At 33.1% G+C, this 71,570-nt stretch overlaps 6 protein-coding genes across 10 annotated transcripts; 3 read left to right on the forward strand and 3 right to left on the reverse strand.

Annotated features, from left to right (window-relative positions):
- Positions 1-19,252: 19,252 nt before the first annotated feature.
- Positions 19,253-28,637, forward strand: LOC120268910 (probable anion transporter 6, chloroplastic). Its single transcript, XM_039276170.1, has 15 exons — positions 19,253-19,636; positions 20,571-20,716; positions 21,011-21,110; positions 22,017-22,069; positions 23,610-23,684; positions 24,735-24,815; positions 25,020-25,081; positions 25,567-25,661; positions 26,485-26,600; positions 27,192-27,228; positions 27,551-27,646; positions 27,738-27,879; positions 27,968-28,020; positions 28,114-28,200; positions 28,286-28,637. Exons 1-15 carry the CDS (start codon positions 19,490-19,492, stop codon positions 28,385-28,387), a joined length of 1,392 nt encoding a protein of 463 aa, XP_039132104.1. The 5' UTR covers positions 19,253-19,489; the 3' UTR covers positions 28,388-28,637.
- On the reverse strand, positions 28,631-33,883 carry LOC120268911 (cell division cycle 20.2, cofactor of APC complex-like). Its single transcript, XM_039276171.1, has 7 exons — positions 33,663-33,883; positions 32,371-32,601; positions 32,006-32,266; positions 31,318-31,884; positions 30,282-31,205; positions 29,606-29,703; positions 28,631-28,801 (listed from the first exon to the last, which is right to left on the reverse strand). The coding sequence occupies exons 1-5, from the start codon at positions 33,714-33,716 to the stop codon at positions 31,080-31,082; spliced, it is 1,239 nt and encodes a 412-aa protein (XP_039132105.1). The 5' UTR covers positions 33,717-33,883; the 3' UTR covers positions 28,631-28,801; positions 29,606-29,703; positions 30,282-31,079.
- Positions 33,884-35,758: 1,875 nt separating this feature from the next.
- LOC120269371 (triphosphate tunnel metalloenzyme 3) lies at positions 35,759-38,626 on the forward strand. Of its 2 annotated transcripts, none has more exons than XM_039276711.1 (2): positions 35,759-36,532; positions 38,306-38,626. In XM_039276711.1, exon 1 carries the CDS (start codon positions 35,903-35,905, stop codon positions 36,530-36,532), a length of 630 nt encoding a protein of 209 aa, XP_039132645.1. In that variant the 5' UTR covers positions 35,759-35,902; the 3' UTR covers positions 38,306-38,626. The 2 variants fall into 2 exon arrangements, with proteins under 2 accessions (XP_039132645.1, XP_039132646.1); XM_039276712.1 differs by having other exon boundaries at positions 38,312-38,626.
- A 2,927-nt stretch (positions 38,627-41,553) lies between these two features.
- Positions 41,554-50,653, forward strand: LOC120269033 (protein S-acyltransferase 24). The gene is made up of 13 exons (XM_039276325.1): positions 41,554-41,864; positions 42,511-42,651; positions 43,965-44,077; positions 44,315-44,394; positions 44,493-44,656; positions 45,461-45,599; positions 45,707-45,806; positions 47,237-47,294; positions 48,597-48,674; positions 48,798-48,896; positions 48,993-49,071; positions 49,162-49,310; positions 50,025-50,653. The coding sequence occupies exons 1-13, from the start codon at positions 41,634-41,636 to the stop codon at positions 50,445-50,447; spliced, it is 1,854 nt and encodes a 617-aa protein (XP_039132259.1). The 5' UTR covers positions 41,554-41,633; the 3' UTR covers positions 50,448-50,653.
- Positions 50,654-51,506: 853 nt separating this feature from the next.
- On the reverse strand, positions 51,507-59,216 carry LOC120268818 (protein TPR3-like). Its single transcript, XM_039276082.1, has 26 exons — positions 59,080-59,216; positions 58,732-58,840; positions 58,444-58,623; positions 58,216-58,329; positions 57,966-58,124; positions 57,018-57,195; positions 56,804-56,927; positions 56,578-56,681; positions 56,283-56,445; positions 56,035-56,144; positions 55,859-55,928; positions 55,694-55,767; positions 55,517-55,612; positions 55,350-55,445; positions 55,095-55,222; positions 54,759-54,993; positions 54,511-54,675; positions 54,337-54,426; positions 54,063-54,209; positions 53,233-53,343; positions 52,970-53,149; positions 52,742-52,870; positions 52,568-52,663; positions 52,249-52,437; positions 52,000-52,166; positions 51,507-51,850 (listed from the first exon to the last, which is right to left on the reverse strand). Exons 2-26 carry the CDS (start codon positions 58,809-58,811, stop codon positions 51,640-51,642), a joined length of 3,396 nt encoding a protein of 1,131 aa, XP_039132016.1. The 5' UTR covers positions 58,812-58,840; positions 59,080-59,216; the 3' UTR covers positions 51,507-51,639.
- Positions 59,217-65,300: 6,084 nt separating this feature from the next.
- On the reverse strand, positions 65,301-70,094 carry LOC120268848 (protein PHOX1). Of its 4 annotated transcripts, none has more exons than XR_005539056.1 (5): positions 69,991-70,093; positions 69,744-69,847; positions 67,603-69,567; positions 67,261-67,522; positions 65,301-65,571 (listed from the first exon to the last, which is right to left on the reverse strand). XR_005539056.1 is itself a non-coding variant. In XM_039276107.1 (4 exons), the coding sequence occupies exons 2-3, from the start codon at positions 69,482-69,484 to the stop codon at positions 67,374-67,376; spliced, it is 2,031 nt and encodes a 676-aa protein (XP_039132041.1). In that variant the 5' UTR covers positions 69,485-69,567; positions 69,744-70,094; the 3' UTR covers positions 65,301-65,571; positions 67,364-67,373. The 4 variants fall into 4 exon arrangements, 1 of the variants encoding a protein (XP_039132041.1); XR_005539055.1 differs by having other exon boundaries at positions 69,969-70,093; XR_005539054.1 differs by having other exon boundaries at positions 69,744-70,093.
- Between the last annotated feature and the right edge of the window lie 1,476 nt (positions 70,095-71,570).

Raw genomic sequence — 71,570 nt, forward strand, 5'->3', positions numbered from 1 at the left:
GTGATACATCTCCCCTCTATATGGTGTAATAAGCCCACTCCTTGACATAAACCCAGCATCAACAAGGTAATATTTTCATGTTGAATAAAATAAACTTCACTATTATATTTTGTGTATATATGTTTATGAAATATTATATAGTATTACAATGTATCAACAATTACCTTCCGGGATTTTAAGAGGAGCGGCCCTAGTTAATGCATTTTTCATAATTTTTAAATCAGACGTTGTGCCTTCCCACCCAGGTAACACATAAGTGAATTTCAAATCAAATGTGCATGCTGCCAATACATTTTGTGTTGGATATTCTTTTCTTCCATGATACATGGGGGCGTCGATACTAGAAACTTTTACACGAATATGTGTTTCATCCCATTGTCATATGTATCCAAGCCATCCCATTGAACAAAAACTTAAGTGATTCTCTAACCACGCTGGAGAATATTACAAACTTGAAGAATAAATGCTAGTTGAATAAAAGAGCCATACTCAGCAGTAAGTAATGGTAGAGGAATAGAAGAGCTTGCAGGATCTCCATGGCAATGTTTCAATAAAGATACATGAAAAATTGGATGCACTCTTTTGCCTATGACGGTAAAAAGAGTTTGTAAGTAACTATGCCAATTCTCTAGATCACCAGGAAAAGCTAGAATATTTCATTCCAAGCTTCTAATTCCTGCGTAATGCAATGGAGTGTTGTTTATTGGGTTAAAGTTGACAAACACCTAGTCTCCAACATTAAAGGAAATTTTAGTCATTTTTCATCAACATGTTCTTCATTCTAGCTTGTGCTTTGAGTAAATTTTGTTCTAATTGGATCAATACCTTGTTCCGTTGATGAAGCAAAGAAACCACTGTTGGCAAGTCATTATTAATTATTTGAATATTAAGTGAGTAATGAGGGTGGTTCCAAGCCATAGGGGCTTCAAATTGTGTCATCTTAATATTGGTATTGTAAGTTGTAGTATACAATTGAAAATTATCTTTCATTAGCAATTTAGTCAATGGGGGTGCCAATGAAGCATAGTTCTTAATAAACATTATGTAATAACTACTTAGTCCCAGAAATCTCCATAATTATTTCAAAGCAGAAGGAATAGACCACTGAAGAATGACTTCAGTTGTAGTTTCATTTATCTCGGCACCCCTGTGTTGAAACTATGTGTCCTATATAATCGACATGAACTAGACCAAGCTGCATTTAATATACTTAGCATATAGTTGATGACTTCTGAGAGTGGAAAGCATTGTCTCAAAATGTTGCATGTGTGTGTCCCAACTTGTACTGTAAATTAATATATCATCAAAGAATACCAACATGAATTTTTCAAGGCAAATTGGGAAACATGGTTCATTAGGGTCTGACAAGTTGATGGAGCATTATAGAGCCTGAGTGGCACAACCAGTCATTAATAATATCCATGATGAGTTTGAAATGCTATTTTCTACTTATCCTCTAGAGTCTAGATGCAATAATATTTGATGATAATAGGACCACAAATCTAGTTTAGAAAAATACGTGGCTCCAAACAATTCATCAAGAAGTTCATCAACAGTTGATATAGGGAAAACATCTTTGATTGTAATAGCATTCAATGCTCTATAGTTTGTACAAAAACACCATGATCCATCCTTTTTATTGATCAATATAACTAGAGAAGAAAAGGGACTTGTGCTCGGTTCAATAAGCTTTTTTTGCAACATTTAAGAAACTATACTTTCAATATCAGCCTTTTGGCTGTGTGGTTATAGCTTTAATTTTACTGATGTTGCATCAGGTAACAAAGGAATTTTGTGGTTACATGGCCTTGATGGAGGTAAAGCCAATAGGAATAGAGAACACCTCTTGCTACTTTAGCCATAAGTCTTTCAATGAACTAGGCATATCAGGTAGACATTGTAGAGATTGTTTAAAAACTTTTTGAGTGGGAAGATTGTATGGTAGTCTTAGAATTCATGTTTGTTGGCCCTTGCATGGTAAATGTAAAACATTTGTTTATAGCTTTAGTTGAACACAGATGGTGTAATTGATGGATTGTAGCAAACTAAGGGATGGAGTTTCTCTCTCCACAAAAGGTGATAAATTGATTATCATGATAGCATCGAAGAAAAAGAAGAGTGCTATAATCCACTAGATGAGGGCCCATGGTGGCTAACCAACCTACCCCTCAAATGACCTCAACACCAGTAATTGGTAACAAATAAGCATGAAACTTTAATATATTACCTTGTACTTTTACTAGTACTTGTTCAATGAGACCATCCGCCCACTACAAGAAAGTTACAATTTAAAAACATAATATTAAAAACGGAATTTATTCTGTTTGCATTTGCAACCGATTAGCAACGGAATAACAATCGTTTTAAATATCATTTTTAATAACAACGGCTTACAAACGGGCATTTAAAAATATGACTTATTAAAATTTTAAAAACTATCCGTTTCTAATCCGTTTTTAATAGTAAGGGACTAGAAACGGATTTAAAAATTAATATATTATTTCAATATCATTAAATATTAAAACATATCCGTTTCTAATCCGTTGCGATTAGAAAGGGACTAGAAACGGATTTAAAAAAATAATATATTATTTAAATATCATTAAATATAAAAAATATCCGTTTCTAATCTGTTTCTATTAGAAAGAGACTAGAAACGGATTTAAAAATTAATATATTATTTAAATATTATTAAATATTAAAAAAATATCTGTTTCAAAGCCGTTTCTAATAAAAAGGGATTAGAAACGGATTTAAAAATTAATATATTATTTAAATATCATTAAATATTAAAAATATCCGTTTCTAATCCGTTTCTGTTCGAAAGGGACTAGAAACGGATTTAAAAATTAATATATTATTTAAATATTATTAAATATTAAAAAATATCCGTTTCAAAGCCGTTTCTAATAAAAAGGGACTAGAAACGGATTTAAAAATTAATATATTATTTAAATATCATTAAATATTAAAAATATCCGTTTCGAATCCGTTTCTATTAGAAAGGGACTAGAAACGGATTTAAAAATTAATATATTATTTAAATATTATTATATATTAAAAAAAGATCCGTTTCTAATCTGTTTCTATTAGAAAAGGACTAGAAATGGATTTAAAAATTAATATATTATTGCTTGCTATTAATGTCATGTTATCATCTCAAATAATTAATACTTATTCCATGAGAAATTATTTATATCAAAGTATTGAAATATTTGAAATGATTATAATTAGTTTAGGCTAAAATTTATCATATTTGGTAAACTTTAGTTTTTTCTTTCATAGAATCTTATAAAATTATATATAAATAAATAAATTTAAAAAATTGGTTAATAAGCTAATCTTATGTCTGCTTGATAAGCTTGCTTCTCTTCTTCATTTGCCTCTCTTCAATCAATCCCTCGAAGTACCCCCGCCGCCGTGCCGCCGCCGCCGCCGCGCATCTCCCTCTCCTTGCTTATCTCCGGCGTGTTCTTCTTTGCTTAAATGGCATTTTTGCTCCCAACCTAATTAGATCCAGAGGTTTGCCTTTCTATAAACCCTAGGCTTGAATCCCTTTAATCTTTTGAAAAATCTTTGAAGTAATGCGAAGAGATGGGAATTCATTTGGGTTGCGTTGTTTCAGGTGTGGTTGGTGGAGGATTTGGACTGATTTAAATGCCATTTAAATCTTAAATGGCATTTGGGCGCATGCTGCATCTTTAGCTGCCAATTTGGCAATTGTTGCTGGTTGCTATTGCGGTAAAATTTAGCTTGAAGTTTATGGTTTTTGATGTTATGCAGCTCATAGTTGAACTCCCTCAACAATGTTTTGAATGGTTTATTATGTGTTTATGCGCTGGGTGTTTTTTATAGTGGGTTAAGCTCATCCATGATTTGTTGACCTAGCCTGACAAAACGGATTAGTTCATTTATGGTATTGATATTGGTTTTCAGTTTGAGATTGGGATTTGAAATTCTTTCTTTGCTTTGTGTTTTCACTCTGGAATTTAATTGGATTTAACACTGAGAAACTTTTGAGAAGCCTGCTTCTCTACGTCTTCTTTCATGTCTGATTTCACTGGTCTTGTGCTTTAATAATGTTCTTCCAGAATATAACCTGCAGGGATTTGTTTGACTTGATAGTATGGATGCCTGCTTCTCTGCGTGTTCTTTCATGTCAGCATTAATGTGTGAAATGAATACCAAGAATAAGGTCTTTCATCTACATAAATATATAGCTTAAAGAGAACAAAGGACACTGAAATAGCTACCATTTCTGGTAATCTTCCTGGTAGAGAATCTTAAATCTTCTGACAAACAATACTACCAAGTTTTACATTTAGAACATGTCAATCTTTACAAAGACAATCATGTGCACAAGCTTGAATGAGTGAGGAATGAGTAAGGGAAAAAAATTTAATGGATGTGCGTAGACATCCATTAAATCATTGGAATTAAATTTTCTGATAGGTAATTTCTGCACACTCTTATCTTGATGCAGCAATAATATTCTTCTTACAAGCAACATACAAAAAAGTTGCATTTGGTTTTCAATATTCTGCACTCAATGTACTTTGATTGTAGAACATGCTCAGGAATAAGAACCCTCTGCCACAAGAATCCTCATATTGTGGAAGTGCTCAAGCTTGGTAATCTGAGACCACATTCTTATTCTCTTTGCTGCCTTTCATATGATTTAAGCATGTGCTAATGGATTTGTTTTGTTGTTCATCATTATAAGCATTTCCTAAACCTCCATTTGTTGAGATTTGCACAATTAACTGATGGACATGGAGGATGCACATTTACTCTCTTAGTTTGTAAATATGTGTATTATGTTCTTTGAAACGTGTCTATCTTTGAGCTCTTTTATGGAAACTTGTTACATTTCCGGTATGCTCAAGTGTCAACATTAGAGCCATATATGCACCTCTCAATATTTGATCGAAACCTCAAGTTATTCTCTTTATTTATAAATCTCGTCTCATTTGGATGTCCACATTTTCGCAATGAATTATTTCTCTTAAATCTTATTCTTGATTTTGGGATAATGTTTTTCTTTTCTGCGTGACTGTTTCCTTGGATCCATCCATATAATTCTAAGATAATCCTAAATTAAAAGTTTCTCAGTGTTAGGAGACTATTGTGATTGATTAAAGGTTCAGACTTTGACTAGTAACCGAGATTGGGATTTGAAAACCTTTGAGAAGCCTTCATTTATGCAGCTTCTGCCGTGTGTTGAATAACACCTTCACTTTTGATGAATCCATTCATGTTTAATATGTTTGGGACCAGGAAGGAGTCTATGATCAGAAACGATCCTTGTAACTTATTTCAATGTATGTTTTAGTTTCGGCCAAGTACTAATTATTTACACTCAATGGAGGTGGGTGAATGCTAGGGCTGGCGTTGCTTTATCATTGCATAGACTGACTGCGGAGGTAATGCTCATATAGGACATTTTGAATTTCTCTATTTCTGCATAGTTTTGGGCTTGCTTTTGCATGGAATAGTTGTCTATTGACAAATTGATTTATTTGACTGCTATATATGACTTCTCATATATACTCTGCTAAATTATGTGACACTTCGTGTTGCTCCTGAAATGTATGTAACTCGTGGGAATCATGTATTTAACTGATGTGTTTGTGTTATCCTCTCAGCAATTTTTGGGACATGGTGTGTGATATAACTGCCAGGTTGCTATTTTTATTGTTCGGTGCTGCATTGGTGTGAATTGGCTGTGTTATCCTCTGAAGCATTTTGATGTAGCATTTTCTTTCTTTACATCCTTGTGTTTGGCATGATCCATTTAAATCTTATTGGTTTGCTTCCTGACATAGTGATAGCAAAACCTTTGGCTTTGGTTCATACCTTGCCTTTTAAGCACTTGCATTTTGGTGTAGAAGGTATTGGCCTATCACATTTGGAGCATTTCTTTTGTTCCAATATTTCAGTGACTTTGCTATACAGTCTTTTATCCTTTGTGGAATCTTTCTTTGCTAAAAGAAAAAGTGTTGAAACTGCACCTTGTCCCATGCTTTCCAAGACATTACTTAGTCATTCAATTTCCATTTGCATCTAATGATTTAATTCAGCACATAAATTTACAATCTTTGATACTTAGATTGAGGTTTTTACTTGATGAACTTCAGTAATATTGTTGTTTAACATATTTGTTCTTAAGAAAATGATTGACACTCTGATGGTTTTTTTTGTTTTTGTTTTTGTCTTTTATTTATTTATTTTTTTTGCCATCAATTAGTTGGTCCTTTAAATTTATTTTATAGAGATATGTATACAGATAATAATAATTTTAAAAATTAAATATTGAATAATGAGCTGCAGTTCCAAGTTTTTTGTTTTTTGTTTTTTTAAGAGGATTTTTTATTGTAAATGGACTGATTTTTCCAATTTTAATTTAGTTTTCCAACAGTTTGGATGAATATTTCATGTTCATTCTGAATTTGATGCTTTGTATATAGAGCCATTGGTAATTCAGGAGCAGGAACCTAACTGCATTGTGTGCGTAACATATACTTTCAATTAATGATGCCATTTTTGAAGTATTTATTGCTTGATCAGGTGTCAATGTAGTATTTATTGAATTTGTAAATCCTTAACATGTTGGTAAAAATAAATAATTGATGTTGTTTGTGAGGATAAATAAATTGTAACGTTAATTTATCCTCACAAACCTAGAGATTATTTGTGCATAAGTATTATGTCATCTACATCATTCAAATATTATTCCTTAGTTAGTACTTAAATTGGTAATTGTTAGTGAATTTGAAAATCATTATCATGATTGTTTGGATGTTGGCAAAGCACGTAATTGATGTTGATTGTGGAAGTAAATTTTATTGAATTATTAATTATATAGTGTCGTTCTCCATAATTAAGATTTTATTGTTAGTATTTTACTATAATTATAATTATCAAAACATTAGTAGTTTAATATAAAACATTGGTTAGTATTTTTAAATCGATAATTATATATAATATGTATGTTTGTTTATGTTAAACTGCAGAAATTCTTTGTGTGGGATGAATCAATGTTATCTGCTATTAAGATGGCATGGCAACGTAGAGCTGCGGAACGGTATAGAGCATTGATGTGTAGTTTGAGAAAGGGGAAAGAAAAATCAATGCATGTGTCTGACTCTGCATGGAAGACATGGACCGAGGCATGGAATTCCCCGGAATTTAAAACTCGGTGTGAGAAAGCTACCGCAAACCGACTCACGGAGATTGCAGGACCTGGATCTGGTATATCCCGACACACAGGAGGTTCCATTTCTCATGCTTCCCATGCGGATAGATTGGTAATTTGTTTAATATTTATATTTGCTTGGTTTAAGAATAATATTTAATGAGTTGAGTTAATTGATGTAGGATCGCTATCTGGAGCTTGTGGAGCAAGCATCTCAAACGCAAGAAGGGCTTGACGAGCTTCCTATTGTGGATGAAACAGCTTTGTACTATAAGGCTGTTGGGGGAGGAAAGAAAAGTCTGGTTTATGGAATAGGGTCCCAGGCGTGTATCTTTTATCCACATTCATCTTCGAGTTTATCCACAGGTTCATCATCTGAGGCACTACATGCTGAGGTTAGAGATTTGCGTCAAACTCTTAGTCAAGTCCAAGATCGTGATGAGAGGCTTCAACAGACGCTTGGCCAAGTACAAGATAATAACAAGGAGCTTCAACAAAGTTTGCTTGAAATGAAAGAGGAGAGGGACCAATATCGTGCGGAGATGATGCGTCAAATGAAGGACATGATGATGAGTTTTGAGAGGAGGATTCTTCAGCAGTCGCAGTTTACCACACAGGACTCACAACCAATTACTGACGATCATGATGTTGGCTTATAGTTGTATTTGTCGTAGACTTGTTATTTTGTGTTGAACATATATACTTAAATATTTCTTTTTGTATGAATTGATGATTTTATCTTATTTGTTGGTGTTCTAGGTTAAAAATTTATGTAACAGGTTTTTAAAAAAAATTAGGGATATAATTTTTATTTTATTTTATTGACTTAAATGTTAGAAACAGATTAGAAACGGATTTATTTGTTTGAATATTGTTTTTTAATTTTTAAAAAACTTTAGGAACGGATTAGGAACAAAAAAGGTATTGTTTCTAATAGGGGAACAAAAATAAAATATAAAATATTCCGTTTGGAATCCGTTTCTATTTTTGTAACTTAGAACGGATTAGCAACACATCTTATTCCGTTTTAATTTTTCAAAAATTAGAAATATAATGCTTTCCGTTTCCAATCCGTTTCCAAATTTAGAAACGGAATATTTTTCCGTTTCTATTCAAATTAGAAATAAGGGTATTCAAAACAGATAAATTCCGTTTATGATCTGTTGCTAATTCACTTTAGGAACGGATTAGAAACGGAAATTACTGTTTCTAAACAGTAATTTTCTTGTAGTGGCCTATAAGGAATTCTCATTTCCCACCAATATTTTGAAAGTATGAGTAGGAATAATATCAAGTGGAAGAAATTTAACTAGTCTTGGCTAGATGAAACCCATCTAATAAAATATGAACACAATGTCCATTGATTGTGCTGGTAAAACGCATGGTCCTAGAAATTGGTTTTGTTATAACCAATTTTACTGTTAATTTAACTAGCCCATTGCTGTAGATTTTCCACCCCAACACTGTAGTAGCCTGGTCATTGTAGCGGAGCGGGCACTGTAGCATCATGTTACTGTAGCATCATGTATTTCTCCTTAAAACCCTTCTTCCTTTATTCTTCTTCTTTCCTTGTTTTTGGTCGTACCTTGCATTTTCTCTTGGGTTATTCCGGCGAGCTTTTCTAGCAAACCAAAGTCTTCATTCTCCTTCTCACATCCTCTTGAGTACGGTAAGGCTTCGATCCAAGCTTTTTATCCTGTATATTCCTCATATTTCCTTGTTTTTAGAAATTTTTAAAAACTTAGATTTTTTTCATGGATTTGGTTGTTTATAGGCTCAAATTGAAGCCAATGACTTGTTATTCATGTATGAGAATATTTGTGAAGAAATTTCTTATTTAGATAGGGAGAAAATCCTTACATAAGGGCCGGTTTTACTGTAGCAATCCCGAGATTACTGTAGCACCAACAATATTTAGTTGTTTCTTTGATTTCCTTTGGACTAGAGTGAAGCTAAAACCCCTAGGAATTCATTGGTAACCTTTATACCTAGCTTTGGGCCAACCCTATGATCCATTTAGGGTTGTTTGTTAGAAAAACTTAGGGTTTTCTTGCTTGATTTAATCTTGCTAATTATTTTTCTGCTTTATTGTGCTTTGGTAAGGAGAAGAAGTCTTGGCTTGAGGCAAAGATTTAGCCGAGGAGTAGCTTGCGAGGAAGACAAATCACGAATTCTATGAGTGGAATTATTGAGCATAACTTTATTAGAAGAATGCCGATAGCTAGATATATATATATATATATATATATCACAAATCAACGATAACAAATAAAATACCAAACGAGACATCCAAGATCTTTCTCAATAATAACTATCATTCACCAAAATGCCAAACAAGTATAAATCAATAAGACTTATTTATACCTTCAAATAAGTATTGTCAACTATTGCCGGATTGAATCTCTCTACAAAGGCACCAAATTATGTAATAATCTCAATTGATTATATTGATTTTTTAAAATGAAAATCTATGAGTTCAATTCATAGAGCATTCAACATTTGAATGGTAAATGAGAGCAGTAATTTTTCCAGCTCAAATCATTAAGGATTATCAATGAAATATATCATAAACTAAAAATGAATCAATGAAAGTGAAATAAGATGGTTTTAGACATATATACTTCATCTTAATTCTATCCCCAAAAATCATTGTTTTTCAAGAGTTTTCCTTTGTGTGACATTTGGCCTATTATAATTGGTAGATCTAGATCTAAATAATTGTTGCCCTTCGCTAATCTCACCGCTCACCGCCAAGCCACCCGCGAGGTCGAGATCCTCCGCAGCGCCATTGACCATCCCTCCATCATCCGCTGCCATGGCGTCATCTCGTTCGCATCTGGAGACATCGCGGTTATCCTTGACCTCATGGACGCCGGATCCCTTGAATCCCTACTTCGTCGTCTCGGTGGCGCCCTCTTCCTGAGCCAGCGCTCGTCGAGATCGCTCGCCAAGCCCTCCACCCTCCGGCTAGGGAAATCTCACTGTCATCCCTCTCCACCTCGCCACCAACTTCTTCTCTACCTTCTTCTCCCTCCGTGACCCTTTCTCCCATCTTCTCTCCTCTAAACCCTAACCCTAGCTCTTAATGTAGATGATGGTAGTCAAGTTTGTTCATGTATGTCAACAAAGATGGTCAGATTGATCATGAGCATGGTGTGGTCCAAACTCATCAGAAATCCAAACGCATATGCCAGCCTTTTTGGTCTCATATAGGCCTTGGTTTCCTCCAAGTATTTCACCCTCTCTCTCTCTCTCTCTCTCTCTCTATATATATATATATATATATATCATTTTTTTTAATTGAAACCATGTTTCATTCTTTAATCTTTTTTTTTTCATATATTTTAAATGATTGATATAGTTACCATTGCACATACAATCTAAAACATAGTTATTATTTTATTTACGTTTCTAATAGATGATAAAGTAATTTTTTTTGGTCTGAAACTAATTATTATTATGTTTATGTAGATGGAGCATCAAGAAGCCAGCGATGATGAAAAATTCAGTGACAATCTTATCAAATGCTAGTCTTGGAATGGCTATGTTTAGTCTGGGTACTAATGAAAACAATAGATCACCAACTATTTATATATAAATATATTTACTGACAGATAAAAATATATATACATATATATGTCTGCAGGATTTTTCATGGCCTTGTAACTAAGAATTATAGCGTGTGGCAGCAAATTAGCAGCACATGGAATGCTAATGAGATTTATTGCTAGACCTGCTTTTATGGCAATTGCATCTATTGTAGTTGGCGTCAGAGGAAAAACACTCAAAGTCTCAATAGTTCAAGTGAGTTAAATCATGGTCAATTAATTAACAAAATTTTATTCTCCATGATTTCAAACAAAAATGAATTACCAGTAATCTTTATCGATCACAGGCTGCATTGCCGTAAGGAATAGTCCTTTTTGTTTTCGCCAGAGAGTATAATTTGCACAGTGAGGTGCTAAGCACAGGGTATATATATATATGCCACTCAGTTATCAAATCAAGAGTTTCATAGATTGCCATATGGGTTGTTCCTAGGACCGAAGGTTGGGTAACTTTGCATCTCTGCCTTTCATTTCTGCTTTACAGAAAACAAACAAGTTGGTATATGGGATAAAAGTGGGTTTGTTTGTGTGATTTTGCAGGAGCTGGAGGAGGTGGGTGGTATGGAGGAGCTGGAGAAAGAGATTAACAAGAGGACTAAAGCTTATGATGCTTATGATGCAGTACTGGATGGACGAGACCTACCTTCAATCCTGCTTCTATTCGACTAGAGAGGTATGTATTTGCTTGATTTTCTTCTTGATTTCTTGGTAAGATGTTTTCTTTTGATGGATTGATTTGAGGATGGAGGGTGCCTTTTTTTCCTTTCATATTTTTTTTGTTTTTTGTTTCTATTTGGAACAATGTCATAGTTATAATGTGTGAATAGTGTTGATTGAATTGATTTTAGGTTTTACTAATTTGACTTGACAAGAAGGAAAGAGGTTAGTGCAAGAACTAGCAAAGTAGTTGTTCGTTGGTACATGCATTGAATTCAAGATGCTAGGATCTTTTCTTAGTAGAGCCCTGGTGTAAGAATCCCTCACTTTTTTCCTTTTGATTTGTTATTAGTTTAATGCATTTCTTATTATTCAATTAATGGGATAGAGATTGTTTGGATTGAGAGAATATATAATAACAGAAAAACAAAATAATTGGAAATGTTGAATGAGGAGAAAAGAGAAGTGCCAAGACATTTTCTCCATTTCCTTTTTCTTTACTGTTGTTTTATTTATCTTCTTGATGTGTATTTTGATTACAAAATGATCCTTGGATATGTTTACTCGGCATATGAATGCTATAAAACTGTGGAGCTTAACCGGCCAGAGATTGAGCAGCTGCGCTTTTGGTGTCAATATTGGTGGGTGTGACTTTCCATATAGGAAGAAGTATGTGAAAATATACTTGTGTTTTGTTTATTCTGTAAGCCTTGGTTGCAAAATGAATGTTGACAATTAGAGAATAGTTATCTTGAAGTAACCTGTATTTTATATAGGGTTTTTTTTAAGTTTTTGATAAAACATTTTATATAGGCTTTGAAAGTAAGGAAAAATTGAAAAATTGGTCATTTTTGAATTAATCAAACTTTCAAAGGCCTGCAGAAGCTTTATAGCTTCAGTGTAAAGACAAAGAAAGTTCGATGCAAGATGTGAAGGCTGAAGACTTGAGGCAAATGTTTCTTGCTATGACAGAAGAGGTCTCTTAACTATTTTATTTGCCTTCTGGATTTGATTGATTTGATGTTGCCAAACTTACTAATATAATTGAGCCCCAATTGCTGACATTGTAAACTGATATAGTATATAATTGTTACAATTTAGGTATTATTGTCAGAGATGTTTTTTTCCTTTTGACTTTTTGCTCTATTTATCACATTCTCCAAGCGTTGCACTTTGACAAGGGAGGAGATAGCTCAATATTTCAACAAGTAAGTAGTTTTCTTTATATATATATATATATATATATATATATATATATATTAGTAGTTAATGATGATTATATATATATTTGAAGGAGGATGGGGTAGTGTGGAAAGGGTGATGCTGGAAGGACTTCAATGGGTGTAAGTCCTATGTATGGCCGAATTGTGTGTATGAGTGAAGCACTAAATGAAATACTGCTGAGTGGAGAATGCACACTTAAATTTATGATAAATGGAAACGAGGTGTGGTGAAGAAAGTATATCCCAAGGATTTAAGTGTACATAATTATAGATATATAGCTCTCATATACGTATATGAGAGCCTATGGATTTTATTATGAGTACTATTGTTATGGAGTTGAGAGGTTTAAGTCTGCATTATAATTTATATCCATATTTTGTTTCTTTGAAATTTAAAATATATATTTATTAATTATATATTGAGGTGTCTTTTTTATTTTTTTGGTGGAATATATTTACATACAAGCACAGAGGGATCAGAGAAAAACATAGACCATCAAAGGTACACTGACATTCCTCCATCACAATCTCTCGCTCTCAAAGAGTCTCAAATGTAACATAGCCTATTCTTCCCACCGTATTCATTATATAATATAATATTAGATCTTTTTAGATATAGAATAAATTATTTTTATATAATAAATATACATTGACATTACTAATGTGTTATTTGTATTTATTCCCTTCACTCAATAAACTATTGAAAATACATAAAAGACTAATCTTAACAAAATCTTCCATATGTAAAGACAATTAACAAATCAAATCCTCCAAATTTTTTTAAATAATGATATAAAAATATACAAAAATTTACAAATACTAATTATATCATGAAAATTTTTAAAATAATATATCATATATAATAATAATAATAATAATAATAATAATAATAATAATATTATTATTATTATTATTATTATTATTATTATTATTATTATTATTATTATTATTATTATTATTAAGAACAATATGAAAACAAATAACCAAAAAAAAAGTCTCGAAAAAATTAGTTGTGTTTTTAAGATGGTAATATGAAAATAGATAGAAACAATTTTGACAATATTTCAAACCTTATGAAAAGTCTTAAATGTAACATTCAATTATGTCAAGTATAAAACATAATAAACTTAACCAAATTCCCAACTATAAAAGGCAGTTAAAAAATTATATATACTCAAATTATGTTTTTGAAAAGATAATCATTTGTTGAAAGATAGAAAAGTTCAATAACATATCTCATAAATTAATTAAACTAAATCCAAACCTTCCGCTTATAACAGTATAAAATGAAATTACATATATACATACATTAATATCAAAGTATACATACACAATCTTCATTTTAGTAGAAAATGTGTACGAATCAAATCTAAAATTCTCACTTTATTATAATATAGTAACATACTTTTGTAAACAATGAAAGGTAGAAAATAAAAAAAAAATCACATGTCAAGATGTCAGAAGATTTGCAAGACAGAAAAAAATTATATACACCATAGTTAACAATTGTGACGATTCTAGCAGATTCGACAACTATTACACATGTTTATTGAAAAGTGGGGCCATGTAAAATAAATTCACATGGCAAATAAAATTAAAATCAATTAAAAAATCACAAAAGAATGCATTTCCAAAGATACCTGATTGATTTCTTATCAAAAGAGTACTATATGTTAAATGTTAATTACACAATTAATAATTAAATTAACCAATCATAAGTACTAGGATGGCAATTACTAACATATATATAGATTTGCCCCAAAAAAAAGGCACAATGATCAACACATTAAACATAGTAGATGAGATAAATATTAAAATATACTAAATCATAATCAAACCCATGCTCGCTCATTTGTCAAACTCCGTTTCTTATAATTTACTGACTAATAGAATGTTTATCAATACCAAATAAAAATATCCATATAGTAAAAGCTAACATGAATACAATGTACCAAATAAATAAAGGCAATAAAACAAACATGCATAATAGCTCAAAATAAAAAATATAACTTGATGAAAGCATATTTAAACCTGCTACAAATAATGTCTTCTATATCTTTTAACATGTCTTTTGATCTCATAAACCTATATAAAATATGGTTTATTACAATAATATTTTCAGTCGCATATAAACAAAAAACACAATTCAAATTATTTAGAATTGAGGAAAAACCCCTTTCAAGAGATAGAAATCAAACTAAGAGTATTTAAACCTAAGCCTAAAACTATATAATATATATTCCACTATCATAATATTGTCTCACTCATATATTCAACTTCTGTCATCCACATCTTTTTAAACATTTTGTAATTAAGAAGAAAACATCCTATAAGAAAATAAGAATTAAACTAAAAGAATCTAAACCTGAACCCTAATTCCTCCCGAAAGAATTAATGCCGCATTTAAAGAAAACATCCCATCAATAGATATGAATCAAGCTAAGCAATTCTAGACCTAGGGTTAAAACTATATAATATATATTACACTATAATAATAATATTATCTCAGTCAGACATTGTACTTTTTTCGTCCTCATATAAACAAAAAGATATGATTGAAACATTTTTAAATAGGAAAAACAAATCATATCAAAAGATACAAATCAAACTAGCAAAAGTTAACCCTATGGTCTGGGAAAGCGACCCGCCAAAGAAAAAAGGAGGAGATAGGGAAAGAAGGTGAAAGATCCAGCCGTTGATTACAGTGGCTAGGGTTTGAAAAAAAAAAGAAAGCTCTTTCAATCATAACAAGACATTTCTCTTCCAACCATAACAGAACAAATGTCCATCAAACAAAAGAAAGCTCTCTCAATCATAGCAGGAAACCAATTTGTCGGTGAACAAGAAGAAGGAAGAGGGAGAGGAAGTAAGAGATCCAACCATTGATTGAGGTGGTTAGGATTGGAGTAAAAAAAAAGAAAGCTCTCTCAATCATAGCAAGACATGTGGCTTCCAACCATAGCAGAACAAATATCCATCAAAGTAAAACTTGAAGAATAGAAATATTGGGGAGAGATTAAGTTTAAGTAACTAAATATATTAAGCTTAAGCATATATATATTTATGTATTGTAAAACATGTGAGTGAGAAAAGAAAACCTTTCCATACATATCTACATTTGTTTATATATATATATATACTTTCTAAAATTATAATGATAATCTATCTTTGCTTAATTTTAATTATTATATCACCTTAAACATAGTATATGCCTTAAATATAAAAAAAAATACTAAAACATAAAAAACACAGTCATTTTATCAAGCTTAATATTTTTTAATCAACTACTACAAAATTTGTCAATCTCCATCTATGAATCATTTTGTTTTTATCCTTTTAAATATTTCACAAAGTCTGACATTCCTGCGACTTTTTTTGTCTCAATTATGTCAATAATTGACATAACACAACAAGCTAAAGCTTTTAATAATGCATAGGCATTAATTTATTCTTGATAAAGATAAATTCTATTCTCCACATATAATGGATGATATCTATTGAAATTGTCAGTGTTTCAACCTAACAAAAGAAAAACTGAAAAGGAAAATAAAGGAAGAAAAGAAAAGCACTGCATCTAAGTTCAAAACAATCTGAGTTTTTTGCTGTAGTAGTGCAAGAAAGAAAAAAGTTACCAAGATGCTGCTATAAATCTTGGCAAAGAACTGGTTTGGTTTCTATCTACATAATTATTGTCATTTATCTTGCAATTCTCCTACTTCCTTTTCCCCTTCTTAATTCTTCTTCTTGAAATATAAGTAAATTCTTAAACATCGTTGAAATATTTTACTGAATATTACCATTGTCAGGTGTTGAAGAACATTGATTTGGTACATAGAGGAGGAAGTATTGAATTAATGGATTTAATTTCTCAGACTATATTTAATGGTGGTAGAAATGTTATAGGGTATGGATCTCTTTTCCCCAAACATTTTTCAAAAAAAAAAAAACCTTCATTTATTTAATGAAAATTTGCTAAAGTTATTAACATAATCTTTTTATCCATGTATTTAGTGGCATTCCAAAAAGCTCTAATGGTTAGAGAGGTATGACAATAAATTGTTTCATTTTTCTCCCATTCTTTTTGATGTGTACATTTTTTCCCGCCCTTTAATGAAAAACATATCCTTGCATTTGTCCACACATATGAAAACATATTTTACAATACTATATTTGTATGCAGTTTTCCATTTCCCCATTTGAGTTTCAGATCATTAGTGTCACCGTTGGAGAAGTAAACCCGATTATAGACATGTACCATAGGAAAACAGAGATGGGCAGCTATGTTGATGCCTTTATTGCTTTGTCAGGTTAGTAAATAAATTGCATTTATTATCACTTAATATCACATATAATGAGAACTCATTTTCTTTTATTTTTTTATATCGAATATATATATTAATGCTTGCAATTCAAACTTTCAATGAGAAATATAATGAAAATATACTTTCCTCATGTGGATCACTGAAAATACACATAAATTAGCTACTATGAAATTTGTATTATATATCCATTTGCAAAGCTTACTAATAGTTAACATAGAACACTAATCTACCATTAAAAAAAAAATAGCATTTTCAAAATACTTTAATTTTGTTACCACTCTTTCATCACTCATTATACTTAAAATTCACATATTCTCTAATTGATTATTAAATGTACTTTCTTCCAATAGACAACTATAAATGCAAAAAATAAAAAATTACTCATTTAAGTATATTTTTTTTAATATTCAGGAGTTTATGGAACTCTTGAATAGCTTTTTGAAGTAATTAATTAGTTGGGCACAATTAGGCATACATAATAAACCGGTAATTTGATCTCAATGCTCTACATACACACATGAAATTATAAAAAAAAAAAAATACATAACTTATGCTTTATTCCATATTGGTTTGCTAAATATTGATGAATATTATAACTCGCTACTCTCATTCATCGACAAAGTTCTAGAAGAAGGGTTCATCAACCTAGCTACATGGCAGATCATCATCTTTTCTTCAAATGCAAAGAAATTGATTGAAAAACTCAAAGTAATAATTATAAAATTTTGAATACTATTTACAACATGTTCCTTTTCAATTATTATTATTGAATATTTTAATTATGATTATAGGAATATTCCCCACATTCATCACCCAAAATCCCATCTTTAGACACTCTGATTGACCTCAACCTTCATGTTGCCATGGATGACAACATTAAACACTCCACTGTCTCTGATATACATCCATAATGACAATCATGCGTGGAATGAAGTTGTTTCACTTTTTTTTTTTCTTTTCAGTTCACTTTTTTTAGTTAGAGATGAGAACTTGAACAACTTTTTTCTATGTTAATACAAGTGGTTTTGTTTGCTAAAACTAAATTAGAACCATGAGGACCTTGCATAATATCATCTCAATGACAACATTGCTCTTAAATTAATATTTATGTGATGATGAGTTGTAACAAATTCTCTTGAATGATGTATAGTATATATATATATATATTAGACATGTATCTTATTTCAATTCTTACAACAAAGAAGAAAAAACCAAGTAGAAGGCTTAATACTTAAAATTGTTTTTCCTTTCAAAGTATTGAAATGAAATCATTTTCATTATTCAATAAACAATATAATATATTCCAGTAATATATTTCCCAACCTTTCACATCTTGCGAATATACTTCTTATACTGAAAACGATTTACAAAAAAAATGACATTAACAATTTTTTTTTTCAAAATTTATACTATCTTTGTAATCTTCCTTTTAGATATGGTTAACTCGCAGCGTTAGCGTGTATACATAAATCTAGTAATACTTAAGTTCAACAACTATAAACAAAAAGCAATAAAAGACAATAAAAGATAACAAAAGTTACAAGCATCCTTTAAGCTTCAATCTTTGGATATGGAATCCTAGATATCCCGGTCTCTCTTTCTTTTCAGAGAACTAAGGCTTCAATAACTTCTCCATTCTCTACCTCTCCTCTCCCTCACCTCTCCCCTTTATATACCTCTTACAGGTTGGTATAATAAATCTGATATAATGGGTATTACATTTTCTCGCCCGAAGCGTTCTTTCGTCATGTGTATCACCCACCATTTGCTTTTGCTTGGACCCGTCCTCATCCACTTGTCCTTCTTGCATGATTTATTTATTTATTTATTTTTGCAAGGATTTAATTTTTTTTTGCCGTGCATAATTGTAATACCTGAAACTACAAATTAACTAAAAGCTGAAAAAAATCTTTAACGTCCACATTTCAAGAAACCAGATCCCTAGGCATGTTTGTGGTGGATATCAGCACACTAAGTGCCCTACGGCTCCGTACGTGGCTCGTTTAACTCCTATCAAAATACTAAAAACTCACTATCAAAACCATTACTTATTTACTTATACCAAGTCATCATACACGGAACTAAAATATAGTTAGTGGTTAACAAGCATTCCACGTGGCATTGATTGCCACGTCACCATTTAATCATCTGGAAAACCGTTAGATCAACGGTCTTCACAGTGCTTTGAGATTCGGAATCGCCGATCTTTAAAAATAAATAAATAAAGGTTTCTTGCACTTCCCAACGGGCAGGAGAAAAGTAGTGGGATGGCGGTGAGGTTACCGTTGCTATCTGACCGTTGGATCGTGATCCGACGGCCATTGTTTCATACACCAAACCCTCGGTTGGGGAATGCTCTTCTCCGGCTCCGGCTCCGGCCTGCCGTTCGGCGGCTGAAGGAGGTCAGGGATTCGTCCGGCGTTGAGGGGACGGAGGTTGATGTGGCCTCAGGGAAGGATAGGGGAGCTCTTAATGGTTTGAGGGATGGTGAAGATGTTAGAATTAGGGTTTCGGAGGGAGAGGGGAAAAGAGGATGGGAAGTGGAGTTGGCCTCCATGGAAGAGTTTGCCGGAGAGGTATAAGCTTATTGGTGCTACTTCTCTCGCCTTCGTGATTTGCAATATGGATAAGGTATTGCTGTGTTGATGCTTGGAGTGTTGTTGATTTTTTTTTAGATGTTAGAATGAGTTGCAAGTTTTGATCTTGGAGAGTTTAAGAGTTTAAGTTTTAGATGTGAAATGCTTTTAATTTGGTAATAGATTGTACTGGTTGCTTATTCCTGGCATTTTTGAGTTCATTAGTGAGTAGTGTTAGTGTATTGCATATGACTGCAGTGAAGATTGATTTTTTATGGTATTTTTAATCTTATTTAAGAGGAAAAAGAACTATTGAATGAATTGAGAAAAATATAAAGCATACTCTAAATGTGCTGTAAGCATTTACTGATAGTAGCTTGCTTATGGAAGTATGATCATGGCTTTAAGTTTTCGAGAATGTGACAATCGATTTAATAGAATTTTGGGTTGAATAATTGGGGCAGACTGGAGCATTTGCAATTAATCAACTGAATAATTGTTACATGATGATTGCGTGTGGATCTGGTTTTCGAGGTGGCCTATTAATCATCAGCATGCAGTGGCAAGCCCAAAAATCATCTTGGTGGATTACCTTTGCCATATTTTAACAACATTTCTTGTTCTTATCTTGAGTTGAATGTGGAGGAGGTTATGTGAAGATGATATTTATCTCATTATTGTGAATCTTGTACTTTTCATGATGATGAATTTGTGATCCTGAGGCCCCATTTGGGAATAAAATTTGTTTCCTATCAAGTTGACTTCAAATTGGAAAGAGGATATAGTATGATGATAGTGTTGCCATGCATTTCATTTGACTGGCTGAGACTTCTGCTTGTATTACTATGTTTTTTGATATTTTTCGTGTGTTTTTGTTAAAGCTTGTGTTTCTTTTGTTCATAGACAGGTGCTTGTTTTTGTTTATGGCTAATATAACATACTTAACTTGGTAACACAATCTCATCATGTGCTGTTTGTTGCTATTCAAGGTTAACCTTAGTGTCGCAATCATTCCCATGTCCCATCAGTTTGGGTGGAATTCATCAACTGCTGGCCTAGTTCAGTCTTCATTTTTCTGGGGCTATGCTTTGAGTCAATTGCCTGGCGGGTGGCTGGCAAAATTATTTGGTGGAAGGTTTGTTACTCACTCTCCATGTTCCATCTGCACGATTAAGATAAGTTCTTCGTAGTCAAATATTTGGACACCCATCATTTTCTTCTGTGGTTCATAATTCTTTTAGCTCACAACAAACAAGTCTTTCCAGAGATGTTGATGTCAACCAATCCTAGTGATTAGTTGATATGTAAATTGAGCTTTGTACATTCGATGGAATTATTTCAAGTCGGAACTCATTGGTTTTGCCTCTTTTCTATCTGGTTCAAGCTCATATTGTAGATTCTATGGTCAGTGGTTATTCTGTAAATGCAGGAAAGTTCTTGAAGTCGGTGTTTTGGCTTGGTCTCTAGCTACAATACTAGTTCCTTTTGTTGCTGGTTTTATGCCTGGACTAGTGTTGTCAAGAATTTTGGTATGTTCATACTTGTAGTGGATTTATTTTCTCTATGTATATTTTTTTGGGACAATGCATATATTTCCCCACAAACCATGTTCATTGCTTATATACACCTATTATCGAAAGTCTTAACTTTAAATTTTATAAAAAGACAACTCCACCCTTTGCGTAAAAATTAAAAAAAGCAAGGCTCGGTCAGGCAGTTGTTTTGGATAACAAAATTCATTGCACCACATTGTGTAGTATACTTGGCTTATCGAAGCTGTCAGCCTGTCCCATGGAATATGTAATTCATTTTTTACTAGAAATTCTCTCCAGTGGTTCAATCCAGTTTAAGGCTATGAAATATTCAAATAGTATAGTATAATAGAGTAAGTCTCACTGGAAGCCTTTTCTTGAGGATTGTGTGTCTGGCCGTGTATTAAATGCAAAGATTAAAAATCCACTTTTTTGGCTTTTGTGACTCACTGCTTGAATATATTTGAAAAAGTTTGCTTCTCAGGGCATGTTTTAAGTGTCTGCGCCTACAATCAGTGGAATTATTGTGCTAGCTGCCTATAATATTGAAGAGATTAGTGGACCAGTAAACAACTTGTTTCTTGATAATCCACTCAGGGCATGTTTTAAGTGTCTGCGCCTACAATCAGTGGAATTATTGTGCTAGCTGCCTATAATATTGAAGAGATTAGTGGACCAGTAAACAACTTGTTTCTTGATAATCCACTCACGTATTTGCCATTAGCAACTTATGTCTTATTTGATTTTCCAATCAACCAATGTTTGCATTGTCAATTCGTACATTTGCAGGGTGATGCTTTTTACAAATGTTTTGCTAAGCTCACAATGTGTAACATATTATGTTTCTGAAATTTAGTTAATGTTGTGGTAGAGCCCTTACTGTTGCTTCTTTTGGCTGTTCAGGTTGGAGTAGGAGAAGGTGTTTCTCCATCAGCAGCAACTGATCTCATTGCAAGGCAAGATATCTAAATTTTCCACTTTCCAAGTTAATCTTTGATGTAAACTTTATGGATGCACTGTCAATGAAAATGTTCTCTTTTTATTGCATATCCTTTTTCATGTTTTATCCTAGACAACATTTCTTTTATGCTTCAGGTGGTAGGTTTAGAGGTTGTTATTAAGAATACCAAAATAATTCCAAAATTCATAATGAGTTGTAATGGAGCAATTATGTATGTTTAGTTCCCCTATGATATCTTGAAGTGAGGTTAACATTGCTTGAGGAGTAGTATTAATTATGTGAACCTTAGCTTGATTGCATATTGATTCTTTTTATTCTGAGTGCTTGTGTTCTCTTACATGCTAAGACTGAGGAAAAAGAAAAGGTTAAAATTCTATACAGCCAATGGGTGAGCTTAGCTAATGATATTTGTGTCTTGTGCTTTTGTATAGTTTGAGATTGTATCTTTATAGCATTTACAAATGTTGAACAGGATAATGAAGCATCAACATGATATTTGCTTAACATTGCTTGAGGAGTAGTATTAATTATGTGAACCTTAGCTTGATTGCATATTGATTCTTTTTATTCTGAGTGCTTGTGTTCTCTTACATGCTAAGACTGAGGAAAAAGAAAAGGTTAAAATTCTATTCAGCCAATGGGTGAGCTTAGCTAATGATATTTGTGTCTTGTGCTTTTGTATAGTTTGAGATTGTATCTTTATAGCATTTACAAATGTTGAACAGGATAATGAAGCATCAACATGCTTATTTGCTTAAAATTCTAGTTGATTGAGAAATTTAAAAGTAACAAAATTGGCAAAAAAATGTTTGTCTTATAAGAAACAGTAAATTAAAATGCTTGAATGCATGCAAATACAAGTACCATGGGTGCACATTGATTGCAAGTGTCTTTGGCATTGCTTTTCCTTGTATCAAATTGATTTCTCGGAGGCTGCCGTTGGTTGGTAGGTGATGTGAATTATGTTCATTGTGTTGACACCTGAAATACCGAGTGGAAATTTGTGTATAATGTCCCATTAAAGAACTCAGTGCAACCTTAATTGCTGCCTTATTTATACGCATTCGCAGGACTGTGTTTGAATGGATATGTACCCTAAAATTACCAGTTCAGCCATGGGTTGCTCTATAACTCGTGAGATGCGGCCACTCAATGAGAAATATTCAAGTGCTGTCTCTCAGCACTAGATATAATAGTAATGCTAGGTAAAGATGTTCATTGAATACATGATTGAATCTGTGAAATATTGTTAAATGAGTAAGACATCAACATTTCATCGTAGACAAAGAAAAAGTTTGAAGTCACAACATGATAATGAGCACATTTGCATTATAAAGCATATCTAAAACAAGTATTACGAGACATCTTTCAAGTGTGTAGTTTTTTTCATTTGCTGATATAGTTTTTATTTGTATTGTTCATGGTAAATGCTAAATAACTGATCTTTTAGTTTTTATTTTTTCTTGCACGCTTCCAAGGCAGTGACTATTTTAAGTTGCCTTAAACTTTTTATCTCGGGTGTCAACCATATACAGAACTATACCTTTGGAAGAGCGTTCCAGAGCAGTTGCAGTTGTTTTTGGTGGTTTGAGCATAGGAAGCATCTTGGGGTATGTTTTATATGTGTTTTTCAAATCTGGTTTTACCCTTTCTTACTAACATGAACACTTCAGTAGAGATTATGAACTATAGCATTGTTTAAGAAATTGCAATTTTATCATTTTTAGGATATAGGGGAAACCATTTATCACCAAAATCACTCTTGCTCACACATGGGTACAGAGTTTGCGCCATAGGTGTGTGGCCGGAACATAATAAGTCATCCAAAAGCAGTGGTTAGTAGTGAGATCACATGTTTGCAGATCTAGGTGTCATGTGCTCATATAGGGAACATATAAGACTAGGTCTTGTGCGTACATATAGGGAACATGTATGTGTTTATATAGGTTATCTTTCTAGTTTCTTCTATCCTGAATTTGATCAGGTTGGCTTCCTGGTGATCCATTTTTTAATATATATAACTGATTCTTTGCAAAAACAGCTTCCTAAAGCTCACTAAGTAACACAACCAGACATCTTGATAACAGAGTTCGTAGAAGATGTACATCTGTCAGTTTAAGTTCTAGCAAGTTCTAATTTTTCTCTTATGAGAGTATTTTATATTGCGTGAAAGTCAAAATTATGCTCAAGTGATGTTTAATTATTATGGGTATATTACAGTAAAATGGGAATATTTAACATCACAAATTTATATTTTGTTCATTAGAAAACTATTCATCAAAAAAAGCACAATTCAAAGGGTTGTTTTTGAAACCTCCTTGATTTTATATCGTTTTCCTTTTTTCTAATTTATACTCCCTTTTAATGAATGAATCATTTAATTAATTTATCATTTGGTTTTCTATCATGCTAGATTCACCAAAGAGTGATCTGAATGGGTCCATTAAGACATCTTTATAGTATCATGCATGTTTTAGTGTGCTGCTATAGCCATATGACCACTTTTTTCTAATAATGGTAATCTTCTTTCGAGGCAAGCATGTGCAGTTCATACTGAATATATTCAAGTTATTGCATAGAATTGCCTTGGCATTTATCCTTGTGCAATTTGAGAGTAATGAATGCCTTTATTTTGTCTGTGACACCCAGTAAACTTGCAGGCTACTATTTGCTCCTCCCATCATCCAAACCTTTGATTGGGAATCAGTGTTTTACATATTTGGCGTCCTTGGGATAATTTGGTGAGTAAAATAGATAAAGCTTGATAGTCTCTTCAACATGCACTTTCCAGCTTTACCACCATTTGCTTTCACATTGCTCGTATGTTTTGTATTTTGTCTATTTCCATGGTTTTTTGAAAGATTAATATTAAATGTGAGAATTTTAATTTTGTATTCTGACTTTTTTCTGACTGGATCCTTACTTGTTGCTTTTGCCTATGGAAGGTGTTTGGGATTTGAGTTGGTAAAAGAAAAGGAATTGTCATTTGGCAATAAAAACATGTTTGGTGAGTGTGCTTCTATACCTAATATGCAGTTTTCTTGCTTGGAGAAGGTGAACTTGGTGAACTTGTTGGATTTTGCACTCCAAATTGATTAGAAAGCCACATGGGTTGAGACTTTCAAAGAGGGGAAACTAGTTCAACCATATTCCAACAAACATTTTATAAACATTTGTTGCAGATTTAGCAAACTCAACTACTTAACACTCTGCCATGCTCAACAAAACTTGATGACAAATTTAGAAAGGGAATAAACTCAAAATGATCGAAAATGTTTAACTAAAAATGAGACTACAATATTCTGTCTCCCTATGAAATTCCATTCTTCACTCAGAAAGAATACTTCTATTTTTTATATTCTATCCTATTGGCATGTATTTTGATGGTTTAAAAAAAAATTGCTCATTCTTATCAATACCAATCATTAACTTGTTTTGTGACTTTGATTTTAATGGTTCTTTATTAATAACTTTATGGGAACTGTTTGCTAGGATTGAGGCCAGGATCTTCAGATTCAAGTTTTCCTATCTCTAGACAAGTATCACAGGGTGCATCATCATTAACAGAATTGGCTGATTCACTTAAGGTATGGCTCAATTTGTGATGTAAAAGCGGGAGGATTAGACAATGCTTTAGAAATGTGATTAGGAGCCTGTTGTTATCTTGTTACTTTAATCATTAACTTTGTCATAAAAATATCGTATGGACATATAGCATTGTTAATTGGTTAAACATAATAGTCTCCCACATTAGTGGATTTGGTAAATATGTATATCAATATATATTTTTAGGTCTCTCACCTTATCAGCGTAAGCTTTTGGTTTGAATTGGCCCAACATAATATGTTTGGTATACTTGTTCATAAATTTTGGACATGCATGCTTATATGTCTATGAAGGTGTATAAAATTTAATACTAAATAATATTGATAAGGGTTTAAGCCACTATTAAGCCCTAAACTTTTGGTCATTGTTTGTTTTGGCCCCTAAAATATAAAGATGTTCATTTTGGCCCTTTTATCTAACATGACAACTGATGTGGCAAAACACGGTGCATTTTTATGAGTCCACATAGGACAGAGGAAGCAAAAGGAATAAAAGTCGTATAGTTCCATTTTCAAGGGCTATAAAAGAAGATGTTTATACCCGAGGGGTCAAAACAAACAACTACCTCAACTTTAGGGTTTACTTATGGCTTTAACCTTGTTTATAAAGTAATTCATAGATTTAAGTTATGCTTATGAAGTATTACTTGAACACAAAAAAGAACTAAGGAACAAGCCATTCGATGTATCGTGGGCATTTCTGTGTAGTCATGTGATTTTATATAATGCATTTGCCAGCATAATAAAGTTATTTAATGCGGCTCACCTTTTACTTCTTGCATTTTAATTAGCTCGATATTTACAGAGTGTACCATGGAAAGCATTTTTCAAAAGCCCAGCGGTATGGGCAATGATATATGCCCATTTTTGTGGTAGTTGGGGCCATTACACATGCTTATCTTGGCTCCCTACTTTTTTCAGGTAAAACACTTCCATGTGCTTTTTTTATATTTTTCTAGTTGACAATATTGTGTTGCCAACTTTCATCAGTCATTAGTTTTATCAGAACTCAACATCACATGAGAAGAATTATGTTCTAAAGTAGCTAATCATTAGAATCCCAAAGAAGCAAAACCTGTAAATCCTTGTATATAACTTCAAATGATCAGTCACTGTATATTGTTCAAGGAGCTTTGAGCAAAATTTTATGCGAACATCATGGATTTATTCTCTAATGATTTGACTCTATATTGCTGGTCATTTACTTTCTGAAGAACACAGTGGATCTGCAAGTTCATTTTGAGATAATAAACTCATAATCTGACAAAAAGTGCATTACGAAAATATTGAGTGAGACTAAGTATCACAGAAACACTTTATTTCCAAGGTTCCTACAAATGGTATGACTAAAAATTTTATAGTTTTCAGATCATACAACTTTTCCTTTTTATAATCTGGAAATTCGTATTTCCAAGATTTCTACACCAATAATAGTTCCTTTTGCAACCACAAATATGTCATTTATTTTTAGATGATCACATCTAAACTGAATCTGTCCTGTCGTAAATGCAGCGAGGAGCTCAACCTAAACCTGACAGAGGCTGCATGGGTAATCTTTCTCAACCATCACTTTCATGTTTTCAAGATAGATTTGAGAATGAGTGCTTGTTATTTTGTTTCAGTGTGCCATTTTTCTGAGAAATGATATGAAGAAGAAAAATGCAGATATCTCCATTGAACCATTATATTATAGCATCTTCAATTTTTTTTTCCATGTTTGTGGATATATGTTATCTATCATCATTGACACAATGACACTATGAATTTACATGATAGGTTATTAAATCAAGAAGATCCAACTTCTATAGCATTTACACCACCCTTTTCATTTTTTTTATTTATATATTCTTCTTCTTATGACTTCCTTATAGGTCTCTATTATCCCTTCATTAGGATCAATTCTTGTCACTTCCATTGCGGCACCTTTTGCTGACAATTTGATCTCAAATGGAGTTGAAACAACAACAGTAAGTGCAATACCCTTTCCGATAAATTTCATAAGTTTTTCGCAATCAGCCCACATCAACCTTGTAATCATTCAACTGTTCGGGTATCCAGGTTCGAAAACTTTGCCAAACAATCGCCTTTTTATCTCCTGCAACGTGCATGATTCTTTCCTCTTTGGATCTCGGTCTACCACCTTGGGAAATCGTATTAATTCTCAGTGGTGGTTTAGCTCTCTCAAGCTTCGCCTTATCAGGTGCCACTTCAAACTTCACCCAAGTCATAATACACACACACGAAAAGTTTTGTTCCAATATTTATTTAAATGTATCATCGTACTGCAGGACTGTATTGCACTCATCAAGACATATCTCCTGAATATGCAAGTATACTTTTGGTATGTCTTTCGTCTTCCTAGTTATCGTTTATGCATTACTTTAGAAGTTCGGTTGAAAATTGGTATCGCTATGGTTTTATTTTCTTTGCACAGGGCATCACAAACACAATTGGAGCAGTACCAGGAATTATCGGTGTTGCTCTCACGGGATATATTCTTGACTCGACTCATTCATGGAGTGTAAGCAATAAATTAAGATAAACTTATTTCCGGGTTTCATTGACTCCGAATTTCAGCACATAAACAATCAGTTTCTTTGATGCAGTTATCATTGTTTGTGCCGTCAATCTTCTTTTACTTAACCGGCACTGCTGTATGGTTGACCTTTGCAAGCAGTAAACCTCAAAGCTTTTCAAAGAGTGATTGAAGATCTTGCTAGGTTTTTTCGGCAGACATCATTTATAAATTGTTCGCCGACAATGGCCGATTGCTTCAAGAAATTCTTCCGATGATATATATTTTTTTGTTATCTGACAAGATTAGTGAGACTGTCAAAAGTAGATGCAAAGATGGAGATGTAATTTGCTGTACCTTTGTAAAGAAATGAATGCTCAGTGAAATCAAAATTACAACTTTGTTTGAACAAATAAATAAAATCTGTGAATTTTATTTAAAAACATAGCAAATAATTGTAAATGTGAATTTGTTTCAAAAGTTAATACATACAAGAAAAATGTACCATGGAAAATAAAAAAATCATTTCTGCATTTTGTGGTCAGCACCAAAACTTGATGAAGTTGAATCAGAAACATTTTCAGGAGCAAAGTGAATCTCAGCCTCCCTGCAAAACAATATTTTTAAATGTTATAAAAGTAATATATATATATATATAATAAAAAAATACCAGAATATTGAAAAGAAAAATTCCATTCTCAACAGATATACACCTGTTGTAACACATCAAAGATTATGATTGAAATATGATATACATAAATACATACATATATATATATATATATATATAGTCCACAAGAAAAAACAGAACAACAGTTAATTAATCACAGATATTGCAACAGTCCATTAGAAAAAAAATCGAAAACTTATGTTCGATAGATTGGAGTGGGTTATTTCACTCTAAATGTCATCAGAAGATAAATTTTAAAGCGAGCGGAATTGAAACAAGAGTGACAAACTATACACAGAATAAAGCAATTAGGAATGAAATTTATAAATATCTAGACACATAAAATGCTTATTAAACTGCAGAAGAATACAATTGAGATGAGAATATGTGAAAAATTGAGTTTTAGTTAAGAGTTTTTGGCTTGAAGAGTGCATTCTAACACTTGCAAATTGAATGGATTACAAATTTGTGTCCGTTAATTATATCTGAGTGTGTTTGTTGCCTAGGCTTCATTGATAGATCGATAAAAGTAAATCCAAAACTAATGTCCATATGTAAATAAAATATACAAGGTACAACAAACATACAGCCAATTAGGGATGAATTCGTATTCCTGTTTATATATATATATATATATATGTAGAATGTACCAGATGAGATTAATTTTTATCAGTAAAAAAGAAGAATATTTCTTATAGCAACCAAATTTCAAACCATATCAACTGGAAAAGAAAATTGAACCTTGATGCTGCTCTTGTAGTTGGTGAGAGTCCTCGAATCGATCATTCCAATGCTTTCTTCCTCAGTGAGTGAACAGTCTTTGTCCTTTGGATGCAAAGCTGGCCAGTTTGATCCTCGCAAGAATTGAAACAAGAGTGAAAAACTATACACAGAATAAAGCAAGTAGGAATGAAATTTATGTATGTCTAGATACATGCAATGCTAATTGAACTGCAGAAGAATACAATTGAGATGAGAATATGTGAAAAATTAAGTTTTAGTTTAAGAGTCTGAAGCATCAACACCTTTTGCTCATGATATAACAAGAACATTGAGGCATGGAAGGTTGATAAAGAAGAAGAAAAATGAAGTGCTAATGATTTGAGATATGAAGTGAGTTTTTGGCTTCAAGAGTGCATTCTACTACTTAAAAATTGAATGGATTTATTTACAAATTTGTGCCTGATAACTATATCTGCGCGTGTTTGTTGCCTAGGCTTCATTGATAGATCGATAAAAGTAAATCCAATACTAGTGTCCATATGGCAATAAAATATATAAGGTACAACAAATATACAGCCAATTTGGAACGAATTCATATTCCTGTTTATATATATATATATATACATATCTAAAGAAAAATTTTTCTTATAGCAACCAAAATGCAAACCATATCAACTGGAAAAGAAAATTGTACCTTGATGCTGCTCTTGTAGTTGGTGTGAGTCCTCGAATCGATCATTCCAATGCTTTGTTTCTCAGCTAGTGAACGGTCTTGGTCCTTTGGATGCAAAGCCGGTCATTTTGATCCTCGCAAGAAACAAAATCATCAAGTGAAACCCTTGTCTAATGAAATATTGACAAGTGACAAGCAAACATGAATGAAATATTTCTATGATACAAACAGCAATTAAAATATTTCCATGAGATTTATAGATCAAGTCTGGACAAATGTTAATTTATATGTAATCTAAGATGAATTGTAATCTGTCAAAATTGAGCTTATATAAACCCAATTCCAAGTCATGAATGTCACCCTTAGTCTTGCAGAGAATGATTGTATCAATTAAGATTCAGATTTTCAAATAATCATCATTTTAAAAGCTTTAACTATATATATGAAAAAGGTGAAAGAAAATAAGTATTGTCAGAGGCATGTAACAGAAATTAAGGCATATAAATCAAAATTATAAAGCCGAATTCAGAAGACTGCATGATTATCTCCATGCTCAAGATAATAAGTATTTTTTAAATGCAAAATCTATGTTTATAGAAACATGTCTTTGAAAATAACTCTACTACCTTGTGAATGAGAGTTCAAAAGAGAATACTAAAGGTGGAATAGACATACCTGGAAGCTGTTGATGTCAAGAGACTGAGACCAAATGGATAAAAGGTTTTGGCAAGAGTAATAAATAGAAAGCAAGAGGCCCCGGAACAACGAAGAACAGAGTGTTAACAATACCTGACTTACCACAAGTTCCGATTTACTCTTTTACCGGATGAGATTCACATTGGCAAAGGGCTGAGAAGTCTTGGTAGAATGTTTAGGCAAAACATTCTTCCAAATCTTTAAATATTCATCTGCTCCTGCAGTTGCAACTGTGCTCCCATCTGAACTCTAAAATGGCAAAATAACACAATTCAGTTACTAAAATGACAGTGTAGCAAGTAATTGTATAATGGCATAGAAATAGCACTGAAAAAGAACAGAGAAGAAAGTTGCTTCGAACCTGAGCCATGAACAATATCCGTGTGGAATGACCAGGAATATCTGTAATCTTGGTCATTGATGGATAATTCCATAACATAAGTTGATTGTCATAGGAGCCATGGGAACTCAAGAGTTCCTTTCCGTCAATACTCCAAAGAATTTCATTAATCTGACAACCGGTATTCACCATGCTGAGCACTTCGCAAGTGCTTGTGTTCCGGACTAAGATACATTGATCACTGTCACCTCCAGTAGAAGCAAGCAAATTACCGCGCACAGGGCTCCAGCATAAGGCTTTAGCGCTGCCTTTGTGGTTGTTATATCTATGAAGCCATCGATTACTGGAAGCCATTGAGAGCTCCCATATGCACACAAGTCCATCGTCTCCCCCACTAGCCAATTGCCGACCTGATGGAGACCACTTCAGTCCACATAATCTTCCTCGATGCCCTTGACAAGTCTGAAAAGCACGGGGTTCAGCCCTTGTGTCGAAATTCACTATCTTCTTTCCTGCTGTTGACAGAATATGGTTGTTCCAAGCAATGGATCCAACTCTGGAATTGTGCACTCCTTGCAATTTCCTAAACTGCAGGAACAAGACAGGATACACAAACCACCCCAAGAGAAAAATTAAACAAACTCTCTCCAAAACTCAAATAAAAGGTATGTTACTAAAATTATGGTGAAATATAAAAAAGGATACTAACCAGACAATGAGATTCCAAGTCCCATAATTGAACCTCAGCCTTGTGCAAGCCCACAGCCAGTCTCCGCCCATCATGCGACCAGCTAACACTGGTGACAGAGCTATCAAATGTTGAAAGTTCAGTGGTGGAGCCATCAGATTCATTCCACAAGTATACTGTCTTATCAAGAGCAACTGCCAAAATGTTGCTACTACTCCAATCCAGAAGATTTACATAGTAATCATCCAGAATATCAGGAGCATCGAGTATAAAATCAGCAGCCTAAGGAAGTACCGATGAAATGAGAGTCACTAACAAAAGAATTAATAACCAGAGTTCTGATCATATCTTATAGCAGGAAGAGAATAAGAAGAAAGTATTGTAACCTTTGGAATTTGCCTCTTCGGGTTAACGGCCTTGAGTGAAAGACAGTCATGCTGAACTTGAGGGGGTGACTTGTTGGAAAGGACACGAGTTCTCCCCTCAAAAACACACTCCTTCAAGCGTCTCTTATAAGGAGATTCAATCGTTGAGTTCTCATATTTCCGTGCTTCCATTAGCCAATAATTTGCCAAATCCAAATCGCTTCTGGACATCACATGGATGAACCTGTCATACTATCAGAGAAAAAAATTTATATCAAGCATAAGTCAAAGGAAAATACATGCAAACCTTCACAAAATTTGGATGATTTGAACAGTCAAGCCTCTAGATAAAATAGTTGCTTAAAATGAAACTGTGCTGAATTAGAACAATGCAGAGGCACAAGTCAATAAAGAGAAGACTGAAAATGTGATCTCAAAACATTTAATGGTTTAGAGTGAAAAGACAGGAAATTGTGGGAAATTAAGCAAAACCAGTGCATAGGATACAGAGTAAATCGTACTATGAAGCTTAAGGGTTTGTGTTATAATAGCGCTAAAGCTTGAAAACTCAAAAACCCTAGACCCAAGATAAAGATCCACCATTATAGAGAACAGCAAAGAAGTAAAAAAGTGATGGTGGTCATGAAGAAAACAGAAATTATTGAAAAAAAAAAGGAACCTTTCCAAAACAAGAAGAAGATGAAGAAAGATCTGATAAAATCTTTTCACCATTTCAGCAAAAACCAGTTCATTCTACAATTTCACAATAGGAAATTCGGAAAAAAAATCCCATCTTTTACAGTTTTAAAATTGAAAATCAGATGAAAATTAAAGTAAATTGGAGGCACGGTGAGTATTCTGAGGACCAAAAACACAACCAAAAAAAATATTTAGAATGACCTAAAGTGACACAAAAGGAAAATTTGTAGAAAAAACCAAAAACTCTCCATAGGATACAGAGAAATTGGTACTAAGAACTTGAACGTCTGTGATGTGATAATACCGAAACTTGAAGCAAAACACTAAAACCTAAATAAAAATTCATCATCAAGAAAAGAGCATAGAAGTAAAAGACTGAGGGCGGTACTGAAGCGAGTAGAATTATATATAAAAAAAGGAACTTTTCAAAACAAGAAGATGAAGGAAGATGAAATCAACGCAAACCAATCAACCTACATCCATAAAACCAAATCTTTTTTTTAAAAAAAGGATCCATCATACATTTCCACACTAGGAACTTTCACAAAAAAACCAATCTTTTGACAATTTTAAAACAGAAATAAGATGAAAATTAAAGAAAATTGAAACCATACCTCACGCCGTCGGTTCCTCCCTGAATCCCAGAACAAAGCCCTAGAAGCCGACATCCCTCACCCTGCAAAAAAAAATCAAAGAGAAACCAAGAAAGAAAGCAAAAAGGAAACGGCCAACAGCTTGAAATCCTTCGAGAAATGAAGAAAAGAGGAAAGCTTTTTGATCTCAAATCGCTTGGAGAGATCGAAATCGAGCTGGAAATCGAAGGCGGGTTCTGAGAAGCGGGAGCGCGAACGAGAGAGCTTTTGAAATGGAACTTTGCGTATATACCCCTATATAAAGTAGTAGTTAACTATTTGCGTATACACCACGCAAACATCATTTTTTACGGATTCGCCCCTGATTTCAATAATTCAAATTTCAAAAAAAAAAATTTAGTTTATGTTTTGAATTTTGTAGACATACCATAACTTTTAGATGCTAATTTTTAACGTTCAGTATTTTTATAGTTCTAAAATAATAATTTTTATAATTATAAATATAATAATTATATCAACCAATATTTTCACCATAGGAGTTTATTTATTTTATAAATGCTATAAATTTGAAATTAAAAAAAATCACATAATTAAATATTACTCTCACTTCTCTGATCTTTTTTACTTGTCTATTTTATTTAATTCATTTGGATTAAATAAATTGATTGAAGTTATTTGATAGTATAAATTTTATAAAAAGTTATATTAACTTTCTAAATCTATCTTTATTTAGTATATGTCTTTAAAAAAATGTGTGGTTTGAATATAATTATTGGAAATTATAGAAGGACATTAAATTGGGTAAATTTAAAAAAATAATATTTAATACTTCACAAATTTTCTAAATAAACAAGTAAAAATCGACTAGAGGGATTAAATGTTTGAAAATGAATAAGTGAATGTCATAAAAAATATTATATTTCACCATTTATCGAAAACACAAAATTATATTTTCTAAGGTTATAAGGGCAATAAAAATAATCAATGAGAAATAACAGAAACTTTTTTTATAATGGTCCTGATTACCGGCGAAAATTTCATTGGGTATACATATGCAAAATAAACAAAAATAATCGAATATGAAAATATACCTTTTTTCCAAAAAAAAAAATGAAAATATACTATTCGTCAGGGTTAAATCAGCAAAATGCCTAAAAAAGTTTAATAGAAATAATGAAAATAAAAAACGGATAAATGCAAATAATACTCATTATAATACCGCCCAACCGTAAATTCAAGTGGCACACTGGCACTTAATGATAGTATTTCAAAATTTCAGAGGGTTTATATGTAAAATAAAAAAAAACTTGGGAAATATGAAAATATACTTTTTATCCCCATGGTTATGTAAAAAAAATAAAAAAAACTTTTGTGGTTTTCAAATTTTATAAAATAACAACATAGATTTTTTTTTTCCTATTCGTGTTGTTTTTAAAATTTATAAAAAAAAATAAAAACATGTTAGTTTTTACTTTTTAGCAGCACAAAATTGTACATTCATATGAAAAGCTATTTTCTAATAAATTTTTTAAAAAATTAATAAACTAAAAAAAATTATTTTATATAAATCCGTTTTTTTATATAAAATGATAATTTTGTCCATGTAAATTAGTGATTTTTTTTTACAAGTATGAAAAACCACATAATATAATTGAAAAAAAAAATCTTTGTCTATATTTAAAAAAAAACCCCAAAAATTTTATACTTATATATATATATATATATATATATTGACATTGACAAACACCCTTATTTAAAATTTAAGTCAGGAACAGATACAGATATGGAGCGCATTCACAAACTCAACAATATCTCACTCTTGCCTTGCATAGGTTTTAATCTCGGAACCTCTCAAATTGAGAACCTTACGCAAATGACCCATTGATTTTTTTATATATATATATACATATACTTCTCTCATAAAAAATAAAAATTAAAAAAAAAACTCAGGAAACTTATTATAAATAATGAAAAGTTTTAAGGGGTTAAACACAAATAACACTCATTATAGAGCTCATATTCGTTCACAAAAATCTCGAGTGTCGCTGAAAAGCAATGATTCGTCGGAAGCCGACGAAGATCGAAGTGAAATCCGAAGACAAAGACGAGCTCGAAGAACTCGTTCGTCTTCGATCCCAAAACCCTAACCCTAACCCTAACCCTAACCCTCTCCAAAACCCTAACCCTAAACCCGCGAATCTCCTCCTCGATCGCCTTGAACCACTCGATCCGGCGTCGAAATCGCACCGGATTGGGCTTTGATGGAGGTCGAGGTCAAGCTCCGTCTCCCTGATGCCGCTGCTCATCAGCGCCTCTCTGAGGCTCTGGCTCCTCGCCATCTCCGCACGCATCTTCAGGATAACCTTTTCTTTGATGGAGCCGCTGGGGAGCTCTCCTCTCGGTTTGCAGTCCTTCGTCTTCGCTTCTACGATGGTGATACCCGTTGCGTGCTGTCGCTCAAGGCCCGTGCTCAGCTTTCCGGCGGTGTTAGCCGGGTTGAGGAGGAGGAGGAGGATATTGAGCCCACGCTTGGCAGAGCCTGCGCTGCCGAGCCTTGGCGGCTCGCTGATCTTGCTAGCACTTCGTGTATCATGAAAAAGGTTGTGGATGAGCTTGGGATGAAGGGGGATGGAGGAAAGGTGGGAGCTTTTGTTTGTTTTGGTGGGTTTAAGAATGTTAGGTCTGTGTATGGGTGGGAGGAGGGGCTTGTGCTTGAGCTGGATGAGACTCAGTTTGAGTTTGGGACAAACTATGAGCTGGAGTGCGAGACTGCTGATCCGGAGAGGGCTAAGGAGCTGCTGGAGAAGTTCTTGAAGGACATTGAAGTGCCGTATGAGTATGCGCAGGCTTCCAAGTATGCGGTGTTTCGTGCTGGCAAGCTCTTGCCATGAGTGAGTCAATCACTTAGCTTCTTTTCTCTCGTAACATTGAAATAATCTCTTTGATATGCTTGTGATTTCATTGAGAATGAACTTTCAAGTGGTTTGAATTGATGTGGTTTCTTTGATTGCCAATATAAATGTTATGAAATCTAATGAATGTTGGTTGCTTGTTTGGCTGATTACTATGCTTTGAAAGGTTCATGAATATGTGAATTATTCACAGAATTTGATCCAGAGAAATGGTATGTTACTGTGAGACGTTGGAGTTTGTTTTGCAGGTCAAACAATGGTGGCCATTCTCCTATTTTAGTAGCCTGGCAAATATGTTTTATCTGAAAGAACTATAAGCAACAAAATCTTCCATATTCCTTATAGCCTGGTCTTATAATCTTTGAAAGAAATCTAGGATCTCTGTTTTTTTTTTCCTCCATTCTCTGAGAGGCCTGGAAGCATTGTTTGCTTTTGGTTCCTCAATTGTATTAGTTCCCTGAAAATTTTTTTCCATTTTCATGGTTTATTAGTCCATTGCAATCATATTTCATGGGACATGATGACAGATTTCTCTCTCAATTCTTAAGCATGCAAAAGGTATGTAGGTTTCCTTATGTGGTCATGTGAAAAGGGATAAAACTAACGACCCAGCATTCTATGCAGCCATTTGGTCATTATTTTCACATTTTGATAATTTTATAATTATGAATCTCAATGAACAACAAAGCTAGATTGTGGATTATGTATACATTCAATAACATCGGTGCATCCAATGGTTATGCGCTTGAATAATTACATGGTATGCACTTTAAAGAGATATGTTTCATAATATCCCATCAAGCATTTTGCATTTGTTCGCTCTTATTCTCTGAGTTCCACCACAAACTGTTGCTTGTTCCCCTTCCTCCTGTATTCTAGAAATAGCATTCTTATGTTTGGTATCATTGCTGCTTTATGGCATTCATTATAGTTAGATGGCTGTTACGCCCTAAATGACATTAATAATAGATGGGAAGAATGTTTTTATTATCAGTAAAATTTCTTAACTCTATGAATAAAAAATGACACTTCTAAACAGCCAGCAAGCAGTGCATATATCTCCATGCCAAATTTTCTTTCATGTTCAAATAGTTCCTGCTCTCCATTAATGATCTATTTGTGTTTCTGCATTTTATAAACATGTTTCCTTTTGTTGATTATTTTGTGGAAGGCAAAAAATAAGCCTTCAATATCATTCCCAGGTTCAGTAAAAACTAAATCAAATATGCTTACTATACGATTCGTTGGATCAGCTTTATCAATTTATTAGTTGCAGGAACAAGCTGTATCTGAAAAACTACTTATCTCCACATTGTGATTTAACACTAAATAATGGATAAATATAATACTATGTGAGTTATTTTTTGATGAATTATGATGAACAGGACTAGAAAATAAAGCCGTTATTGAGCCTTCTAGTTGCCATCCTATTAGATGGAGTCGGTTATTATTTTCATCAGTCATTTTTATCTTCAATCACAAGTTATATCTTGTTATGCATTGATATCTTGAATCTTTATCAAACCTTTGAATGCAATTACTGCATAAACATAATGCTATTTGTTACTACTTGAGGGAGTTGTGTCCATGGATCATTGTTTGTTTTGCAACAAAAAAACAGGATGAGTCTTGATTGGAAAAGAAGGTGATCATACTTTGTCTTTTCATCTTTTCATCGTCTTAATTACTTATTTCATTTATCTTGTCATGCATTAATCATTAATGCATGAACTCCAAACATCTCATTTGCAGGAACAGGATATATATGTCACGTTGTTGTGTTTCATGAACCTGTGATTGATTTGCAGCAATGAACAGGATGAATCTTGACTATTTAAAAAGGTAATAATTTGGTGTTAATTACTTCGAATATCGATTTCATCTTTAATCAGTCAACTTGAACAATTTTTATCTTGTCATGCATCAACTCTTCATTGAATATTCCTCAGAACTACTACTTATCGACGTCTTATTTTTTTTTTATTGTCAAGATTACTTTCTTTTCTGTTGAATACTGGCAATTATATAATCTAAACTTTTAAATCCAAGTTAAGGAACTCCTTATTTCACTAATTGTTCTTTGTCTTCATTGATTTGGATTACTTGAATGGTTTCTTATAATGTGTCTCTGGATCATTTGATGAAAAATCCTCTTGATTTCACTTTCATTTACTGAATTTTGAATTATAATTACACATTATGTTTATTCTTAAAATTCTGAATTATTTTAGGCCATTTAATTAGGGTATGATTGCAAATACATACCCATAAAATTTATATTTTTTTGCATACCATGATAAAACCAGCAAAAGTATATATATGTGTGTGTGTGTGTATATATAATTATCTATAAGAACTTTTTTCTTATTTTTCCTGCTAAATATAACCAAATATAGGAGGTTAAAATAAAATAATTTTTCCCATATATATATATATATATATCTTGAGATGAAGTTTATTTAGATGTAATTTATCTATCATTCACTTTTGTGATGAAGAATAAACTAAATTTTATAGGTTTTTTTTTGTTAATTTTTTAAATTGATATGTTTATATAAATGTAATTATGGATAAATATAAAATTAAAATAAAATAATATAAAAGTATAATTCCGGCAGAATAGTGGCAAAAAGAAGGGTCCAAAGAAGCATCCAAAATGTTGAGAAAAAGTTCAATTAAATTCAAGTCATACATCATTATCAATCCGTTCATTCCAAGTGTTCTAATCAACATTGCTCTCTTGTATTTATCAATTTCTTTAATACACTTTGGAATAATATACAAAAAGAAATTAATAATAATAAATCAAAAGATGATAGAAAGATAAATTTAAAAAATAAAAAATAAAATTATGTAACAAATTAATTAAGTAAAAACTAAATATGTTAAGTATTCAAAGAAAAGGAGAGACATAAGTAAGAAGAAATTCTTGTTTATTTTGAGCATACATATATTTATACATATACATTTTACATTTTAAAATAGTTACCAATAAATTTTTTTATATTTTATTTTATGATCATAATAAATAAAATAAATCCCCAATATATCACTTCTACATCCCCAAAATTTCTTTTATTTACAAAACATACCCGTGGTATTTTTTTCTTCATTTAAAAAAAAAATACAATAAAATGTTATTTATTTTGTTTTATGATCATCATAAATAAATAAATAAATAAAAAACCCTCAACATATCATCCCTTCACCCAAAATTTTCATTCATTCCTAAAATCATTTTTTCTTCCCAAAATACACCCAAATATATATATATATATATATATATATATATATATATATATATATATATATATATTATATGAAGAAACATCAATTGCTGCAGTTGAGCACAGTAATTATTAATTATTAAAATGCTACAATGTGTACTAATTAAGGGTTAGTAGGGTTTGTATATGAAGAAACATCAATTGCTGCAGTTGAGCACAGTAATTATTAATTATTAAAATGCTACAATGTGTACTAATTAAGGGTTAGTAGGGTTTGTTTAGTTTTAGATTAAGTTTTTAGGTTTAATAGAAATAGAGTTTATTTATAACATAGTAGTAGAACCATTGGATTGAAATCCAACGGTCTGTAGCAACATTCATAGATTATAAATATATGAACATGCATATAAAAAATATCTCAACCATTCTCGATCGAGCCAAATTAGCATATCTTGGGTTGGTACGAAATCTCAAGTAGCTAGAGACAAGAGATTCATATGGGAGACAAAGAGATTCATATGAGAACCCATTTGATCCCCATCAAAGTTTGCATTGAAGCCTCTACAAATTAATGGATGTAAACAAATAATATGTTCCTCTACTAAAAATGGGTTGGTATGCTTGTATACCCAATCTATGCAAAGTGGGCACTTTATTCAACAATATAGGATGCTTCCGCATGACTTCTTGAAGTATTTTCCATTGACAAAATGTGAACAACCCACGTGTCAAGGGCATATGCACAGGCCTAAAGATCGATCATCCAGCCTGCACACCCTTAATTAAGGACGTGGAGTTTGGATTGCAAGCTTGCACTCCACTTCTTCCAAATCTTGAACTTGAGATTTTTGAATGTTGCAATAACATATTTTGGTTCATATAATCTCACTAAAGAAGGAGCCATTTTCATTGTTACTGTGCCGGCTGTTAAAATTAGATCCGCTTGCCTAGGACTCGATCTTGGTACCAATCCATAACGAGCAAATTTAATGAAACAACAACTGGTACCATAGAGAAGAATTTAAGAATTGGGGGTCACCCTTCATTTTTACCGTGGAATCAAAAACCGTTATTTTATGAGCCTTTTGGTCCTTCAATATATATATAAAGACTGGTAAAAACTGTTATTCTATGATCATCATAAACAGTAGAAAACGCGTTCTACAATCATGAAAAGTAAAAAATGTACTGTACTTATATAAATGATCAAACGGCTGTGAGTAAAAAGTCCCTAGAGAACAGTAACTTAGGAATACCCTTAAATTACCATTTCCCAGTATATATATATATATATATATGAGGACCCATCATCTAGGGACGTCCATAGATTTCAAATCTAGGGATGTCCATAAGAAATGCGATGGATAGTAATCGATGGGCTCTTATCATTATGAAAACGGTAGAAACCGCGTTTCACGGTGTTGTACTGATGATCGTGAGCGATAAAAAGATGTACGATGTTTATGTAAGCAATCAACCATCGAGATGATGATCGGCGAACCTAGATTTAAAAACATCCCTAAATTTCAAATCTAGGGACTTACTTAGATGATGTTTTTCCTATATATATATATATATATATATACTTTCAAACATTTACCATGATTTTTAATTTTTGTTTATAATAATACTAATAAATAAATAAATAAAAATCCCCCAAATTTTTATATTCTTTCCCCCAATTTTTTACCTTTTCTTCCCAAAATGTCCCCACGGTCAACCTTTGTCAGCTTCCCCCAAAATCCCTTTCTTTCTCTCTCGATATTTCATTACTCGTTGGTCTTCTTCTTCTTCTTCTTCTTCTTCTCCCGCGTCCGCGTCGCTGGATCGGGCTTCTCCTCTCCTAGTCTCCGATGGCCTCCGAGATCGAGGTCGTCGATGAGGGCCCCGTCGCCTCCGCCCCATCAGAAGAGGAGTTGAAGAATGATGTCTACACGGCCGCGGCTTACGGTGACCTTGAGAAGCTCCAGCGCCTTGTGGAAACCGAGGGCTGCTCCGTCTCCGAGCCTGATGGCTCCGGATACTACGCCCTCCAGTGGGCTGCTCTTAATAACCGCACTGCCGCCGCGCAGTACATCATCGAGGTTTTTCCTTTTCTCCTTTTTCGTTATTACTTTTTTGTGGCTTGATTTCTTTGGGGGCTTTGATAATTTTATGTTTCTTTTCTCGGAAAATCGAGTGATTTTGTTGCTTTTTGTGGTTTTTAGCGGAGTTTGATACTGTTTGTTGTCATGTATCCGTGTGAAAATTTGATCTTTGGATCACTTTTGCTTGATGTGTTTTGTTTGTTGGAAAATAATGATTATTTACGTTTTCTATGCAACGGGTGTAGCCTCCTTTTATCAATTATTGTTTGATTGGTGGAATGGTTTCATAGGTTTTGTTTTTTTATTTTTTTATTATTTAGTTTGTCTCGTAGTTCTTTTTAGTGTATGTCATGGTAATCTTTTGTAATTCAATGTCTTCACCAACTATTAGTTTATGATGTCTTCAGTTCTAGAGTTATGAACTTTTGTGTGTGTCTTCTTTGGAACGTCTGTCTTTTTGTTCCTTTGTTCAATCTCCAAGAGCATATTTAATGGTCTTCACATTCTTTCTTGCTTCCGTAGTGGACTTAGTAAGACAGGTCCTGATGTTTTTCTTTATAGTTTTTCATCTTTTTTGTGGGATTCATGTCTATTTGTTAGGTCTGTGTTGAAATGGTGATTTTATTGTATTTTTTTTTAACAGCATGGAGGAGATGTGAATGCCACAGATCACACCGCGCAGACGGCACTCCACTGGAGTGCTGTGCGTGGTCATATCCAGGTTGCTGAGCTTTTGCTAAAAGAGGGTGCTCGTGTGGATGCTGCGGACATGTATGGTTATCAGGTTTGGAGCATGCAATTCAGTTTACTTTGCTTTTTATTTGCTTTAACTATTAATGATGCATTAACAGCGTTTTGATTTGAGTAATGTTTATCTTGTTTTCAATTTGGGCTAGACCAATGCCATCATCCATGAGTCGTCTTGACTATGCGGCCACTTGTATTTATCATGCGTGTTGTGCCAGAAATTTTATTGCTGTATATTATCTTGGGATAATTCTATATTTTCTTGGGATACTTCTATATGAGCTATTTTCAAATTAAAGTTTTCAATTTTAGTAATTTTATGAGTAAAATCATCAAGAAGAACTTGCTTTGTTATAGTTCAATGACTCAATCAACTAGGTCTAGTCATATATCCCCTTGTTTCCTGGAAACTTGTCATCCTCTTTTCTTTTGTAGGTTTAACTTTAACAATTTTCTAGGCTTAGTGTAAGCCAATTTACGATGGCACTGATTCTAAAATCAGTTTGTAACTGGAAGTTTTTTTCTGCTAACTTAGATGATTTTGTGGTACTATGACTGAAGTCTTTCTTGTGATTCATGTTTATCATTGTGTATGTAAAGCTCTAAGCACACTGATCTTGATTGGCTTGAGTTTGGTTTAATTGAATTCAAAGCACCTTGATAGTAGTAAACTTGAGTTATCTATTGAAGCTTGGCTTGAATCAAATTTGCAAATAGTGTAATAGGAAGCAAAGTCGAGTTGAATGAACCCCAATAAAGCAAAATTGAGCTGAGCCCCAAGTTACACGTGCTTGGCTTGAGTTCAATTTGAATAATTGATTAGATGGAGAAAGCTCAAGTCAAATCTAGTAGATAACATTTAAGACCCAAATATTGCACTTATGGTTGTTATTAAGTTGTTATTGGAAAATAGTTTGCACCTAAACCTTCCAATCATGCTGCCTGACTTTATAAGGTTCCTTATTTTTATAGGATCTTATGTCAAAGTATAACTAAACAGTTGTAAAAATTAAACTAAGGGTATCCTAGTTGGGCTTGAACAAGGAAGTTTATTTTCAAGCATGGCTAGAAATTAAATTCAAGCCCAACTAATAGGAAGAGCTCAAGGTTAATTTGAGCTGAACACAGGCTGCTTGTGAGCAGTTTGATTATTTGGACAACCCTATGCAAGTATGATCTAAGAATGTTATGTTAATTGGTTGTGTCCCTTGAAAACATTACCAATTTAGTGTCATTTGTTATCAACTTGATGGTGCATATGTTTGTCTTGATTGATATTGTTGCGTTAGTTGTGTTCTTAAAAAGTTTGTTGTGAGGTCTGTCCTTTGATCATTCTCAATGTTATTGCAGACCACACATGTTGCAGCTCAGTATGGCCAGACAACTTTCCTTTATCATATTGTGACAAAATGGAATGCCGATCCTGATGTCCCTGATAATGATGGAAGGAGCCCTCTCCACTGGTATGAGCCTCTGCCTCTTTATGTAATATCTTCCAATCTGGTCGGCTTGTTTGGCCATTGCATTATCCTATTTTTGTTGTCTTACAGTTTGTGGCTTTGCCATGCTTCTGCCATCTTCCATCTGATGATTACAAAAACATCTTGAGCAGATATTTTTCAATCTTTTTTTCAGAAATTGAATATATCTTCTCCAGTGATTGTTCTGTCAACTGATCCTTCACTTTTACGGGTTTGCAGGGCTGCCTACAAAGGATTTGCTGATAGCATACGTCTTCTGTTATTTCTGGATGCCTATAGGGGCCGACAAGATAAAGAGGGTATTATCTTGTTTTAATGACAATCTTTTTAATTTTTAGCTTTGGTTTCTACTGTGGAAAACTAAGAATATATTTGTAACTTGTGTATCATTTTTCAGGTTGTACTCCTCTTCATTGGGCTGCTATCAGGGGGAATCTTGAGGCATGCACAGTGTTAGTTCAGGCGGGTAAAAGGGAGGACCTAATGGTTACAGACAACACTGGGTTTACTCCAGCACAGCTAGCTTCAGATAAAAATCATCGGCAAGTTGCTTTTTTCCTCGTAGGTGTTCTTTCACTAAAACAACTAACAACTTAATATCCTATTCTGGCCTCCTCGATAGAACACTCGGTCATTTATTTCATAATCTTTGGTTTTGGTTTTTGATGCCTACAATTTGCCTGAATGATTGCTAATCTCAGCATATATAATTTTGTTTAGTAGTTGGCTGGCCAGGTTTGGGGCTGCAACCAGCTCCAAGGCTAAAGAGATTGGCAAGCATCTTAGAATATTTTACAAACAATGATATGGTTTTTTTAGTTTGATATTTCTTGGGCTAATTTATTCCAGAAACTCTACGTAACAATGGATGAAACCTTGCTTTAGAAAGTTCAAGCGTAGTGATGAATGCACTAGTATTTTATCAGTGATAACTTTTAATGAGTTTTTTACATAGATTTGGATTCCAAGTATAAGGCCCTAGAATTAGTTGAGCTGCAATAAGAAGGTTTATTGGTGGATTATGAAATGCCAGTCAATTTTGAACTTCATTATTCCCTGACAATATGTAATTCCTGCTTATATTCAATATTAAAATTCCCTGTGTGACAACATTAAGAGAAGTATGAAACATTCAGGCTGCTGTTAGAAAGGTCACAGCGTCCTCTAGTTATGCAGAATTTGGTACTGTCTGAGATTAACATGTCTCGAATTTGGATGGTGTCTAAGTTTAGGAATGCTGGTCTTTATATGGTCACGTCAGTTCCTACTTTCACCTCTGTTGCATACGCAAGTTATGTTAAATAATGAAATCATCTTCCTTGAAAGTTTATACTGATTCTTTTCTTTGTAAACATGTTCTTCCAGGGAAATGCCAGAAGACTATTTGACAAACGGTGCGATGGGAATAGCCCACTTGGGAAAATTTCAAAATTAGGACTTGCTCCTGCTCTCTGGATTGTAATTATCATTCTGCTTGTCACTTATATACATTCTGTGGTCTTAGGTAAAAAATATAGTTTTAAGTTATGTTTTTATTTTTGGATTGACACATATAAACTTTTTTTTCCTAATGAACTATTTATTGAGTTTACCCTTTCTTCATGGATGCAGCATCAAGTTTCCCAAACCTAACAGCTGGCTCTGGTTTTTTCGCTTGGTTAGGAGTTCTATCGGCAACTACTGGGTTGGTGATGTTTTATAGATGTAGTAGGTATGCCATTTTAAACCTCATCAATGCATTAACTGAACTACATCAGTGGCATCATTTGTTAGGATTGATTTCTTGATCTAGGTTACTCTGATAGATGTTTTCTTGCTTTCTTTCTATTTAATTATTTTAAGTTCTGGAGTTGAACATTAAGGCTGACTGTATGATATCTGGTGTAGTTGTGGTTTCTAATGTAGGGCATATTTAAGCTATTTATTTGCACTAGTAGGCTCAAAGAATGCTTTTGTGGTGCTATCTTCTATCAAATGTCAGAAATGGGCTGTTTCTTGGTTGGATGAGCTGTTAACGATAAACAACTATTTGCCAAGTGCCAACCAAATTCATAGTAGCCTTTATTATCCTCCTTTATGGCATGTGGCGGATCTGTGGTTTCCAATTGAATATATTTAAGGATAATTTGTACTGAATAATTTTCTAACAAATTAAAGCTATTTTAAATGCGAGGTGCATTGAGGAACAGCTGGCATTTATTTAATTCCTTGTATGTCTATTACCCCATAGAAAAATGCCTTCTGGTTGTACTATAAGTCTATAATCATAGAACAATCAATCCAATTAATGCTTCACAAACATTAAATTACTGATTATTAAGTATAAGACACAGTAAATACCAAAACCTTGATAGTTTATCATAAATAGAAATGAGTTGGCCCACCTTGCTGCATATTTGATTGTATTTATGGCTTCCTGATTCATATTTAGTTTCTTGGTCTCCACTGCATGAGCAGACTTCATGTTTGTGTATCTGGTCACTGAAATCCATATATAAGCCACAAATAAGGCATGAAATAGCCTCGAGTTACCCACTTCAGCTAGTCATTCATACTGTCATATTTGAATCATTTAATATAAATTTCTTCATTGGAGTTGTGAAAGAATAAAACAATATTGTCACATCCTAGGCTAAACTTGTGTATAATAAATCTCCAACATGCCCATGTTGGTGATAGCCTTGTGGATCAAGTGTAGTCTTTATCAAGACATGTTATGTAATAAAAGAAAAAAAATTGACAAATGAATATGCAAAAACTCCAATTAACATGTTTTTAACACCTTTAATACTTAAAAATTTGTGGCCTCAACAGTTTAATGTTGAATTGCAAAAAGTCTTATTACTCTTATAACCTACTAAATCCCTTTGATTACAGCTTTGTGGTGTTTGCCATGCCTGTTACTTCTTACTAATCCTTGGTTTCTCACTTAAAAATCTGGTAGGTATTGATTCATTATGGATATGCACCTTCTATGAAGTCATATTCTGTTTTGCATCATCTTGTATTATGATTGGGGTGTTACATTTAGCACCTTGAGTTACAGCTTTTCTTATGGCATACTATGTCAGGCAGTACAAATATGAATCATTCTCTTACTGTGTGCTTGTTTTTTAATGCAATACTTTCTTATGACCACAGGAAAGATCCGGGTTTTATCAACATGAAAGTACGTGATTCACAAAATGTCAGAGATGATGTAAGTTCCACACCTGGCAGCATGTCCTTTATTCCTTGTGTTGCGGAATCTTAAATTCTCAGTTAGCATTATAAATGTTGCAAGCACATAATATTAGCAAATTACTGTTTCCCCTTGGACCATTAGATTATGTTGGTTTATGCTATCATGTGTTTCTTTGTGCTTCAACATGTCTTTGTACAGTATTAGGCCATCAATTCTAGTTCATCTTTTATCAACAATAGCTTTGCATGAAGTATGTTTTTCTTCTTTTGTATTAAAAACATTATTATATTTACTACAATTTTCCAATTCACAATCCAATTCAACATATTTCCTGGAAGAAGGGTCTTAGCCAACAAAAAGAGTTGTGTCCATGATTTAACCCCAAAAGAATTATTCTGAATTTATCCTATTGTCTTCAGCTGTCTGCCTTGGGTCATTTTTTATACTTGTAAAATGATTTGGCAAAAATTTAAAGAAATAGTCAGAAATGTTTCTTATACTTTATTCTTCCAATCTTTTATTGAAGTTATTGTGACTATAGGCTTGTTCTGTAAGGACAGTTGCGTGACTGACAGGCTGCATAGTAATCTGTTTTCTTACGCTTCAGTGGCTTGCTTCTTGTGTGTGTGTAGGACATCTAGGATACTATGGGTTTCATTGTGATTTCAGCAGTCACATTATCAGACAATGTTTTTCTGATTACCTTCCATTAAGATGTGTGGCAGGATTGATTAGTCCCTCTGTTCTCTTTTAATCTCTCTATCATTTAGTGTGTGTGGAGAATGAAATGAATGGAGAGTGAGAGAGAGAAAAACAAAAAAACAGTCATTAGTGGAATTAGCATGCAGCTTTAATTTCTCAGACATGGCCATTGGATTGTAGCATCATTTTCTTTCTTTCTGGTATATTAGTTAAAGTGGTGAAGTGATTTTTTAACTTCTTGCGATCCATTTTGGCTATTTGTTTCTCTATTTATAAATTTTTCCTTGTGCAAGGCTTCTTATAATAATTTTTATTTAGGCATGCTATCATTTTTTCTATCTTTATTCGTTGAATTACATATAGCTATGAGCTGTTACCACAAATTAACTTAATTAAACAAGACCTTAGAGGTAGCTGCTGCATGTACAAAAGTGAACTTTATATTATAATACATTATATGAGAAAGGGAAACCCTTTGTCTTGTTAAGTATTTCAATGCCATCAGTATATTCTTTTATTTTTTAAGATTTTTTTGGCAGTCTCTTGTATTCAAGTAGAACTTTTTCTAAGCTCAAGAAACTCTCAGATTCTTATATCTTCATATCTTTTGTATAGGAGCCTCTACTTAAGATGGAATTGAGTGATCCTGTTTTGCTTGCTGGGAATTGGTCTCAGCTATGTGCGACTTGCAAGGTGATTCTGTTACAAGTTGGCCACTTCTTTTTTATGTTTATTTCTCACAAAAAGAATGGCAGTTCCTTATTATCTTCTATTTGAATATTTCTAATTAAGCCGTTTTTCAAAATGTAATACTAGATTGTAAGGCCTCAACGTTCAAAGCATTGTTCAACTTGTGACCGCTGTGTTGAGCAGTTTGATCATCACTGCCCATGGGTGTCAAATTGTATTGGCAAGGTGCTTTAAGTCTCATGACTTTAGCCTTCCCTTTTTATTCTTTCATATTATACTTTTTCATCATTGTATTCATAATACAATAATTTGTGATTGCAGAGAAACAAATGGGACTTCTTTTTGTTTCTCCTCTTAGAATTCTCAGCAATGGTGATTACTGGTGCTGTGACTATTTCAAGTATGTATTTACTAATTTCCCCCATTAAATAAGTTACTTGGCTGCATGTTTTTCTTCCATTTTTATGAGGAAGCCAAATGCATATTATAGGAATCACATCTGATCCAACTGCTCCAAGTTCGTTCCGTGCACGGATAAATCATGTCCTTACTCATCACCCTGGCGCCATATCATTTCTGATAATGGATTTCATGCTTTTCTTCGGAGTTGCAGTGTTGACTGCTGTCCAAGCATCACAGGTATGCAGTAAAACATTTTAACAATATCTTTATCAAAGGAATGCCGCACTTAGTAATAAAGAATCCATATGTGTTTTGAGGCTTGATGAAGTTTTCCAAGCTTTCATATTATCCATATATGACTATATTTCTTGAGCTGGCCATTGCGTGGCACTGGGATTAAGTTTAACTAACCTGCACTTAGATTCAAGAGCAAAGTTGCGTAACTCTGCCCATGAAGTACAAACACTATTGACCCAAGAATATCTTTACTCCAAAACAAAATTTTCAAATATTTATATAACTTACTACTAGTTCACAAGGGGGGATGTGGCTAAAGTGGGGAAGTCCAAATTTCCTTCAGAATGTATGGGAAGTGAAACTACACTCACAATTCCGGTTTTTCTCTTGGTGGAAGTGAGGTGTTCTGAAATAGCCTTTTTTATATATTCTAGTGCAAAATTAGGAAAATGGTGAACTTGAGGGAGTCGTCACTTCCCCACTTCGTGGTGAAAGAACATCCAAAGTACGGAAAGGCCACATCACTTCTACCCTCACTTGGCTTGATGCCTACTTGGTTTACTCTTTTTATAGGTTCAGATCATGGCCATCAAACTACTCTGTGTGAGAGTGCCTTCATATTGATAATAAGACGGAGATATAATTGTTATGTTATTGCTTTATGATGCTTCTGATTTATTGTGTTTTTCTTTAACATGAATGTTTTTGCTGCAGATTGCTCGGAACATAACTACAAATGAGATGGCAAATGCTATGCGCTACACATATCTCAGAGGCCCCGGTGGTCGGTTTAGAAACCCATACGATCACGGTGTACGCAAGAACTGCACAGACTTCTTCATTAAGGGCTATAGCGAAGACATTGAGCGACCAGAAGAACCATCGTCTGCTGAAGAAATAGGAATGCTGCCGATAACCAGAAATACGAATCTGCACAATGGTGAGTGCCACAATCATCACTCCAATGGGAGTACCCATGTTTGCAGTGCCGCGGAGCCGAAGAATTCCAAATCTCATATAAATTCTTCGCACAACAACCATAACAATGATAAGACTGAAAAGGTACCTCTTGGCCTAGGATTCGGCTTGGGAAGAAACAATGTTCGGCACAATGCGCGCTCAATTCTGGCCTCATGATTATATTTTTGATTTATCCATTTAGCGGATTATAATCTTCGTCTTTCAAGCCGGTGAAATGTGTTTATACAGCTTTTTTTTGGTCTATTGTACTGTGGCTTCATGTTATTCTAAGATTCAGATGTCTTCTGTTTGTTGTATGTCTTGTAAGAAATGTTCAGTTGCAATTCATCAGTGTTTGAGAGTACTGTTTCTTTTTTCAGAAATTTAAAGAATGATGTGATTTGTAGGAATTTATTGGATCTCAAAATTTCTCCAGAAATTGTATGTTTGGCGCATTTTTTTTTTTTGTAGGTGTCTAAAATTATTTTTATTTTTTAAGCAAAATTCTCTTTATTTTAATTGTACAAACCCTTTGATTCAGAAGTGTAAACAGTAATGATATTTTTATTAAATAGATTTTCTGAATAATGTAGATATCAAATTGGTATTTTTGTCAGTATTTACGTTATTCTTTCTTGTTGGGTTTTTTTAAATTAATTTTTTTTATTAATTAAATTTTAAATTTAAATCCTTAATTGTAAATAGTAAATCAAAAATTATTTTTTTTTGAATTTAAAATTTTAAAAATTTAGAGTTTAGTATTTATTATTTAGGGTTTAAATTTTTAAAATTTTAGATTTAAGATTCTATAGCATTTAGGATTAAAATTTTAAATATTATTTTATATTTTCTTTTATAAATTTAGAGATTTTTAAAGTTTGAATTTGACGTTTATATAAAAAATCCCTTGACAAAAATAAAGATAAAAAAAAATTAATAATAATAAAAGCACAAGATGGACCGGAAAAAAAAACTTATTAAAAAAAAAAATAGAGCAGCAAAAAGAAATTTCAGAACAACCCTGGCTATAATTAATCAATGAATATCACACTGAAAAAGAAAAGCATAACATTGTGCCAGTGTATTTATATGGTTTACTGAATATTTATGAAGATCGAATAAACAGAAATCCATCCTACAAAGAAAATATAACAACATGCAAGCATTCCACAACCTACATCTCTCTTTGAGAGAGTATATGTTTCAGTTCAGACCAGGAACAATTCAGATAGTTTCTTTCATACAGACAACAGTACAAACAATGCTGCAGCCTTTTGAAGAAAAATGCAGCTTGCAAGCATGCCCTAGTTAGCAACTTCTTAACATGGAAGGCGAAAGATTAATAAGACAGATATAAGATCGTCTTCCGTCACCTCTGCTGTTGATCTGAACCTGAGGCTCCGGCGGGAGGTGCTGAGGACATGCTGCATGCAGACCCGTTTTCGGTGGGTGGTACAACTCCCCATTTGCCTTCGGATTCTAGAGGCTCCAATACATGGACACCGCCGTCTGTCAGTCCTAATGCAAATTGGTTTGGTTCCGATGGATGAGCAGCGATGACGAGTGGATGCACTGTCGAACTGGAAACAAAGAAAGAAAAACAAACACACAATGCAGCAGTGTTTCATTGTTTAGATCAAAATTCAATGTGTAGAAATATGATCAACAGGAAAGAAACATGAGAGGAATTCATGTTTTGAGAATTCTGATTTTAGAAGATGGTATTTACCTGATATTAGCCGGAAGATATGCAGTAGGATTGATCCGACAGCGTAGTTTAAGGTTGGCAGCACTAAATACATAGACAGTAGCATCGAGAAAGCTGACATAAATCAACTGACTGTCACATGAGAATGTGGCATGGGAAATAGGCGCCGAAGATTCACGAGGCATCCACTGTAAGATATGAACACAGTTTTAAAAATTGGTGGTGAATGATACCATGATCTATACAAAAAATTTACTAGTAAACACCTACTTGCTTTACACACTCCAGCTTGTTAGTGTCATATAGAGCAATCTGTGTCTCGTGGACAGCTAGGAAGTGTATCTGATCCTGATGAAACTGGACACGGGTATCCGAAACTACATTTGGATTGCGGCCAGGTGGAATTTGCAGAAATTTACTTCTTAACTTCTCCCACCCATCAGTCCCCCACACACATATCTGCAACAGAAAACATCATTCCAATGTGGTTTTGGAGATGAGATGGATATAATATAAGGAAAATATTCCATTAAAAAAGATCACAAATTAAAGAAATAATAAGAATAAGTCATGAGGACCACTAGTTAACCTGAGCATCAGCTCCAGATGAAACCAACACATTCAGCGTGTTTGAGAAGGCAAGACCAGTGATTCTTTTTGTGTGGCCCCTAAGTTTACTCTTGACCTGCGACAAGATAAACAAATAACTTAAAATGTTGGTCTTTTGGTGACCAATCACACAAATACTTCCGTAGTCACATACCTCATCTACTCGAACATTATAAATTTGGATCGTCGAGTCATCCATTCCAATAGCTATTATATTATTATCCTGAGGATGAAATGCAAGAAATGTTGCCGCCGGTGGCGGAGGCATGAATGTTGTCATGGTCTGCATTTATCAGAATATTATTAAAATGGTTACAATTTTGAGAATATGAAATGATCTGACTGGAAAAAGAAATGCCTTCAAGAGTTGTCAAAGGAGAACCTTAAAAGTCATCATGTTAAAGAGAGAAATTTTTCCACCAGATGCAGACATGACGTAAGAGTCATTCTTCGACAAAGCAAAGCAAGGAACTGCTTCCTCAGGATTTATGTCAGTTATTTCATTGGTCATTATTATACCACTTGAAGGTTGCCATAATTGAGGAACAACACTTGCTGTTGCCTGTGAAACAAATAACTCATACTTAAATTTTGGCTAGTACTTGCAAAATAAGCTTAGTGCAGTCTATACAATGATATTCCCACCTTTCCACTCAGATGGCGTTCATTTCGTGGCCACTTCCATAGAAGATGTGTAGCATTGGATGCCAAGGCCAAGATGGCAATTCCAGAATTTGTATAAATTAGCCTCGATATCTGCACACACAGGAGCAAATCTCAATCAAATTAAGGCATTCTATTATCACCTTTCATCTCAGTAAACTGGGACATTACTGACTAAGATTGATTAGTAGTATTCTGACTTTTCCATTACCTCGGTTCAAACTTAAAACATCAAAATCAGACATTAATATACATCCACTTTATTACACCATGTTCAGTCAACGAAAATTGTTAGCAATTCAAAAAAATAAAATTATCAATGTTACTAAGGTTTTAAAAAAAACATAAGCATATTGCTATAAATGGATGGAACCCATGTCATGTTAGTTTTTATGATAGTTCTACAAAACAACCTTTAGCATAATTCAAGGTATTGGAACATAAAATTCTTGTAGAGCTATGTATTAGCAAATGAGGAAAATATTTATGCAAACATGTTTAAATCCTGCTTAAGATTTGTCCCAGTAGTTACAAGCTGGAAGCAACAAGCTCCTTCAGATACCCCTCTCTTAAAAGGTAGGCCATAATTACAATTAGAATCACAGTTCAAATTAAGGGGAAGAAAAACCGAACACAAATAAATTCAAAACATTCTCCTATAATTTGTCCAAAAAGACAATAATTGGAACATTGTTTTAAATGGCCTACAAGCTTTGTACAACAAAAGATTCATATGTAATGTGTAGTACTATAAGAACTGGATCATAAATGATATAATCTGAGAAAAAAATATCAAGATAAGAAAGCGCGACCTTGCTTGTTTTCATGTTATCAAAGAGCCTCAAGGATCGACATTGAGCTGGTTCATTAATTTCTGTGAGCTTCCAAATTTTTGATTTCTCCATTGCTTCATCAGCTATTCGACTTTTTACATCTCCCAAGTTTCTGCTGTCTCCATCCTATAATGCACAGTCATATCTCATTCAACAAATGTGAAATTCTTTATAAAATTATTTGAATAAATAAAGGAAAGCAAGCATGGACAAATCAACCAAATAAAAGAAAAACTTGAGTTATTTGACAAACCATTCCAGTAACAACTACAGGAGGAACAACTCTATCTAGTATTCCGGAACTGGTTGCAACAGCAACAGTTGATAACGGGCTTATCACAGGCTGCATCAAACATGAGTTGTTATTTACAATACTATCCAATGGCTTTGTATTGTCAAATATTAACAGATCACAAGAGTTCCATACCTTTGCCAAATTCTCTGAAACACTTCTAGAGGCGTCAAAAGAACGGCTTTCAAGAGTCCTCAGCAACCTAATCCCATCAGAATTTGCTAAGATTTTAATCCCATTATCAACTGTAGAAACAGCAAGCAATGTACCCTCCTTGTTGAAGCGTATTCGTGGACTTGCCTAAAAATTAAAGTTAGAGCACGCAAAAGATGTTTCCTTTATTAATTCTCTCATTGTTAACATAACCAATCTGGAAATCTTACTGGCAGGCCACCCTCAGCATCAATTGTTGTCAGCAAATTGGTATTATCCATATCCCAGAATTTTATCAAACCCTCATCACCAGCAGCCAAAAACCGGTTTCTAGTGGTATCAAATTGCACGACACCCATTGATCGTTTACGAAATCCTTGATATGTTCTTTTTACCGCACCTTCACTTTCATTCCATTCCACAATGGAAGATTCTCCATCCTTGCTGGTCCCACAGGAAAAGAGCCTACAAAGAACAAAGTTTTACTTTATATATCATAGGAAATAGGAAATGTAAACTAAATTAAGGATGAGTAATACAAAAATTAAGCAGTAGATAAAACTAACCTAGATCCATCAGCACTATAAGCCATTGTAGTGCACCAGTGACCCGGGGCATCATAATCAATTCTGGATCCCACATTATCATACAACCATGCCTTTATCTTTCCATCCAACGCAGTTGAAAAGATGAACTGAATGATCAAGTATAAGTATTATGAAGGTGCAAATAAGCAAAGACAAAAGACTGCATGCTTGTTAACATGCAAAGGATCATCAAGAGAGATATACGCAGTCTCAAATAGTCAGATGGAAGGTCACCTGGATATTCTCCTTGTAATGGGGACAAACTGAATAAACAGGTGCGTCATGACCTTCAAAAGTATATTGTTTGGTGCCACTACTTGCATCCCACACCTACATTACATGGTCAAAAAATAAATATTTACCCGAATATATAGACACCACCACCTAAATTAAGATCCAACCTTAATCATCTTGTCATCTCCACAGGTGATTACACACAGTTGTTTATTGGGATGAGAGAATGCCAGATCATTAACACCACCAACATGAGCATCAATCTACAAAACCAATAACCATGTCATATAATAATAATTAGCACATATTAACTGCAGAAATTCTACTCTTCCCATTACTTATACCTGCAAATGCTGCCTAACATCATCACCACCATGATAAGAATATAATTGCACAATATGCTTGGAGTATGCAACACCTACAAAAAGCAACAATTGTTTCAAATTGTTTTTAGTGTTCTATTGGAAATAATTCAATTTATCATATAAATTTCCAGTTAGATTACTTACCAAACAAGGAACCATCCGGACTCCACAGTATACGGTTAACTGAAACACCAGGATCTTTAACTAGAGCGGCCTGAGTGGTAAAGAATCCGATTTCAGATTAGAAAGAATGTTTAAGATTTAATGCACTGGAGCAGCATGTCAAATGATACAACTAGATGAAATACCATTGACGATACCTGCAGGGACACAGGACATGTTCCAAATTCCCAAAGCTTGAAATTCTTCAAGACTAATCTCTCCCTCAGTCCAACATCCCATAATCCAATATCACCAGCATTTGTACCAACTAAAAAATAGGAGGACCAAAGTCAAGCAGTGCAATTCCAAAAAACGCTTGCTTCTTGAATTTAAGTATATCTTCTTTCAAGCAAACAGTTAACAACCAAAATCAATATGAACAAACGAGCAATTCTGAGAAGTTCACCAAGGAGAATAGTTTGTTGAATGGGATGAAAATCCATGCTCATCGGTGCTGATCCCTGGATAAGTGCTCTAGCAACAGTCTTTGGTAGGTCATCTGGAGTGACCATAGCTTGACTGTGGCTTTGAGGATAGGTAACTGGAAGAATATTTACTTGCATATTTACCTGCATGAAGAAGTTGAGTATCAGGAATACCATATCGGAAACTTGTAACATTCAAACAAGCAAAAAAATTGGTTAATAGCCTGAAATAGCATAGAGATGGCTCCCTCTATAGTGTAGAGGTGCACAACATACCTCATCAGGTCTTGTTCTTTTGGATACATGATCAGACTCAGCTGATGGGTAATCTATCGAAGGGTTACTAGTTGGGGGAGTCCTAGGATGCTTCAAAATTGCAACTACACTCAAAACAAGTCAAGTAAACAAACAGAATTAGTGAACAGTATAAGAAATGTGCAAACTAAATTGGTGAAACCACAACTACATTTCCCACATATAATGAAGAATTTGAACACATTACCAGGATTTGTAGGAGCAGTGAGTCCAATAGCTCCACCAGACACTGATGGGTGTGCTACAGCTGGTGGGTTAGACATCCAACTAGCGAGTGGAGTAGGAACTGGTGCTTGTGCAGGTTGAAAAGGCTGAAAGTATCATACAAAGCTCAACCAAATATTCCAAAGACAGTAGTTGGAATAAAACGAATAAAGAAAGAAAGAAAGTTCCTTAGTTACCCCATGGGCGCCCAATGGAGGGAAACCTCCTGATTTGGGTATGGATCCAATTAATGGATTATTTGCTGGTGAGGGGGTGTGTGGACCATTTGGTTGTCCACATGAATGATCAACAAAAAGGGTTTTTATGTCAGGGTTCGGCCTCGGGTTTTTACAAAGTTGGTGCTGCCAGTTCAAGCTGCCAGACATGTAATGATGATATTAATTCTCAGAGCATCATGCTCGTAAATGATATATTAAAACACTCATTAAAAAATAAAGCAAAATAGGATGCTCAAATCAAAATGCAAGCACCAATCATGACTACTTTTGCATGCATCAACACAGCCAATGGATATGGCAGACATGAAAATGGAAATCAGTTCTACCATTTTTGGTGAAAAATCTGCATAAAGACTTTTGACAAGACATCGCTTTCTTTTTAGTTTTCAGTTTTTTTCTTTCTTTTTGACACATAGCTAAAGAATCTTTTAATAAAGTACGGATGAACTTATAATTAGACTCATTTTATCTAGAACAACCATGAATGCAAGAATGAATTATTATTTTAAAAATGTAGCACATATAGGTCTTACTGGTCCAGAGAAGTATTTAAATAAGAAATTTAACACACGAGTCTTACCATAGACAGTTGCCCAATTAAGATGACATAAATAAAAAAGGTCAACCACAAAGTTATGTTTCTAAAGAGAACGGCATGGACATTTTCTAGTAAGTGCCAACCTTTCTCATAAAACCTATTTCTAATAGCTAAGCGATCTTTTGTCGTTGCTCCCACTGACATGTCAGTTAAAGCCTAAAAGAGATAAACATCCTAATTTACTTGACCTTTAGTGATTTCTGTTGTGGAAAAAAAAACATTCAAATGGTAAAATATATACTAAACCAGCAGGATACAAAAACAAATTTGAACATAAAATAGCAATAGTAAGGAAAATAACTTGTTACCTTTGATTGATAAGAGTGCGTAACCTTGAATTCTTCAGACTGGGAAACAGCAACTTGTCACGGAACAAAGGATTTGCTTCAATTAGCTTCTTAAGCTCAACCAGCATAATTGCTCTTGCTGATTTTGTATCACCATATTTTGAGAGCTGCTCATTTTCTCTGGATAGAAAAAGTACACCAAATCAGTCATTGTCTACCAATCTTCATTAAGAAAGAGAGAGAGAAAACAGAAGTTGGGGTTAAACCAAACCTGAAATTCTCTAATGTCAAAAGCTGTGTAATTTCTTTAAAAAGCTCTTCATTAAATGTAGAAAAGACTTTCAAATCCTTCACGAGCACATCAACGGCCTTTGCACGGTCACGCCTATGAAGAGTTACTCTCACATTAACATTGAATTCTTGAACACACTAAATAACAAAAACCAAGACCTGTCGACATCTAAGTGAGATATCAAAAATTCAAAGTCTTGCAACTCACTTGTCCAATGCCTCAAGATACTTCTGCTTCCGAATCTCAAAGAAAATTTTCATGGAATACCGATTATCATCCACCTTGGTGAAGCCAGAGAGGTACCGCTCAACCTCATCCCAGTTCCCATTGTGCACCTCATCCTCAAAATACTTCATATTGAAGTAAAACCCAGACTCCTGCTCAAGTCTACAAAAATTCCCAAAATGGCAAAAAGACATACAATTAATCACTTCAAAACCCTAAGAATACCACGAAATCAAGCCAAAGGCAACGATTTCCCAAAGAAACCCTCACTTGTGAACAGTCTCCTTGAACTTCTCCTCATCTAGAAACTGCAATATAAGAAACACCAGCTCCCTGCTAAGAGACGACATCCTCACGCCTCCGTCCTTCACCCAAATCCCTGTACCCAATACTCAAATCATCAAAAAAATACCCAAAAATTCAACCTCTTTCATCCTAAACAGTGTCTCAGATCAGGAAAAACTCTAAAAACATAGAATTCAACTCATCAATGCCAAATAATCCAGCTCCCTTTCCTATCCTAAGATCGGAACTTAGGGGCCTAAAAAATAGGGCAAAAAACCCCAAGATTTACATAAAAAAACAGCAAAATCTTTGAGGAAAATCAAGGCAGATCACCTCCGGCGAGAAGCGAGGCCACCGAGCGATAGATCGGAGATCGAAAACCGCGATTCCTGCGCTAATTTAATCGGAAAAAAAAAGAAGCAAAATGAGAAGAAATATCGGATTTGGGACGCAGCGATGGAGGATTTATTGGAAAGAGGGGTGATAAGTGCATCCTCCTTTTTGATAAGTTAATCTACTTATCACTGTGATAACTCATTGCTCTTATAGCGGTGCTGGTGATAAGTTATCTATCCAATGGAAGCCGGCTCCCTTTTCCATCTCGATCTTATCGCGGTGGAATCCGGTTACCGGCAGCTGCCCGTCACCCGGTTTCCAAATAAGAAAGAGACTGGATCCCATGTAATGCCAAAAAGAGAAACGAAGTTAGAACGCGTTTCCTACGCGTTTCCCACATTTTTTTTTTTTACCAATTTCTATTTTTTAGAAATTTAAATTATTTCTTTTTTGGTAAAAGTTTAAAGTTGTGTAAACTTTTTATGTGAATTGACCCTGATAAAGTTGGCTAATTTTTTATTTATATTATTTAAAAATTTTATATTAATTTTTTAGAGTTTTTTTTTTGCCCGTATATCTCTGAGAATTTGTTTATATTTTTAATAAAATCAAATACTTCTTGAACAATATGAAAATATATTATTACATGATATTTTTCATACATACTCCTAAAAAACTAAACTCATTTTATTCATTACATTTAAATCTTATAAATTTTTCTGTGGTAATTTAGTCAATGATTTTTACAAGTATGTCCAAAAAAAAAATCCAAGCTAGTTTTATTAATTGTATTTAAATAAAAATTAACATTTTATGAGTAGTTTATAAATTTAAATTTAAAATTCTATTTTTACTATTTAAAAAAATAGTATTTATATAATTTATATAATATTTTAATGGTGTGTGTGGGTGGATTAGTGTATATATAGAAACAAATCAAATTTTAAATGGAATATATTGCCTTTGTTCTTATTGAAGAGTATACACATAATTAGACAAAATATTAAAGGTATACAAACAAAAAACCTATTTTTTAAATTAGTTTATCAAATCATTCCGTACATAATATATTATAAAATTTAAGCAATTAAATGAGAAAATTAAATAATTATATAAAAGTACATTTTCTTCTCTTTGGTGGGTCCTATTTATGTTTTTTTTTTAAACAAAAATAAATCATTGAGTCTTTTGGTCTAAAAATAGACCTTTGATAGAAATCCAAAAAATAATTTAAAAATTATGTTTAATTAAAAGAAATGCCAAAATTTTATTATATTTATTATATTTATTGCAATTTTAGTAAGAGAATGTGAGTGTTTAATAATAAAACAAAATTAAGGAGTTTTCTTTAAGAAATCACAGAAAATCCGTAAAATACCCTGCTAAAAATTTATTACAAAAAAGGGAATCATTCTTTCTATTGATTAAAAAAATGAAAAATAATAATTTTATAAATGTATAAATATATATAATAAAACAAAATTAGGGGAGTTTTCTATAAGAAACACAAGAAAATTACTAAAATGGTATTTATAAATTTATTACCAAAAATGACACCATTCTTTTCATGGATAATAAAAATTGCCAAAAATATTTTTGGAATTTAATACTTAACGAAAAAGAAAAAAAACTTGCGGTTTTAAACTTTTGCAAAATAAGGATAATTTTTTTTTCAATTCTATGATGTATTTTTCTAAAAATTACAAAAAGTGAAGAAAAAAATTATCAGTATTAACTTTTTTTATAAAGACAAAATCATTAATTCATATAAATAAAGAGCCGCATGTCGTAAAAAAACATAATTTAATTTATTTTCTAAGATTAAACTTGTTTAGTGGAATTTTGTGATAGGCTAAGAAACTTAAAAATATATATATATATATATATATATATTTGTGCCATTTAAGCTTGGTAATAATGTTTTTCTCTTTTTATAAATCTGAAAAATCACACTAGAACGAAAAACCTCTCCTTGTTTTTGGTAAAAAGTAAAAAACTACTATAACTTTTTTTCCCTAAATTTTATATAATAGAGATCACCAATATTTCTTACTTGACTACATTAGTAAGAGACAGGAAATTTCCCTAGTCAATGTCAACAATATATATTATTTATTTATTTATTTATTTATTTATTTTTAAAATTTTTAAAAGTCAAAAAATTATGGTCCATGAATGTGACAAAGTCACCATCATTTTATTTGCCAAACTTTTGCATGGAAAAAGAATAGAAAAAGAAGTTGTTTCAAAGTCACAAGTGACCACCAAACAAAACATAACAAAAGAGAAAGAAAATAATTTTCAAATAAGACTTTGACCAAAAAAATAAAAAGATATTTATTTATTTAAAAATTAAAAGTTGCGTGTTTTACATGTTTATACTGTTTTTCTTGATAAAAATTACATGCAAAAAAACTTTTGAGTTGATAGTTTAATAAATAAATATTTTAAAAAATCAATTAAAACCATGCAAAAATAATAATAAATTAGAAAAAAAATAAATAAATAAGTTTTAGAAAATCCACGTGTCAACTGCTGACTGGCACAGCATGGTGTTTTGATGTTTGGAGAATTTCAGCTGATCTTTCGATAATAAACTGGATCCCGGTTCGTCCGGTCAAAATCAGGTTTATGGGGATCCGTGTCCACGTCACTACGTTGTACATTGTCCCTTTTGCCCATGGTCTTTTCTTGGAATTTCGTGGAAATGCCACTGTCACCTTTTCTTTATTTGGTTGGGGGTGGCGTCACGTGAGACAATGACTTTTTCTTTTTCCAATTTCTCATCTCGCGTTTTAATGATTTTTTTTTTGTGGTATTAAAATATTTTTTTATTTTTAAATAAATAAATAAAAGGGCTTGAATATTTTTATAAAATTTTAAAAAAGAACATATACTATTAATAAGAAAAAATCTAGCATTTAATTATGTAATCGAAGCAATTTAGATGTAAAATCAAAGACGAAACGAGCAAAGAATGAATATTTTGCTAAGTGCCCAAGTTGAACACTAGCAGAGCATGACCGTGCTCTGTCCCACTTATTATTTCATCTTGAAGATGACCAAGTGATAATTCAAGCAGGGGAGTGCCCTCAGGCCAAGCATGGTCTCAACACGACCGTGCTCGTTCCCATGATTATTCTAGTCTGAAGATAGTTTCTACAAAATTGGGGAAGCACGCTCACGATGCTCCTAGCACGGTCTTGCACGGGTGAAGCATGGGTGAGCATGACCATGCACCTCCCCCTGATTCTCCCAGGCAAGCACTTAGCTGATTTACTCAGAAATCACAATGAGACAGTATGGTCCAAGTACAACCATGCTTTGACCATGTCGAACCCAAAATCAGCCTTTTAACTCCAACTTTCTAGGGTTTCAAGCTTATCTTTGTTCAGGGATTTTATTCTCAACTGGGAGGACTTTGATGAGGGTGAACATCAAGCTTCACCACACCATCAAAGGGGATCAAGGATGAGACAGAGGCACAAGGGAAGTGAGGCTAGCATCAAGGAAGCTCAACTAGGAAGAATATCTTGAGAAGGAGGGAGTCATGTCTTCTATCCTTAGATCTTTATTTGTTTCTTCCATGTTGTACCCACCCATAAGGGGCTAACCGTCCATGGTACCCTGGGATGTTGAACTATAATGCTTTGTATTCTTTGAATATTTGATTTTAATGTTCTACAGAGCTCTATTGGTTTCTTGTGTTTAATTATGTGTTTGCATAACTAGATTTGTTTGATTTGTATAGTTACTTGTGTAAAAATTGGTGTGTGGATTGCCATAGTTGTAGTTGCCCTGTGTGATTGTAACACTCGATGTGTATGAAACCACAGTTACCTTAGAAAAATTTGGTGTATTTGAGAACCATAAATTTAACATTGCTCTTGAACACACACAAAAAACGTAGAATGTACCTGCTAGGCATTAGAAGCAAGTTAGCATACTATAGATCATAGGAATCGTCCCGAGGTATTGCTCTCTTGTTATTGAAACATCGACCCTAATGTGGCTGATAATTCCACTTGCTCTTTCATTTACTTATTTTATTTTCTTTCTTTAATCCAAACGTATCTCTTGCTAAAATTAAGTACTTTGTTAGTTTTTATGATAAAAAAAAATATTTTTATTTATTAATGTATACAGAAATTTTTTTTTTATCATGTGTTTTAATGAAATTTTACAATAAAAATTTATTTTTTATTTATTCAAAAAATAAAATAAACTCTAATAGTGAGAACTATTATGATTTTTTTTAGAATGTTTGTTTGTATATTGAAAATACTAAAATTAAAATTTATAAAATACTCTTTTTCGAATATCTCTATATTCTGATATTATGAAATTAATATAATAATTTCAAATAATATCATTATTATAATTATAAATATTACAACATCATAATTAAGTAATTATACTTTCATTATAAACATTAAATATTTATAATTGCGGAAGATGTTGATAGGAAAAAAGAAATTAAAGAATTATACATTATATCGCGAGAAATTGAGGGATAAAGAGAAATTTCATTTTTCTCATGAGAAACTTGCTTTTTCTATGACAAAGATATCCACTGGCTTTATTTTTTCTTACCTTTTTTTGTAATTTTTTATTAATATTATTTTGTTTGGTTTTTGATTCCACACGTTTGTAAGAAGATAAATAATTGAGAAAAAAAGAAGAAAGTGATGTTTATGTCGGTTCGTTATTTTACTAAAATAATAATAATAATAATAATAATATAACTATATTTATCAAGAAAAATCACTTACATAATTGGTAAAGTATATAATTGATAATATATATGAATGAAAATTATATTTACTTATATATCTTTGGTAAAATATTTGTAAATTTTATAAAAATATAGCTTTGTAATAATTTTGTTATTTAAAAACTATTTAATTAATTTTCTTGTCAAATGGATATAAGTTAATTTCGTTTAATAGGGGTATATTTGTAATTTAAAATTTTATGAAAAACACCTCTTATTTACTTACCTTTACAACTACTTGTCATTTGTTTAAATAAATCAACTAAAAATTCTAGTAAAAAGACCGTATTAACCTTCTGTTTATTTTCTTCATCTACCAAAAAAAAAACAGAAACATAAAATCAGGATGAAGGCTACATACGTCATTTTATATAAATTTTAAATGTAATAAATTTTATTTTATTTTTTAGATATCAAGTCAAAAGTATAAACTAATTTTATGAATTATTCATCATTTATTATTATCAATCTTTATTTGTACAAAAACTGAACTTACAAAAAAGGACATATGTACAATTTGATTTTAATAGTCAAAATCTTAAAATAATAAAAGTTTAATTTAAATATTATTAATAAAAACAAAGAATCTAAAATTTTTAAAATAGAAATAAATTTTTATTAAATTAATTATTAGTTACATGATTAAATTTCCTTTTAAGACCATAATATTTAGAGTGAGAAAAATTAAAGCATAAATTTTATTATTTTTCAAACTTAAAATTCCAAATATTAATGAGATTTACAAACAAAAAAAAACGTATTTAATTATGAATGAAAATAATGATTCTTCATGATTTTCAACATTCATGAATAAATGTAAAAAATCAAAACAAGTTTACCAAAAATTAGAAAAATTTAATTCTCTCATGATTCAACTTTGAAAAAAGATTCAAGAATTGGATTGGACTAAAATTTAGGGTTAGACCAATAAATTGGGAAGTAAACCTAATTTCAAATCTAGTGTGGAGTTGGTTTGGTGGTTGTTGAATGCTGATGGGAATTAGGTGTTCACATCATCACAAAAAGACATAAAAAAAATTATTAAATTAAATTAAATTAAAACAAAAAAATTATTATTATCAATTTTTTTTAAAATTTTACATGGTTTCAAGATTGTACTAGAAATAATACCACTACACAGAACCGAGATGTGATTCAACCTCATCTCTTAATTATAATAAATAAATAATTTATAACCCAAGGTTAAGAATTAACTATCTCTAGGTTCCGTGATAGTTACCATGAAACCAAATCCACTGGATTATTTTCCAGAGCTGTGCAAGCATTCAAATTTTGAAGGGGCATATATGCAATTATGAGGTCTTACAGGGGTTTAAATGAAAAAAAAATACAAGACATTGACTATGACAAATCAAGTAAAAAAACGAAAGAAATTCATTTCTTCTCAAACATTACAACATGTTCAACAAAAATATTCAAGCCCTGTATCAATCTCACAAGCAACTTTTTTTTTTCTTTTTTTTTTAATTGGTATATCTGAATCATAACAACAGTTGATACTACAAAAGTAGTATTTGACAAAAAAATAAAAATAATAATAAAGAGTTCACAAGCTTGATATGCCGTATTTCGACGAACAAAATCCATCAAAACAAGCTGCAAAATTCATGGCACACTGACAGAATGAATGACTATGCAAACAAACAAACACTTCAAATAGCAACAGCAAAACTGTCGAAAGTATCACCGATTTCCTGTCACGGAAGTAATTCAGTAAAAATTCTGAACTCGAAAGCACATTGAAATTTAAATTTGATCCGACAGTAAAAAAACAAAAGTATAATGATAAAATGCTATGGAAAAGACAGGGAAAATTACTTAGAAAGCAGCATTAAGCAATAACAATGAAAAGTTAGTAACTAATTAATAGAAAGATGAATCAGAATGGCTGCGAACCGATGATTTAGAAGTAGTGACATATCACTCTGATCTACTTAGTTCACATGTAATACATCTCGACTTTGTTTTTCCAAGACACTTTAGCCTACCAACAAATGGGTTTTGAAGTTTGAAGAAGTTATTCTAAGTTGGTTTCAATAAAATATTTTTCTTGGCGAGAGATTAAGTCATGCAAAACCAAGAGTAAAAAGAAAATTTATAAGGAACTTGAATTTTAGTTGTTCTAATGTTGATGATTTGAGGTCATTGAATTGTGATGGAACAATGAAGAAGCATTAACAATTCTATCTGTTCTCACAAAACTAAAAATTGGATATCATAAGAATGACATAGATGGTACAGTAACACTAATATATATGTATATGACGGAGTGAGAGAAAGTCTGCAACTCTGAGAGCCATGGAGAGAAGCTTGTCGAAAAGTAAAGCATGGAAAGATATTGAATTTTGTATCTGTTGGCAATATTTAATACTATTGACACCATAATCTTGTCAAGGTTGCTGACATAAAAATAGTAATAATGTGTAATGACAACTTAGACTACACAAAAGAAATGGTTTCCGTCTTTCGACATAATACCAGAGACAACAAGAAGAAATATTTAGTATCAGCGCACAGTCAATAAGTATGATGCATAAGATAAGATAATTTAAGGTAGAGCTGCAATGTGTCACGAGAAATTTGACAATGCACAAGTTATCACAATCACTAAACATTGAAAAGAGTAATAATGACAAAATAGGGGAATGGACCAAATGGCAGCTGAGTTAGTTTGCCTATGGTTTTATTAGCTTTTAGACACATTTTTTCCAAAATTTAAATTTAATTCATTTTAAACTTGGTAAAAGTACCCATGTTACTGCTTTCTAATGCATTTAGAGTAAAGATAGATTTAACAAACTCCTATTACATCTCGAATTCTCACCTCCAAGCAGATTACATGATAGTCAATAAGAATACATGTGTTATCTTCTACTTTTAGATAATGGTCGTCCATTGCTTGTTCGTTACTTTGACAATAAACAGCAATAGTCAATTTCAGGGGAAAAATGTACCTTTTAAACACAAAATGGGAAAAAAGAAACTGAAGGGTAAAACTTAACAAGAAATAAACTACCTGTCAACTTTGAAAAATAAACTAGGATGTCTAGTGAATGCATTTTGCGTTTGATTGCTCATATAAGTTTCACATAAGGTGAAAAAACCTAGCATCAACGGAAATAAAATTCTTTGAAAGTGCCGGTGGACATAAGATACTCTCATTCTTAGAAGCCATGATCTAACATTCCACACTTCAGTTAGATATCCAAAGAAAAGTGTTGTCAAGAAATGCCAAAAAGCTAAAGCAACATGCAGTAATTAAACTACCATTAAACTTTACCATGATCACCGTGCATGTTAAAAAAGTCTTTTAGCCATCCAATGAAGTAACAATAAAATAAACAAAAAGGGAATTCAGACAATAAATGAGAAGTTTGTCATACCTATTGCAAATATAAACTGGTACTACTCAGACTATGGAGCACAAAAAGGATAATGCCTCTCAGCAAAATCAATTAAGTTGGACGCAAGACTGCTGGTGATTACCTTGTATGAATCACAAAGTCTCCAGTACATTATGCAATTTTGGGACCTTCCGCCTAAATAACGGTTCAAGTCGGGAAGATGGAACACCACTCATCCACCTTTTAGTATCATAGATCTCATTCCACGCCTGAACTATCTCATCAATATTAAAGCTAAGCCCTACATTTGAAGAAAATCTATTAGAAATCTTACAAATATAAACGATGCAAGACTATCAAAGAAAGCGGATTCAAAGATACCTTCTTCAGTGGTTTTATTGGCACTATGATTTTTAATCATAACAGCAATATCTGATGGGGGGACTCCTGCAAGTTTGAACTTCTCTACTGCAGCCATCAAGCAATCTTCCCAAGTTGGAAGACTTAATTTAAATTCGATTGTAGAGCGCTCATAGAGCATGGTACCCCAAAAGAGATTTATCTGAGACCTCATGTTAGATGCCACCTCTGCAGCTTCTTCTGCAGATGGACCTTTGAAAAGCCCATCCAAGCCCATCTCCTTCAGTAGGGTATCCTTGTTAGAGTCCCGAAGTCCTTTCAATTGTTGCTCCTCCATCTCCTCCCACAATTCAATGCCCTTCTCCATGCTATCCTCAGAGTTGTTAAATAGCTCTAAAACTTCAGATGAAGGCCAGTTATCCAAATCCACCTTGTTTCCAATGGTAAAATACCAAGTAAGCCTTGCCTGCTCAAACTGTTGTCGTCCAAGTGCAAGATAGCCTTCATAGAAGTCTGGTTTGATCTCCAGAGCTTCTTCATACCTCCTTCCTGCTTTAGCATACTCTCCTTGAGCCCATTCATATCCACTTTTTACCTGAGTAAGTACTGATTCTTTGGAAGAATCTTCTTGAAAGAACAACCTTTTAAGTGCCCGAGACATGTGAACATTGCCCCAATTAAACAAGGCCAAAGCCGTCATCTCCTGGAATTTGTCTGTAGCAATTTCAAAGATACCCTGGGCTTCTTCGCTTGTGACGGTTTCTTCTATAGCCTCTGTGTACAGTTTCATGCCAAGTTCATGGAGATCCAAATAAGAATCGGAGTTGAACCCCACATGATTCTTAAAAAGTAGAGCAAATTGCACAATCCAATCTTCAATACAAGATGTAACTTTCTCCTCTTCATGCCTGGAACTACCATTCTCAGAAGCACTGGTAGGATTCCTCTCTGACCCTTGTATTTCAGCACCACTTTTCTCTTCATCAAAATGCGGGTCCTGTTCAGGGCTAACTTCTACAATGAACAGCCTAAGTGAACCCTGTGATTCGGCACATTCTTCAGCCCACCTAAGCTCTTCGGATGTAGTGATGGTCACCAAGTCACCCTCGTTATCCTTGTACTTGACAAGCATGGCTTTCAAATTTGGAAACTTGCCCCGAATAATCTCTCTCAGCTGCAATATACTACATTTTGGCGGTAGCTGAGCCCATCTAATGTCCTCCACAAAGACCAATTTTACAAGCCTATGAGGCTCTTCCTTGGCAGCACTATGCTTCTCCTCATTCACAATCATCTTGTCCCTGGTCTTATGACTCTTCTTCTTCTTCGGCTTCACTTTAACCACTAGAGGTTCCATCGACGGAACAAGTGCAATTTCCTCCGGTTTGATCCCTTTTTTCTCAAGCCCCTTCTTCACCCTTTCAGAAATCTCCAACCCAGTGAGGTTGTTCGGCTCCGATTCTAAAACCACCTCAACATCTTTGTAGGCCAAGTCCAATCGATTCAAAGCTTCAAAACACTTTGCCCTCTTCAATAGAGCTTTAGTGTACTTTGGTGAAATCTCCAGAGCCAAATTGCATTCGTTAATTGCTCGGGGATATTCCTTAGGACCCATCTGCATAAAGCAAGCAGCCATGTTGCTATGGAGATACGCAGCATCAGCATGGTTCTTCGGAAGCAACTTGATAGCTTTCTCATACTTGAGCAGTGCACCTTCATAATCTTTCTTCTGGAACAGCTTGTTCCCCTCCTCCTTGATCTCATTTGACATGTCCACAAAGATGCTAGTGTCTGCATCCATGACTTTCCTGGGACTGTGCTCTGATTGTTTGCCATGTTTGGAACTAGTGTCACTTATGTTCAACCCTACATGTTTCTTCTTCTTTGTAGTAGGTTTTCCCATTTCCCAACTCTCAAGGATTCAAAAAAAATCCTAGCTTTTCTTCTATTCCAATCAGAGCTCAAACAGCATACAGAAATCAAAACCTAACACCAAAACAACAAGCAAATCAAAAGAAAACACAAAAAAGATGAGAACTTTAATCAGATAAGAATCACTGGCTCTCCTTGAACCAACTCCCCAGCTTAAAAACCCTAATCCAGTATATCAGAACTCAAAAAACCATAACATGAAATTTAAAAAAACAAGAGAAACAACTGACCAGAATATAATTCTCCTCAAATTTCACCACCAGGAGCACAAAGGCCAAATCTTTGAAGAAAAAACTCCACCTTTCTCACAGAAAACAAACGAGAAGAAGCTTATCTGGAATCAAAAGGCAACCAAAGCTAGGGTTTTCATTCCCCTCAAATCATTCACCAAGCATTAAATTGGCTCATAAATCACATTCTAAAACAGGAATCAGCGATGCAAATGGATGAATTACTTCAATATTCCACAGAGCAAACCTTCCAAACTTGAGAAACAAACGATCCAATGCACAGATTGACAGCAGACCTTGCCCTTTCTAGCGCCACAATGCAAAGCCCTAAATCCACACGAAATCACATCAACCATGACTTTTGGGATGAAAAACTAAATTCCAAAAATCGAGGGACCAATTTGAAAAAAAACCTCATTCCTTGTCCTGCTTTCCTGGATTTTTTAAGATTTTTTCTCCTTTTCATGCCCAAAAAAAAATAGAGGACCTTTTTGCATATACAGAAACTTACAAAATTATGTTTTAAACCTTGTTTTAAATATTAATTAATTTCTCTCATTCTCTCATTTTTAGCTTTATATTTAAAATAATAAATTTTGTATTTATTTGCAAAGATTATATACTATTTGAGTAATATTACACACAAAAATTTAGTTAATAATTACAAATTTTGCAAGGGTATATATGTAAATACAAAAATTTTAGGTTTATTCTTCTTACGGAAAAATAGTGAATTTATAAATTTATTTTACTTACATTATGAAGTAATTCTCATTGTAATTTAGATTAAGTTATATATATATACTTTTTTTATTTTTAATATAAAAACTAAAAAAACCCCTAATATTTCATAAAATATGAATATAATTTTAACCCATATTAAAACCTCGGTTAATTTTTTTGATAAATCACTCAACTTTGTCAAAATATCAGTTTGCTCACGGAATTTTGGTTTGTTTCAAAGTGCTCACTAAAGTCACTAACCATTTCACAAACAGGTCACTCGGTGGATTAACATTGTCATTAGCTGACGTGGAGGCCCAGTCAGCTTTGCCAAAGTCTTTGCCACATCATCGTAAGTTTGCCATGTTAGAATATTTTGCCACGTCAACTTCATCTTCCTAGGTCATTCGAATGGAGAGAGAGTGGTGGAGTGGGCTGATGGTGTGTGACCGTCGTGGAGACTTTTGGGATGCTTTTTTCACCTTGGCCAGAACCACCCAAAACCTCCCAACTAAGCCATGTGAGCTTGCTAGAGAATGGAGAACGTTTAAAGCCCTAGGGTTAGCCAGAATTTCTCAGATTTGTTTTGTTGTTATAATTTTTTTTTAACTAGTCACTCACTTTGAATTTAAATTGATTGTCATTGGAGACTGTGAGCTTGCTGGAGGATGGAGATTATTTGAAACCCTAGGGCTAGCCGGAAATTCTCATATTTGTTTTGTTGTTGTAGTTTATTTTACCAATCACTCACTTTGAATTCAAATTGATTGCCATTGGAGACACACATGTTTTGTTTTTGAATTTTTTTCACCAGTCACTCATTGTGAATTTGAGTTGAATCCTATTGGAGATAGCCATTTTGACTTAATTGTGTATCAAAGTAAACCTGTGAAAATCCAGCAATAATTATTTTTTATGCAGAATTTTACAATCAAATCATGTTAAACACAATTTAATTAAGTTAAGTTCTTAAAGCAATGCAAGGTTAATTTCCTCTCCATTTGGGCAATAAGATGATCAATTGAGTTTTCTGTACAATGAAATCATGGTGAACACAATTCAACATGATCCTGTTGTATTATCTTCATGAATATCAACTGAGAC

Source organism: Dioscorea cayenensis, chromosome 9 (assembly GCF_009730915.1).
Source record: "Dioscorea cayenensis subsp. rotundata cultivar TDr96_F1 chromosome 9, TDr96_F1_v2_PseudoChromosome.rev07_lg8_w22 25.fasta, whole genome shotgun sequence".
NCBI classification, from domain to species: Eukaryota; Viridiplantae; Streptophyta; class Magnoliopsida; order Dioscoreales; family Dioscoreaceae; genus Dioscorea; species Dioscorea cayenensis.

Coding starts and splice junctions, on each gene's coding strand:
- LOC120268910 (XM_039276170.1), top strand. CDS start 19,490: ATGGTGAAGATGTTAGAATTAGGGTTTCGGAGGGAGAGGGGAAAAGAG. Junction 23,685..24,734: donor AGCATAGGAAGCATCTTGGG/GTATGTTTTATA, acceptor GTAAACTTGCAG/GCTACTATTTGCTCCTCCCA. Junction 27,229..27,550: donor ACCTGACAGAGGCTGCATGG/GTAATCTTTCTC, acceptor ACTTCCTTATAG/GTCTCTATTATCCCTTCATT.
- LOC120268911 (XM_039276171.1), bottom strand. CDS start 33,716: ATGTCGGCTTCTAGGGCTTTGTTCTGGGATTCAGGGAGGAACCGACGG. Junction 32,267..32,370: donor CGAAGAGGCAAATTCCAAAG/GTTACAATACTT, acceptor GTACTTCCTTAG/GCTGCTGATTTTATACTCGA. Junction 31,206..31,317: donor GGATATTGTTCATGGCTCAG/GTTCGAAGCAAC, acceptor TTGCCATTTTAG/AGTTCAGATGGGAGCACAGT.
- LOC120269371 (XM_039276711.1), top strand. CDS start 35,903: ATGGAGGTCGAGGTCAAGCTCCGTCTCCCTGATGCCGCTGCTCATCAG.
- LOC120269033 (XM_039276325.1), top strand. CDS start 41,634: ATGGCCTCCGAGATCGAGGTCGTCGATGAGGGCCCCGTCGCCTCCGCC. Junction 47,295..48,596: donor CACAAAATGTCAGAGATGAT/GTAAGTTCCACA, acceptor TCTTTTGTATAG/GAGCCTCTACTTAAGATGGA. Junction 48,897..48,992: donor TGTCAAATTGTATTGGCAAG/GTGCTTTAAGTC, acceptor TTGTGATTGCAG/AGAAACAAATGGGACTTCTT.
- LOC120268818 (XM_039276082.1), bottom strand. CDS start 58,811: ATGTCGTCTCTTAGCAGGGAGCTGGTGTTTCTTATATTGCAGTTTCTA. Junction 58,330..58,443: donor TATCTTGAGGCATTGGACAA/GTGAGTTGCAAG, acceptor AACTCTTCATAG/GCGTGACCGTGCAAAGGCCG. Junction 56,145..56,282: donor TCAACAAACTATTCTCCTTG/GTGAACTTCTCA, acceptor CCTATTTTTTAG/TTGGTACAAATGCTGGTGAT.
- LOC120268848 (XM_039276107.1), bottom strand. CDS start 69,484: ATGGGAAAACCTACTACAAAGAAGAAGAAACATGTAGGGTTGAACATA. Junction 67,523..67,602: donor CAATAAAACCACTGAAGAAG/GTATCTTTGAAT, acceptor CTTCAAATGTAG/GGCTTAGCTTTAATATTGAT.